Source organism: Tiliqua scincoides, chromosome 3 (genome assembly GCF_035046505.1).
Source record: "Tiliqua scincoides isolate rTilSci1 chromosome 3, rTilSci1.hap2, whole genome shotgun sequence".
Lineage (NCBI taxonomy): Eukaryota > Metazoa > Chordata > Lepidosauria > Squamata > Scincidae > Tiliqua > Tiliqua scincoides.
The window spans coordinates 15,346,134-15,418,222 of NC_089823.1; the positions used below are offsets into that span (position 1 = coordinate 15,346,134).

At 47.9% G+C, this 72,089-nt stretch overlaps 1 pseudogene; it reads left to right on the forward strand.

Annotated features, from left to right (window-relative positions):
* The first annotated feature begins 37,030 nt into the window (after positions 1–37,030).
* On the forward strand, positions 37,031–37,147 carry LOC136646622 (5S ribosomal RNA; annotated as a pseudogene).
* The last annotated feature ends 34,942 nt before the right edge of the window (positions 37,148–72,089 follow it).

The window sequence follows — 72,089 nt, forward strand, 5'->3', positions numbered from 1 at the left end:
CAAGGACTCCGAGCTACAAGTGAAATCTTCTCAGCCCCTTTGTGAAGGTGCAACGCTTAAGATGTCTGTGTGATAGTAATCTTCCTTGTCAGAAAATGCAAGCTGATAGACAATGCCTACAAATCTTTGGGAGTAAATATTTCACAATTGGGGGCAAAGTTGCAGCCACCCCTCTCATCCCAGTGAGCCAGCCCGATGTTTCTCCACTTGTATCAGCTGGACCTATCTTTCCCTCTTTCACTCCCCCTACAACAGCCATTTTCAACCACTGTGCCGTGGCACACTAGTGTGCCGCGAGTGGTCCACAGGTGTGCCACAAGAATTTGAGGGAAGATCATTTATTAGTAGGGCCAATGGGGATGTGAGCCACCCACTGGCTTCATGGTGTGCCTTGTCAATTGTCAAAAACCTGATTGACCATTTTGTTGCCTTGTCAGTGTGCCACGAGTTAAAAAAGATTGAAAATTGCTGCATTCCTTAGCCCCCTGGAGAAACAAACTCACCTCCATAACATGCTAGCAACTCTCTCATCCTTTCCCCCATTCTACTCCGGTTCCAGTCCCTCCTCCCTCCATACGGGAAAGCAACACTGGTATCACAGCTGTGGAACTCTCTCCCACTTGAGTGAGTAACTGCTCCCTCCCTTTTAACCTTCTGGTGGGGGCAAAAAACTTTTTATTTCTCCTGGCTTTCTTCCTTTAATTTTGTTTCTTAGCTTCTCTCTGTTTTATTCTTTTGAATGGCCATTGTTTTAATTGCACTTTATATTGTTTTCATTGTACTGTTTTTTTAATTACGGTGTTGTTCACTGCAATGGGTGCCTTAAATAGAAGCAGAGAGGCAACAAAGAAATATTTGAAGTAAAGCCTCCCTTGCTTCTTGGTTTCAGACCTGGTCAGTTTCAAGAACGCTCTGTCTCTCATTCGTCTTCAGCCCTCTTCTCTCTGATGTTTCTCTCTTTCTTTCTCTCCTCACTGGAAACTGGCTTAGCAATTCAGGTTGGCCTTAGGAGCTGCAGGGTCCAATGGCAGGCATTTTAGTGGGCTCCTCATCCTGTGAACCCCTGAGAGGAGTGGCAGCAGCAGTGAGTCCAGGGCCAATGGCGCCCCACATAAAGTGTGATACCTGGAAGTGATGTGATGTTTTAGGTGCCTTTGGTCCCAGGGGCACATAGGGCCTCTCCCAAGCATGAGACCCTATTCTGCCAAATCGCCGAAATCAGGCTAAGACCGTCCTTGTTAGCAATCATGATATATTGATCCTTCCTTGCATATTGAAATCTAGATATTTGATTGCATTCCTTTCTTCTAACTGCAATTTATTCCTGAGTAAATAACACTGTACTTTAAAATTACTTCTGCCTCTCACTTACTTTTTAACATCTTTAATCTTTTAATCTCTTAAAAATCAAGCTTGCTTTGGGAGTGCATCCTGAGCCAATGGTGCAAGTCTCTAGAGCAGCGTTTCTCAAACATTGAGGGAGCTTCCCTCTCTCAGTAAGTTCTTGCAGGGGAGGGGCTAAGGGGGGTGAGAGGGGGTGCTTTCCACTTGCTTCAAGAAGGCAGGGCTGCAGCAGGCTGCAGGAGGTGCAGGGAGCCCTGTGAAGCCCGAGGCTTAGAACGTTCACTAAAAGTGGGCACAAAGCACTTCTGTTCTGTAGGAGGTCCCGCACCTGCTGCAGCCCTGCCTTCTTGAAGTAAGTGAAAAGCACCCCCTCTCGCCCCCCCCCCTTAGTGACGCAATCCTGGGGATTGCGTTGCTGCCTCCCTCCCCTTCCCCCGCCCCTTAAAGGGATGGCGGAAGCCTTACACAAACTGGTGGGTCATGACCCACCAGTTTGAGAACCTCTTCTCTAGAGCATTCATGTTTCAATACAGTGTGGATGCCCTTCCATAGCTGATAAAAATGAGTAGTCCATAAGTGGTACAAGTGTGATAACACTAGTAACTAGTTTTTGAACTCTGTATTATTTTTAAACTTTCTATTTGTGTTGAGAGTTTTATTCATCTTTTTTTAAGCAAAACAGGTACAAGCACCTGCTCCTTAGCGCCCAATGTAGGGCATAAATAAAAGTAATCCACAGAAGCTGCAATCTTATGCACACTTAACAGGGAGTAAGTCAGTGGGGCTTACATTTGAACAGCCTTGCACTGTGAGCCTTGTACTGTATTGTCTATTCCAGTGTTTCTCAAACTGTGGGTCAGGACCCACCAGGTGGGTCGTGAGCCAATTTCAGGGGGGTCCCCATTCATTTCAATATTTCATTTTGAATATATTAGACTTGGTGCTACCATGGTATGTGGCTGCATTTGGGAAATGTCACAGATCTGTACGTTTAACAGGCTACTATGAAGATGCTTTTAACAATGATAGTCAATGGGACTTACTCCTGGGTCAGTGTGGGTAGGATTGCAGCCCAGGATTGTTAAAAATTATCCTGCTTGATGATGTCACCTCCAGTCATGACATCACTTCCAGTGGGTCCTGACAGATTCTCATTCTAAAAAGTGGGTCCAGGTGCTAAATGTGTGAGAACCACTGGTCTATTTTGATTGCAGCAGCTCTCCAGGGTTTCAGGAAGAGGCTTCGTTCATGACCCACAACCTCATCTTTTTGGGGGAGGGGGCAGGAGGTACAAGGAATAAAACTTGGGACCTTCTGCATGCAAAACACATGCTCTGCCACTGGGCAAAGCATCACCTGAGCCTAGAATGAGATGCAATCCTAACTAGGCCTCAGTATATGCATAAATAAATGGAGCTTGTAACCTTGCTGGCCGCCTACAGAACGATGTTGCAAAATGTATAAGGTTCACCTGCTCTGTATGTGAGAACCGATGGGGCAAGTTGATGCTCAGTATTGTATGGTAACTGCAGCAGGTCCCTCGATGTCCCATTTGTTTTGCCTCCCTGCTCTGTGTGGCAGCCAGAGTCATCTCAATTTGCCATGTTAACAGGTGCCAACCCTAGCATGAGAAAAAAGATTGTTGGTACATTGGGATATGGATGGGAATTTCTTAAAAGCCCTGCTGGGTCACATCAGAGGTTTACAAAGTCCAGTATTCTATTCCTTCAATGGCCAATCAGATTCCTCTGGGAACCCCACAAGGTCCAATCAGATACCTTGGGAAACCCCACAAGGAGGGCATGGAAGCAATAGCCCACAGTGCTGTTCTCCCCAGCAAGTAGTATGCTCACTATGCCTCTGAACCTAGAGGTCCCACATAGTCACCATGGCTAACACCCAGCAGCAGACTTCTATAAGAGGCCAAGTGTCCCTTAAGTCCAGGCTTCCCAGGTGTCATGAAGGCTTTTACTTGCAACAAAGGTGTCAGATCATGATGGAAAGTTACATCTGTGCAATTCACATTTGAATCTATTAGGAGGGTTGTTCACGTACATAACATGCAGTAGATTTAAAGTTCACAAATACATGAATAAATTGTTCATTCATTACCACTTTTCATTGGTAACAGAAGATTGCATTCTTTTTGGGTCCTTTCTCCCCAAATAATAATAATAATAATACCATCACCAAGCTCTAGATCTTGGTGATGCAGAAACTATCATGAGCAGCTCCTTAATAATTAAAATGACTTATTCTCATCAATCAATAGCCTGTCAGCGAAAATTGACATTTCAAATTCCCTTGCTCGTTTCCCAGCTCCTACAAACATGCCTGCACACCCAGTACAAAATGGTACATTTGTTGAATTTCACTTACGAAGGTTTTCCCCTCCCTAAGAAATGAATAAAGACGCTGTGATTCATCTTGTTTTAGCAGAAACATAAGTAAAAGGGTTTGATTGGGCCCTTTGAGAGATCAAACATAGGAAAAGTACCATAAAAAGCAAATAATTGGGGACCAGGGGAGCATTAGTGCCTTGCGAACCTCTTCTCTTAATAACCTCATGTGTCACTCATAACTAATGTCTTACTCTCCTTTTTGTCGTGTCTGCTTTCAAAATATGAGATTGTTGTAGGGCAGATGGCAACTGAGCCATTACTGCAGAAGTGCACAGTGCCCAGTTCTATGGGCTATTGACAATGGCGGATCTCATGATCCGCTGACATAAAAGATAGAGGGGCACTGTAAATGGTGTGCTTCCATCATGCACATTGAAGCCACTGGCACAAATGGTGAGTGGCTCTGCATACCTGCCACTGATGGATCTTGGCTGCATTGGAGCAGGTAAGGTACCAGTGAGGGGTAGGTTGTGGGCAGTTTGGGGATGGGAGCAAACACAGCAGGGTGGCAGAGGGGGAGGATCTTGGTGACACCATAACTTTCCCCCTTACCTTGCTTGGGACTGTTCCCTTCTTCTCCTTGGACTTATGCCAGTAACAAAGCTAGCATAGGTCTGAGGTGTCATAAATATGTACAGTTTAGGCCTAGTAACATGTAAAGCCTGAACTAAGCTATAACAGTAACACAGAAGTGGCTTGCAGTCCTAGCTGCTAAGAATTTACAACTCAATGGAAGGTGATAATGTAGCACCTAGGCAGCCAGAAAGACGCCCATCAAGGATGGAATGCAGCTGTAGATCTCCAGGAGGGAGGGAAGAGCTGAGAGGGCAAGCATCCAGCCCCACTTCAGGAGGACGGGGTCTTTGTCTCTTGGCAAGTTAGGTGGTGGGTGCACATCCTGCCCCGCCAGGACCATGTGGCCTTATAGGTAACTGGCCTGAGGATCTACAAAAGAAGCTGACCCAGGTGAGAGTCAGAGAATAATAGAGTTAGCCAGTTAGCTTTGTTGTTTTATGCTGATATGTTTCCTAGAAGTTTTTATGCCTCTAGCATTTGCTGCCTTTGTAACCTTTTGTAACCCTATGTACTTAATAAAGTAAAAATCTTTTTACCATGTTGGTTCATTGTCTGTTGGGGACAAAGGTTCAGAATCCTGCCTAGCCATTCAGCAAGCTACCAAAAATCCTCATTGTGGACTAGTAACTTGAGGACTGAGACTTTAAGTAAAGAAAGTGCTCAGTGCCTACAAGGGATATAGTTAAGCCTAAAGGGTCTCAGTATCCCTGGACTGAGACACTGGCTCTTACAGGGTGGTGGCAGTACTACCGAACAGGGATCTTTGAGGGCTCTAGGGTTCAGAACCAACGACTCTGAGCACCCAAAACCCTGGGAGTGTGAGATCACGTGTACGTACGACATGAGGAGAACAATTGGAAACTAGAGGCCCAATCCTATCTAAATTTCTAGCACCAATGCAGTTGCAATGCAGCCCTGCGGTAACTGAACAAGCGTTCCTTTACTTTAAGGATGTCACTGCTCTACCACCACAGGACCACAGGATGCAGCACATGCCATGTTGGCACAGCTCTATCACTGCTGGAAAGTTGGACAGGATTGGGCCCTAGGTAGCTTACTGAGAGAATGCTGTCCAATTACTTGCCTCAGCGGGTCCCAATGGAGCCACTGCCCTATGTGGGGCCGCTGCCACCTCCCTGCTGGCACTCTGGCAGCATGTGCCTTGGGGCATTGTTGGAGGCCCTGTTGTGACTGCCATAAGGCAGTCACCACTAGTGTTTTGCCAGCGTTTGAGCCCAATAGGATTGGACTACTGGATGCATTTCCACATCACTGACCATAGCGGTCAAGATGTTCCCAAGATGCCATCTTGCCATTCCTGATTTTCATATGGGGCTGACTGTGATATCATAACCTATAGTACTCCTGACTCCAAATCTAAGTATGTGATATATCTATATCTATATCAGGGGTGTCCAAACTTTTTGGCAAGAGGGCCACATCATCTCTCTGACACTGGGAAAGAAAGAATTAATTTACATTTAAAATTTGAATAAATTTACATAAGTTTACACAAATTAATATACTAGAGGTGGAACTTATATGAATGAATGAAGGTCTTGCAATAGCTCAAGGCCTATAAAAGGCCCCACACAAGGCAAGGCCAGCCTTTTCTTTGCTGCCACTACTGCATCACAGATGTGAATCAGCAAGCAGTGGAGGGAGCCCCCATCCCACAGCTAACATGAGAGGTCAAACAGTTGCCAAACAGTCAGCCTCATGCTGAGAGCAGTTGCGTCAGGCCAGTGCAGGCTCCAGCAAGTTTCTGGAGGACGAGAGGCTTGTTGGAGACTGGGGTGTCCCTGAGGGCCACATTGGGAGTCCTTGTGGGCTGCAAGTGGCCCCAGGGCCAGGGTTTGGGCACCCCTGATCTATATCGATGTGTGTGTGTGTGTGTGTGTGTGTGTGTGTGTGTGTGTGTGTGTGTGTTGGGGAGGCTCTTGCGTATCCCATAAATGCACATAAAACTGGACATGTCACTGGAAGGCAAAATAATAAAACTTAGACTTAGTTTCTTCAGCCATGCCAGGTGGTCAACACCATTGGAGAAAGATGTTATGCTCAGAATAGTCAGTGGCAAAAAATGACGAGGATGCCAAAGAACACATTGGCTGGATGTAATCAATGCAGACACTGGCCAAATACAAAAGCAGCTTAAAGAAGCTGTACAAGATTGGAAATCATGGAGAGAGCTGGCTCATGGAATCGCCAAGGGTCGGACTTGACTGAATGGATAATTCTATATATTTATAATGACATTCTCCCTTGAAATTCCTCCCTTCCCTCCTCTCTTTTTGTTGTTTTCAGTTTTGATATTTAAATTGTAAGCTTCTCAGGACAGAGACCTGTGGCATAACTAGAAGAGGTTGCAAAGCACTAAGTTTTGCAGGGAGCATGCAAGCAGCTCCTCCCTCTTCCCTTTGGAGCCCCTCCTTCTTGGAGCCTCCCTGCCTGGCTCCGAGGGGGGAGGCCGCTTGCAGTCTGTGGTGAGGCTCCCTGCAAGACTTAGTGCTTTGCACCCCCTCTAGCTACACCACTGCCTGTGATTTGTTCTCTGAAAACCATCAGTTACGACACATTAGCTATAATGACATAAATAGCAGAGGGATTGTTCTTTCTTTCTTTTTTAAAATCTTCACGGCTTTACAACATCAGGACATCTCTAGGAGAAGAGAAATGGGCATGTTGACTGACTCCATTGTGGGGAAAAACACAATAACTGAAATCATTGAATAGGTGGCTATTCTACACATAGATTCTACACAATTTTTCTGGGTTCCAGTAGGTGGCGCTTTCAGCCAGTGTTCTTTACAGCTGCTCTGTTAGAACACACAGGTGAACAACTGAAACCAGACAAGTTTATGATTCTTTCCCAGACCAGACACTCTGAGCGCTAAGGGGCAATCTGAGTTTTTTATTTTATTTTAAAGAAAGTAAGGAAAACTATCGGGCATGACGAGCCCAAATACAATTTTTATTTCTTTGAGCAGCTGCAAGAGGATATAGCACAGGTACAAAGAGTAGCTCAGCAATTATCCACCACTAAGCTTGCTTCTCTGCCAGTGAGGAAGGACTATCACCTCCCTACTTGAAAGGTAGGCTGGAGTCAGAGCCATTGTCCATCAGCTGATCCACTTACAAGGAAAAGAGCAATAGCCTCTCTTTCTGGAGTGGGAAGCTGCAGCCATTCTGTGCAAGTGACTTGGGGCTGGGTCTAGCACAAAGTTGCAGTTGCCAGCCTTGAGAATTGATCTGTTTTGGTGAAAGGGAGGGCAAAACCTAGACCCAGAACCCGTCTTCAATACTAGATTCCACCCTATGTGTCCTTGATTGAAATTTGCTTGCTCATTAAGGCTCCACACAGCTGCTAGTAATTTTCTTAGGGTTCTGTGCATCTCTAAGGAGGACACTTAAGGCAGACCTGCAGCAGGACAATTAAAGAAACAATACAAAGTTGACTGGTGATCACTCACTCCCCGGTCCAGGAAGGACTATCACTTCCTTACTTGAATGGCAGGTTGGAGTCAGAGACAAAATAAACAGCAACAAAATTTACTTGTGAACCTGGGCAACCTTTTTGCAGTGAAAAAGAGCAGGGACAAGAATCACTATGGACTAGGCCAGTGTTTCTCAAACTGTGGGTCATGGCTCACTAGGTGGGTTGCGAGCCAATTTCAGATGGGTCCCCATTCATTTCAGTGTTTTATTTTCAATCTATCAGGATGCTCCCATGATATGTGACTGCATTTGGGGAATTGTTACAGATCTGTACCTTTAACAGGCTATTATGTATATGCTTTTAACAATGAAAGTCAATGGGACTTACTCCTGGGTAAGTGTGGGTAGGATTACAGCCTAGGATTGTTACATTTTCCTGCTTGATGATGTCACTTCTGATCATGACATCACTTCTGGTGGGTCCCAACAGATTCTCATTGTAAAAAGTGGGTCCCAGTGCTAAATGTGTGAGAACCACTGGACTAGGTAAACACCTCTACTGTAGTTTGACTCAAATATATTAAACAAGGTTTAAGAAAAATATTATTAGGAGAAACCTTTTTAAGGGTTTACTATATCTAGATCTATCACCTCAATTTCCCAGCTATCTCTGTTTATTATTGGGAGACTTTTCAAATATGTCCACATAACATCTGAACAACTGATATTATGAACTAGTGTTCATAGCTTTTCAGAAATGGCCAGAATGCCACAGGTTCAGGAATTCTGACTAGTACCTGCATCTTTTACCTCTTGTTGGCACTCTTCACCAGAAAAAGTACATTTCTGAATTCACCAGCCCAAATGCTCCTCCAATTCCATGATAATCTCAGTTCCATTCCCACTATTAGGAAATAAAGATCATGGCTGCAATTTTAGACACAATTACTGGAGAGCAAGCCCCACTGAAGACAGAGGGACACACATTCAGATCAACATGCAACATGTATACACACCTTTTCAATCAATCAATCAATCAAGTACCCTTCCTTCATTGTTGAGTGGTAGAACCTGGAAGTGGTTGAATGGACTGTACCACTTCAGGTTGCAGGTGGGGGATTCCTCTCTTCTGTAGGGGAAGAATACTCCTCCATATATATAAAAACAACTTGGTGCAGATTGAAAACTAGCAAAGCAGGGAAAGAGGTTTTGCCTCCAGGCTTTTTCCAGCTCTGCTGCATTTCTATTTCCAGGGTGTTTTCAACATAATATTGAAAAAAAATGTACCTCCTATCCAACCCAAAAAGGATGTACCTTCACCTCATTCTGCCACATAAATTAACCAAGCCTACAGTTGGGTGCCTTTAATATGTTTCTTTCCATAAATTAGATTAACTGATATTTACTAAGCCAGTGGTTCCCAAACTATGTGCCACAGTGCACCTACAGGGTGATGTGGGATGTCCCTGGTGGCCCATCCTACTGGCTCTCCTGCCATATATATTTTTTTTTTTCATGAAAGCTCACAAGATCCAAGATAGTGGTACCCAGCTGAGCTGAGAAGAAGAGGCTGCAGGGGCGCCTTGACTCCTGGAAGTTTGGAAACCATTGAACTAAGCTATTCAAACTTTTGAGTTATAGAATCATAGAGTTGGAAGGGAATCATAAGGTCATCTAGTTCAATCCCCTGCATGTAGCAAGAAGACCTAGAACAGTATTTCTCTGTGTTTGTCCTCTGCTGTACCACTTCACATGGTCCACCTATTGAAAGTACTACTGGAAATAACTGGCTGTGACATCATCACCAGTTACTTCTGGATTGGTAGGCCAGATGCAATGTGACAAACACCAGTAAGAGACTCAGGATGGATGGGAGGGATTTTTCAAGTTCAAAAAAGCATGCTTTGGAGTTCTGCCCACCCAGCTGAACCTCATAGCACTGTTTGTGGTGTCGTGTTCCTGGTCTTGCTATCAGGATCCAGGGGTCCCATGAGTACCACCAAGCACCACCTCAAGTACCACTGGTGGTACCTGTCCACTGATTGAGAAATACTGACCTAGAACATCTCCAGCAGGTGCCTCATGCAATTAGCAATTGTAGCAAATAGAAGTTAGCAAGTAAAGACATAATATCAGAGGAATGGCAATTTCTTTATTTGTTAGGTGAGCTTGAAGTCAAAGTTGCAGAGCTGTTGAGCAAAGGTTTTATGCTATTATATCCATTATTTGAGCAGACTAAAAGGATATTCCTTGGAGTTAATGCAAGGAAAGAATAGAAATTCAAATGAGAAGCTAGTTTGAATGATGGAAATGGTCAATAGAGTTTGATCCTGGTGAAAAGATTATCCGTGAACAAGGGATGGAGACGCGGAGACAAGCAGTTCTGTTATGTCCATCAAATATATTTGAGTCCAGAAATGTGGTTTATCTGATGCAATCAGTCCAAATCAATGTCAGAGTTGTACTCCACAGTTACAGTGATCTTGTGGTACAACTGACCTGGATCCAGGTCTGAAGGTGGCCACTATAAAGTACCCTCTGTTGCTGTAGTTCTCAAACTTTTTAGCACTGAAACCCACTTCATCTTCAGCAAAGTATTTCTGGGAACCTCTGTAGGCTGCTTCCAGGTTATGTTATGCCCACCGCTTACTCATTTGGCCTCCATGGGCCCCAGAATGCCTGCGAAAGCATGGAAGTGGGTGCAAACCAGAAGTCACTTCTGAATGCTTCTTCATGGCACTCTGAGGCCTGTAGAGGCAATGAAATTGTGATGCGGAAACTACCTCCAGAGGCTGCTAGGTATGTTTTGTGGCACAACATTGAGAATCATGTTGGGAATCACCCCATCTCAGGTCACAACCCACCCGTGGGTTGCAGCCCACAGTTTGGGCAATGCTGCTGTAGTGGGCTTCCTTGGTGGGAGTGGGGCAACAGCACTGCTTCTCAGGGCACCAGCACTGGTGGTTGCCATTTGAATTTCCTGCAATGCCCTTGAGAGAGCATTACTCCATGGCACATGGGGGAAAAATGGCACATCCCCAGGGCACTGTGAGAGATTAAAAGTGGCAACCGTCAGCTGCCCGGTGCTGAGCAGAGTACTATAAATATTTTTTTTTAAGTGGGGGAGGGGTTTAGACATCAGCAATGAGTCCAGCCTCAGCTCCATCAGTGCAATTTGGGGATAATCCTTACAGAGTAAGGATAATGACAAGATAATGCATACGAAGTGCTCCCAACACTCAAAAGCACTGCACAAATATGTTGTATTATTATGAATAAGCAGACAGCCTAAGTGGTTTGGGCGAAAATGTTCTAACACGTGAAAGTTGTTTGTTTTTATCAGAATAACTTAATAGTAGAATATGTGGTGTGACTCTAAAGTGAATCAAAAAACTCTTCTATTTCTTTCTCAGGCTGTGAGCAATCCACTCACCAGTGACCATGTTTGTTCACTCAAAAAGCAGCCCAGTGTTTTAGGTGCAACAACCTGTCAAACCTAAAAGAGCATCTTCCTTTCTTACAGCTCTGGGACATGCTAGAGAGAAAAAAAATAGATATTCGTTGCTGGAAAATAGAGATGTGAGACTTGCTGCTTATTGACTGAGCACACAAGTGTGTGTGTTTGTGTTTTTAATACACACCAGTCCAGATAGGGAAATTTCCAGCAGCATTTTCAGACCCAAGTTAAGCTTCAAAAAATACTTGACGTGTCTAAGGGGGTTTTGTATTTTAAGGGGAAAAAAATGTAAAATAGCTGGCAATGCTCCCTTTGAAGTGGAGCTTAAGAATGCATGCACAGGATTATGGTATCAAAAGACTTTGTTTTCTGTCTCTGGGTATCTTTGAAAGGCATTGCTATGACAGAAAATAGATCCCCTTTGAGGCTATCACAGTCCATCAGGGAAAGAATTCATATTTTAAACTTTAGGATGCTTAAGTCAATGATTGCATAAAAGACCGTAGACACCCGTAGCTAAACGCCGATGCCTTTGATTTCACTATGGAGGTGTCAGCAAATGTGTCTCAGGCATTCATAGGACAATTATCTCTACACTCTTGTAAACTTTTTCTTTCCTTAAATTTAATTACCTGGGGGGAATCCCAGATTTGGTGATACTCCATTGTTTTCTCTAAGGCAGCCATTTTCAGTCACAGTGCTGTGGCATCCTGGTGTGCTGTGAATGGTCTTAGGTTTGCCATGGGAGTTTGGGGGAGGGTCAGGCTTTACGCACTGGAGAGGACACTCTGTTCCAGAACCACCATTCAGAGCATGACACCATAGTCTTCCGAGACTGAAGGATGCCAACAATTTTATTAGTAGGGCCATTGGGGATGTGAACCCTCCCACTAACAGTATGGTATGCTTTGTCAATTGTCAAAAAACTGATGGTGTGCCTTGACTATTTTAGTACCTTGTCAGTGTGCCTTGAGACAAAAAGGTTGTCTGCTCTAAGGTTACTGCTCTAAGGTTTAAGACATGTATGAAAAACATAAGGCCTGTGTTCCGAATGTGCCCCCAGAAGCTATTTATTTGCCCCCCCCGTGATAATTGGGTTATTCCAGCATGATAATTGGGCTCTCTCATATCTTGAAAATATGAACAAGATTTGCACATTTTCTCTTCTATCATTTGCAGCTAATGAGTTTCTACGTGAAGAACACAGTGCGGCTTTCTGGCCATCATCTGCTCAATGACATCACTTTCTGCTGGCCCTCAGCAGGCGCCATGAATGCTAACTTTCAAACCCTCTGTATGAAATGGGTTTGACACCCCTGGTTTAAGAGAACTATCTTACACACATGGGCTCCTCTTAGGAAAAGACGGGATATATATATTTAAATAAATAAATATGAGGTGGGTAAATGTGTGCTTTTACATTTACATTTGCTTTCATTTACCAATTGCAGGGGCCTTGGCATGGATATTAAAGTCCCCCGACACCAGAAGCCTTGGAAACTCACAGCCCAATCCTATCTACACTTTCCTGGGAGTAAGCCCCATTAATGCTAATGGGACTTACTTCTGAGTAGACGCGCATAGGATTGGGCTGTCAAGCACCACACTAATGGCACTTTAAGAGGTAACTAACCACTATGGCATGTGTGATTTTTGATGTGGAGATACAGGGTTAAATACTCTCTAGCTCAGCACCATGGTTCCTATTTGAACCTCAGCTCTGCATGGCTCTTTCATGGAGATGAAAGTCAGAGCTGAATGACAGTGTCATGAAATGTGACACTGTAGTAGTGTGGGTCATAATCTCTGGATGGGGAGTTGGCGCACCTTATTTCTAGCACACAGGCATATAAATGCATGCGCATGAACACTAAGGCATTCATATGGCTGCAACCTGCCATGTCACAGCCTGTGAACTGTGATTGACCTATTGTCGGGCAATTATGTTTTTTTCCATATGTTTTTAACTGACAGAACTAATAATCTCCTGGTTTTTAAATTGATGAAAGATTGAAGATTGCAGAGTAAATGAATACAGAAGGTAGTGTAAAGTCTTTAGCAGTGGGAGAAATAGTCATGGGAAGCTGGGTATCAGGGATACCTTTTCACAAGACCCGTGATGTTACAAATGCATCCTTATTTTTGCATCTGTAATATTGAAGGTTTGTACCTTAAGTCCCATTGATTTCAGCATGTGCTCAGCACTCCAACTGAAATCGGTGGAACTTTACAGCCCTCCCATCTGACTGCACCATCATCATCATTTTTTATCTAAAGAAATATACAGAGGAGGATGTAAACAATAATTTAGTTTTTCGTTAGTTCCCGTGGAGGCTGGGGATAAGAATAGGCTCTCAGTTTGGCTGTACTTGTTGTAAGAGGCGACTAAACAGCCACAGGGTAGATGGGGCTCCTTAGCCTGGGAAGGCAGCTCATCTGAGAGAAGGAAAACTCTGATCCCAAACCTCCACTGCCTTGTGGCTACATCCAGTTATGGAAAAGGCTTCAGGAGTCAACCTCGAGGCAAAATCCGGAGCTGGAGTCCCTGAGGCAGTTCATGGCTGAACACAGTCACGTTCTGGCAACTCCTGCGACGCCGCTGGAACCAACCGTATTGGCCTCTGCCTTTCCATTGGAACATTCCAGCGACGTGGAGAGGGGGGATTTGCTGCATGGGTAACAGCCTATCCTCCATATCTACCTTACCCAGGCTTCGCATACTGGAGAGGACACTGTTCCGGAACCACTATTCAGTGCGTGATACCAAAGTCTTCTGAGACTGAAGGATGCCAACCTACAACCTACAGTTCTACAAGTGTTCACTGCTGCTATGGAACAAAATAATTAAGAAGTGAAAGTAGAAAGGATAGATCAAATATTTGCTCGCGTGTTGATACAGTTTGAATCATAAAGTGGAAGAATTTGCATTTACTTGGAGGACAGAACTCAAAGATGCAATATTTGGGGTCACTGGTTGGAGGCCAAAATTGTGTGGGAAAATATTTCCAAACCTTGCAGTACATAATTTTTCAGTAGCTCCTGACATCTTAATAGATACTGTGAGTGCAGTAGAGAATAATCCCCTTGCATATAAAAATGAACCCACTACAACAAGAAACTTTTTGAATAAGACTTGCAGTAGAAAATACCTTTTAATTTTTTTTCTCCCAATAGATTCTAGTAAGCACATTTTTTATTCAGAACGACAGCCCTAAATTCACAGGCTATTGCAATATTGATAGCTCTGATTCTCAGTTGCAGCTAACAATGAAAGTGTAAACAAATATCAATGATTTTCCCTTTGATGAATTATGTGCTACTCGGTGTGCATGAGTTACACAATGTCTGATACACAAAATGTTCAAATTAAATGTATGGCAACTGTTTCCATGCAGTTTAAAATGGGTGCCTGCATACACACAAACCCCAAACAAGACCCTAGCAATGGCAGCATGATGAATTGCTACATTTGGGCAGGTTGCCACGTGGGAAAGTTATCACCTGGAGTTACGGTATCTATAACTGGATTTCACACCATTTTGTTCAGGCAGTGAGGAGCTTGGTTTTGTCCATATGCAGCAGAAACTGCCTTTGTAGCCTGGAAAACCTGAAGAGGCTTACAATTCAGCCAGCCCTTGCCATCTGTGCGCTCTCAGAGAATAGGAATCCTTCTTAGATTTCAGGTCCTGTTCAGTTGTTCCTTTCCCCACGGAGAGGAACGTGCGAGGGCTTTTTATAGAGCAGCATTTCTCAACGTTTGTCCCCCACTGTACCACTTTGCATGGGCCACCTACTAGAAGCACCACCAGAAGTAATGACGATGATGTCATCACTGTCATCTCCAGTTACTTCTGGATTGGGAGGCCAGACACAATGCAACAAACACAGATAAGAAGCTCAGGGTTTTTTTCTCAGCAGAACTCAGTAATTGCAGTGTTTGGTGCCTTCTATAGTTTATGAGACTTGTGGAGAGGAGGTCTGTCACGAGCTCCTCATGTATTTGTACATGTTGGTGCTATGTGGAGAACACACAAGTGAAGAGATTGCTTCTAGAATTCAAAGTTTCTTGGCAAGAGTTTGAAGAGAGTGACTCAAGCAATACAGAGATGAAACCACAGAAATGAGATACAAACAATAGCAGTTTAAAAAATCATTTAAAAGCAAATCAGGTCAAATCCATTCAAAGTCTACATCAGCAAACCAAAGTCTACATCAGCAAAGACACGGCAACCAAAATCCAATAAAAAAACACAGCAGCGGAAAATCAGACAACATTAAAAGCTTGTCTAAAATGGGACCACCCTTGCTGGCCTTCTAAACCCTGACAGATGTCCAATATTTATTTTAGTATGCTCTCTCTCTCTCTCTCTCTCTCTCTCTCTCTCTCTCTGGCAGCATTCAGAACAAGGAAGTGTGTAGGTTCTCTGGCTTGTGGAGAGACCAGTGTCAGTGTGTCATTGCATCATATAAAATCTGATCTGCTGGGGCGTGGCATGCATCCAGAATCAAGTACTTTATTGCCATGACCCTGATCTTGACTGGGTTCTAGCTTGCATACCCTTTGAAAGGGAAATCACCCTGCTATGCTTGCAATGATGTCATTAATGTCATGTATAGTTTGACTGCTATCCAATTATATCATAATCTTTATCATAATTATTAATAAACATTTATATACACCACTCTTCAACAGGAGTGGTTCATAAAGCGGTTTACATAGTAAAATTTCAATGGTTTCCTATTCCCAAAGGGCTCACAATCTTTTAAAAAAAATACAGAAGGCTTACCAGCAACAGCCACTGGAAAAGACCCCATGCTGGGGTGAAGAAGGATAGTTTCTCTCCCCCTGCTATATAAAAAAAGAGGACACCACTTTAAATGGTGCCTCTTTGCCTAATTAGTCTCTTTGCCTAATTAGTAATATATAACTTTTCAAATTTATAAACATTCCCTAAAGCTCCTGGTAAGCACCTCAGACCTTTTGGGTGTTAAAAAGGCAAATTATATCATTGTGTAAAACAGCGGTCTCCATCGTGGAGACTGCTATGAGCCGGGATATACTTTTCCGGCGTGAACAACACGTATCATTCCACCAGGGACCCTTGTTACGGTGCTGATCTCCCCTGAACTGAGGCCCAGCTTGCCACTTCCAGGTTGCCCCAACAGCCGTTGCACCCAGATTTCCATGCAGACGTGGCAGGCCAGGGAGAAGTTTGGGGGTGATCGGTGTCATGAACACGAGACTCTTCCTTGGAATGGTAAGCGCCGTTCATGTGGGGAGCAGGGTGTCAGATCCAGCGCATGGATCGGAGTCTGGAGACTCCTGGTGTAAAGGAAAAATGATAGTTTCCTTCTACTTACTGAGGCATGGGAAGGATAGAGTGGATAGAGAGATGCTCTTTACACTCTCACATAACACCAGAAGCAGGGGACATCCACTAAAATTGAGTGTTGGGTAGGTTAGGACAGACAAAAGAAAATATTTCTTTACTCAGCGTGTGGTTGGTCTGTGGAACTCACCGCCACAGGATGTGGGGATGGCATCTGGCCTAGATGCCTTGAAAAGGGGATTGGACCAATTTCTGGATGAAAAATCCTTTACAGGTTACAAGCCACGATGTGTATGTGTAACCTCCTGATTTTAGAAATGGGCTATGTCAGATGCAAGGGAGGGCACCAGGATGCAGGTCTCTTGTTATCAGGTGTGGTCCCTGGGGCATTTGGTGGGCCGCTATGAGATACAGGAAGCTGGACTAGATGGGCCTGATCCATCGGGGCTGTTGTTATGTTCTTATGAGGTGGTGAAGAATTTCACACCCTTCAGCTCTGAGGTAAAAAACGTGAACAGAAAATAGGCAAGGACTTCTGTTTCATTCAGGGATGCTGCTGGTGAACATATTAAATGCACCAGTTCTAACTTCAGGATGTACGCAAATTCCTGACCTGGAATCACAATCTCTTTTCAAGATTTGGTTTTTCAGTGTTGCCTGCAGCTTGTCCTTGTCAATAGAGTCTAAAGCAAAGACAGTGTACAGAGAGCCTTTAATTTTCGTTGAGTGCTGATCAAAGATTGATAGCCCAAACCTATCTGGCCTGTGCCAATCTGGCCTGCACCAATCTAGCGCAGGTTAGGAGGTGAAAGGAACACAAATCAGAGTAAGGGGACTTACTTATGTCCCCTTACCCCAAGTAATGTCCCAGACACCAAAGCCTACATACCTCAACCAGTGTAGCTAGTCACCTGGTAGTTTCAAGGAGCTTTGGAGATGATCCAAAATCCTTACATCTTTCTGATAGCTCAGTGGATTCTCTATGGTCTGAGTGCCATATGCTAAGAACAAAGAACAAGGGGTGTTCAGCATGTTCATACTCTGTTTGTAAGCTTCCTCCTGGCTGGTCAGTCCTGGCTGGTCAGTCATCTAGTCCTCTTATGGACGACTAGATGAACACTTGGTCTTTACTTGAAGGGCTGTTCTTTGGTGTTTAAGCCAAAGGGGTTGAGTGGTCATGATTCTTTTACTTTACTGCAAAGTGTGAAGACATAGTAGCCTTCTGTGATTCCAGGGAGATCTGGTGAAGTGAAGAAATATGGACATGATATGGACAGAAGCAGATATGGAAATGACTGAGACATACAAAATTATGTAGGGGATGGATAGAGTGGATAGAGAGATACTCTTTTTCCTCTCACAGAACACCAGAACCAGGGGACACCCACTAAAATTGAGTGTTGGGAGAGTTAGGACAGACAAAAGAAAATATTTATTTACTAAGTATGTAGTTATTCTGTGGAACTCCTTGCCACAGGATGTGGGGATGGCATCTGGCCTAGATGCCTTTAAAAGGGAATTGGACTAATTTCTGGAGGAAAAGTCCATCGTGGATTACAAGCCATGATACGTATGTGCAACCTTCTGATTTTAGAAGTAGGCTACCTCAGAATGCCAGATACAGGGGAGGGCACCAGAATGCAGGTTGTGACTGTTGTCTTGTGTGCTCCCTGAAGCACTTGGTGAGCCACTGTGAGATACAGGAAGCTGAACTAGACGGGCCTTTGGCCTGATCCAGCAGGGCTCTTCTTATGTTCTTATGGAGAGTTGTAGCAGCAATATGTGTCATGCCCTGGGTGCGCATCAGATCCTTGGACCTTCTGGAGGTGATGTTCTTGTGATCAATTCCACTGACAGCCACTTTCAGGCAGGGTGGCATTCATTCATTGGTGCCCCCCCCCTCCGATTTTATCTTATGTTTGCCTTCCTGAAGTGACATGCCGATGCGCCAAGCAAAATGAATGGTGTTTTCCCTTTGAAACTGTTTTGAGGCAATTTATATTCTTTTTGCAAACACACACTTTTAATCACATAAATAATTCACCGACATCCATAAAGACCAACCTGTCGCTCTCGCTCCCTCTCTCCTTCTCTTAAAAGATTTCACTATATACAGCTCTTTAAGCCTTCTCAGTAGGGGATTTTCTGTGATCCCAACTGCAGCAGCAAGTTGGCACATCTGGCCAGCATGATGCCATTGTAAAGACGGTGTGTACAATCCCTGGCTGTGTGATAGCTTGGGTTTAAGGAGTCTGGTACGCGGCAGGTGGTAGCAAATTCCCTTTACTGGTGAGACGCTTGCAACGGTTGAGAGCTGCAAGACATACATACTTGGGAGAAATCCAACAACGACAAAAGAAGCTGATAAATGTTGAGCAGACTTCAGCTACAACTGATTGCCTCACATCTCAAGCAAAGACCCCTAATGTTCAAAGAGGGATCTGACATTTTTCAGGAGTGGCTGACGGCTTGATCTGACTCTCTTAAGCTAGCCCGTTTGACCTTTATAGAACGCAGAATCAAATCCTGGTAGCGTTAAAGTCAATGGGATCAGCTTTGGTCTAGTGCCTGCATTTGCGATAAATTAATTGGCTGAAAGATAGCTTTGGATGGCTAGATAACTCATCATTTCTTACCCCTAATGGCTACTAAGAGAGATGCAGTTGACTTCAGTGGGAATCTTCCAGAAGACATGATTAAAGAATAGCAGCTCAGATAATAAGATCACATGGAAATAATTTCATCTCCTTAGTGCGTAGGTATTGAATCTGATTTAGAAGTAGATTCATTGTAGGGGGTCATATATTTCTATATATGTAGACAGTGCACCCACTTATGAAATGAAAACAATCCTTTTCACTGTTGTTGAACAATTGATCTTTGTTTTGGGTTTGTTCAGGAGTCAAACCCAAATGTTTGCTTGCAGCATTTGCATAGCAAGAAGGGGTGGAAAGCACTAAGTTTTGCAGGGAGCCTCACCACAACATGCAAGCAAACCCTCCCCATCCCTTCGGAGCCATTCTGGGGGAGGGGAGCAGAACAGAGGTGTTCACTTTGATTGCCCATGTATTCCATCCTGCTTTCACCTCTGTTTGGCTCCCCTTGCCCAGAATGGCTCTGAAGGGGAGGGGGAGGGGCCCTTTGCGCTTTGTGCTGAGGCTCCCTACAAAATACTTTGCACCCCCTCTGGCTATGCCACTGGTCAGCAGTTTAAGTCATGTGACTGACAGTGCCATCATCACACCATGATGCAATGTCTCTGCAACATGCCAATATAAATATAGTGTGGCATTCAGTAGCTTAGCTCAGGTGACGAATGTGTCAATGCTCATTGATGTATTTAATATAATGCACTGTCATGCAGTGCGTTCAACATCTAAGGATATGTCACACTGCTTAATATTGCTTACCTTTTTGCCTGTGTGGGCTCAAGTGATTACATTTTCTGACACAACATAATGCACCTGGGATGTAAATGAAAAGTGAAAAAGCTAGTTCATTATGGGTTACGCTGATGCGTCAAAAATATTGAAACCAAAGTAGACTTTTTGCAATAAGGAAATGCTCTTGTTTTGTGAACAATTGTGCATTCCCTTGGGGTGCTTTTTTGTTTGAAAATCAAACCTGATCAGAGATAGTGTAGCAGAGATGGATAGCCCAATCGTATCCAGGACTGGGCTTTCAGGCAAAGGAATCTGCAACAGCGGAACAGCCTTTCATTGTTGTAAACTGGTCCCTGGAGGTATGCACAGGATGCAGTTGGTGAGCAGTTTACAATTGCTGCTGCAAACAGCAGCAGTTCCAGTGGGTCAACAATGGACATCATCATCATCATCATCATCATCATCATCATCATCATCATCATAATACATGTATTTATATACCGCCTTTCTTGGTCGTCAGATTTCTCCTCAGACTTTATTCAAGGTGGTTTACATCGGCAGGCTATTCTAAATCCCCGTAGGGATTTTTACAATTGAAGAAAGTTTCTATCTTTCAAGAACCACAACATTTCAGATGGATCTTTTTGATCTGGTATCACATTCTGGCCTCCGGTTTTCTCCCACACAATCTGACAAGCAGCTCCTTCATCTCTCACATGGAGGGCAGCCAAGATGCTTCTTCACTCACACCAAAGAGCAGGTGGAATAACTTGGCTTGGCTTGTCAGCTGCTTCAAGGTCTCACCATTCACGGTGCCGGTGGCCTCGAACTGGCGACCTGTGGATGTTATCTTCAGGCAAATGGAGACTCTACCCTCTAAACCAGGGGTTTCCAAAGTTTTTGGCAGGAGGGCCACATCATTTCTCTGACACTGTGTCGGGGGCCGGAGAACAAAATAATTAATTCACATAAAATTTGAATTTTAAATTCAAATTTAAAATTTGAATAAATTTACATAAGTTTACATAAATTAATATACTAGAGGTGGAACTTACACGAATGAATGAAGGTCTTACAATAGCTCAAGGCCTATAAAAGGCCTTGCACAAAGCGAGGCTGGCCTTTTCTTTGCTGCCGCTACTGTATCACAGATGTGAAACAGCAAACAGTGGAAGGAGCCCTCATCCCATAGCTAACATAAGAGGTCAAACAGTCGCCCTCACTCTGAGAGCAGTTGCATCAGGCCAGTGCGGGCTCCAGCAAATTTCCAGAGGGCCAGAGGCTCATTGGGGACTGGGGTGTCCCTGAGGGCCGCATTGGGAGTCCTTGAGGGCCGCAAGTGGCCCCAGGGCCGGGGTTTGGGCACCCCTGCTCTAGACCAGACCTCCTGCCCATACCTCCTCAGTATGCCAGTGGAGGTATGCCACTGGTGTGGGGGGGTAGGGGATGGGTGAATTGAGGTGGGGAACGAGGGCTGCAGGGTGGCATGTTGAGGGTGGGCAGGGGTGAATATCAGCAGCAGTGGTGCAACCTCTACCCTGTCCCTTCTGCTCAGCCTCACAGTACTGCCTCAAATCACTCAGATTTGTGCCTGCCAAAGGGCTGGTACAGATCTGAGCAGTGGCATAACCATTTCTTTAATTTGTTTGCTCCAACCTCCCACAATAGCAGGCTACTTCATAATCCCACAGAGACATTTCAAAGACAATTTCTCCTAATTATTATTATTTTTTTTTTTGGGGGGGGGGAGTAGTTTCTAGCAAAGTTATTGGTGTCCATAGGGCTGTCTTTCCCCCCACACAGGGGAGCAACCCCACATCAATAATGCTTGAAAAGGCCATTTTGCCCCCCCCCCAAAGGTCAACATACACTTGAGTGTCTTTGCATTTTGTTTGGGAGATATACATTGGAGGTATTCAGGTGTTCTCGTTTTCCCCCTCCCCAAACTGTGCCAGGGTCTAGTTTCCTTAATTTCCCCAACTGACAGTCCTTTTGTTAGCCCTGAAGCAGCTAGAAAGTGTCTAGCTTCTAGCTGGGGGAGGGGCTGGGCCAGATTGCCCCAGGTGCCATGGGGGATGCCTACCAAGAGGAGCTCCAAGCCACTTTCAGTGGGGGATGGTCACTCCTGTCCACCCTTGGCTCTTAAGAGCCACAAAGAGCACCCAGGAAGCACCAACAAACCATGTCTGGGTGCCCATGTCATGTCTGCGCACCAGGCACTGGTGTGCTGGGCCTGTCCCTGCTCACAACTCCTGCAGCTTGGCACAGTAAGGGGGTGTTGCATAGCGGTGGGGGGGGAACACTCCAGGAATGCCACCACAACTTAGTCTTTGTTGCAGTGCTGTCCTTTAATCCAGTGCTGGCTTCATTCCTTTCCTCCTGATATTACCAGATGTGAATTTCAGATATGTATTAACATGCGCCAGAGAGGGGGGTATTAAAGGAAAAAAGTGCAAAGTGTTCCTGAGGTTCAGGCCATGGCAAAAGTGAGTTTATTGGTGGACTGTGAAATTATTTCATTTCCTTGCTGAGAAAGAGCTGGTCTCCCCCACTAAATAATCCCTCTTAACCAAGCCTCCAAAACATATGAGAGAGAGAGAGAGAGAGAGAGAGAGAGAGAGAGAGAGAGAGAGAGAGAGAGAGAGAGATGTGTGGCCACCCCTCTTTCCCTTCAGAGTCCTTGGTGCCTTAGTTAAGGGTATTTGAGGCAAGCCTAGATTGTGCTCTCCTGGCAGGCACTCAGCATGTACTTGTATATGAATGCAGGACAAAATAAGAGATTGAAAGGTTGTCAAGAATCACCAGGCAGAAACTTTTCCTTCTTCTCCTCTGCTGGAGATTGGCTGTGCAGTGCCAACTCTCTGGCTTCCTCTTCACCTCTAGACCTCCCCTCTCCCTCTCTTCCTTTCAGCCCTTCTTCATCCCAGCCTTCTGTCCTGGTCCTTTGCCCTCTAGAGCCTGCTTCTCTTTTATTTTCTCCTGACAGGGTCAGTGCTCTCCTCAGCTGAGTGGTGCTCCCACATAGCATCACTGTGGCCTGGATTTATTGGCCCTTGGTCCACCATCACCACTGCTTTCCTTGGGGGCATTGCATGCAGGTGAGTCCAGCTCGTGAGGCATGGTGGCTGAGTGGTTAAAGATGCTGGACTGTTGGCTGGAAGGTCTGCAGCCCAGGAGTTTGAGACCCCGGTGCTGCGGAACTGGGTGAGCTCCTGTTACTTGCCTCAGCTCCTGCCAACCTAACAGTTTGAAAGCATGAAAATACAAGTAGATAAAATAGGTACCACTTTGGTGGGAAGGCAACAGCGTTCCATGCGCTTTGGCTTTTAGTCATGCTGGCCACATGTAGACAGAAGACATCTTTGGACAATGATGGCTCCCTCAGCTTAGAGACAGAGATGACCACCACCTCCTAGAGTTGGACACAACTGTGCAGGGGAAACCTTTATCTTTCTTTAAAGGTCCAGCTCACAAGGGCATATAGCTGTCTGTTATAGTAAACTTTTTCTTTAAACCAGCGTTTTTCAACCTGTTTCTCAACCAGCATTTCTCGTACGGTGGTACTTGAGATTCTGTCTGCTGGTACTTGCGGAACCCACAGAGCCCCGTTGCCTGGCAACACAATGTGACAAACAGTAGTAGGATGCTTGGCTCGGAGGGCAGAACTCCAACATGCATTTTTCGCGTGCTCAAAGAAGCCCTCCTGTTTGCCCTGAACCTCTTACTGGTGCTTGTTGCATGGTATCTGGCCACCCAATCTGGAAGTAATTGGTAATGACATCATCGCTGGTTACTTCCAGTGATACTTCCAATGGGTAGACCATGCAAAGTGCTACAGCAGGGGACAAACATTTTGAAACGCTATCTTAAACAAAGGGGAAAAAAAACAAGTTCAGCCCAGTTTACAGTCCCCTGATCTCAAGAAGTAGAAGCACTTTTGTAAACCAGACCTGCAAAATCGACACGCTTGTTGGCTATACAAGTAAATCAAACAGACAAACTGAATGAAACTGGGACGACATGGTTAGAAAGATAAATCAGAATCACAAAAATGAAAGCTCAGATATAAAAATAGAAGATCACTTTTCCTTTTACTGTATTGCTGTTATATCTACTGGGGAGAACAGAAAAGGCAAACTTTATCACACACGTTCCATCATAAACAGGCATAGGCTCTTAGGGAATTGCTTTGTATATGCTGGTGCTCGCTCTCTCCCTCCCTCTTTCAAATTAGCACAGGGACCCAGCAGTAGGGGGGGGGGTAATCAGCAGTAGAGTCAAGCTACTTGTTGGGGGGGGGGCTGCTTGCCCTCTCTTGAACTACCACATTATGCCTGTTCTGCTGGGATCTGTTCTTTGGCTCCTGTGTACTCAAGGGTCATTGAGTAAGCCTTGGCTCCCTTCCGGCAAAACCACCAAAGTTAGAACTGTGACCTATTGCGTCCTTTTCTAGTATCATGTTTGATACAACAAGAAAAGGGTTTACGGCCCTTTTGTTGTTCTGCTTCAAAGCGAGGTCTGCTACTTTCCCAACTTGCATTCCTATTTGAAAGTGACCAATTAAAGCCCTTCAAGCATCTGATGACAGGTGTCATATCAAGAGACACATCTGAAAACAGGGCACCAAGGAAAGTCAAGGTTTTCTATCTCTACTCATTTGAAAAGTTCATGTTGTCAAATACTGCTCTGATTTGTGCTGTCTGCTGTTTGCTGAGATTCAGTAAGTTGAGCTGATTAACCACAATTTGTGGAGGTCAGTGACACTGGAATCTTCCCCCCCCCCCCGCTTTCCTCTGGCAATTTCCAGCTCATAGCTGGATAAGCCATGTGAGGAGCTCACAGGATTATGCCATAACGATTATGTTCCTCTCTTGGGGTTGCTATTTATTTCTTCACTAATTTGTACCTTGTCTTTCCTGTAACATTCAGCCAGAGGCAGATGGCACTATAAAAATATAACAAAATCCCCGTCAAAATAGAAATCAGCAACCAAAAATGACGTTAAAGCAGCCAGCAAAAAGCAGAGAGAAGAAGTAAGCAAAAATCAAGAAATAATTTAGCTGATGAGAACCATCTGAATGATGGTTTCACAGTTTCAAAATAGACAAAGAGGGAGCCAGTCAGATTTCAGTGAGGAGGGTATTCCAGAATGGTGGGGAGAGGTCTCTGGGACTTGCTAGAAGTCTAGAGAGCAGGACTTCAGAGGCTGATAGAACATAAGAACAGCCCCACTGGATCAGGCCATAGGCCCATCTAGTCCAGCTTCCTGTATCTCACAGCGGCCCACCAAATGCTCCAGGGAGCACACCAGATAACAAGAGACCTGCAAGGCATCCTGGGAATTGTATTTAAGAACATAAGAAGAGCCCCACTGGATCAGGCCATAGGCCCATCTAGTCCAGCTTCCTGTATCTCACAGCGGCCCACCAAATGCCCCAGGGAGCACACCAGATAACAAGAGACCTCATCCTGGTGCCCTCCCTTGCATCTGGCCTTCTGACATAGCCTGTTTCTAAAATCAGGAGGTTGCACATACACATATAAGAACATAAAGGTTCTTATATGATAGATAGGTTCATATGGAGACAGAAAGCCTTTAAGGCAGGGACCAAAGAGCAACTAAAATGATTACTGGGCTGGGGCACCTCCCTTATGAGAAAAGGCTACATCGTTTGGGGCCCTTCGGTCCAGAAAAAAGGCACCTGAGGGGAGACACGATTGAAACATACAAAATTATGCTGAGGATGGATAAAGTGGGTGGAGAAATGCTCTTTTCCCTCTCACACAACACCAAAACCAGGGGACACCCACTAAAATTGACTGTTGGGAGAGCTAGGACAGACAAAAGAAAATATTTCTTTACCCAGCATGTAATTAGACTGTGGAACTCCTTGCCACAGGAAGTGGTGATGGCAACTTGCCTAGATGCCTTTAAGAGGGGGATTGTACAAATTTCTGGAGGAAAAGTTCATCGTGGGTTACACTTATGATAGGTATGTGCAAGCTTCCGATTTTAGAAGTGGGCTACCTCAGAATGCCATCAGGTCATCCCAGAAGCTAGGCATGGGGTGGAACGGCAATGGAGGGGTGGTGTCACTGGGTTGCCCTGCCCTGGACACCATTAGGCCCCATGACACTGCTGTGTAGACTTCTATACTGTAAGTCAAATATCTTGCATGGATTCTTACTGTTTCAAAGAGCTTCCTACTTTCTAGGATCACTGGCCTTCCTCACCCCAGCAGTGTCTTTTCTAGTGGTTGTCTGCTGGAGTTCTTTGCATCTTTTTAGATTGCGAGCCCTTTTGGGACAGGGACCCATTTGTTTTATTTTCTCTGTTAACCACTTTGCGAACTTTCTGTTGAATAGCGGTATATACTGATGATGATGATAATAAACCCTGCTTCTGTGCTGATGAGTTCCCAAAGTCCCACCATTGTTTCTCAGCATTTGTCTACAGCAACAAGCACTGTACCCAGGTCAGAACCAGCCCAAGACCGCCCAGTGCCTAAGGTCACATGCCAAATGCCACCTCCCCCTTACTTAGTCATGAGTCACCTCTGCTCTCCCACTCCCTGGGGGACAGAGTGAAAGAGGAAGTACGGAACAGAGAGGTGGGCTAGAGTATTGTGGCCAAACCCTATCATGCAGTGATGGCAGTAGAACTTGTGTTCCGCTGCCGTAAATGCAGCAACACCGCCATAAATGCTGAGCTTGAGAGACCCACTCACAGAAACGGCCAGTGGCTTCCCATGTGTGCCAATGACCCACCCAGGCTGCACCACACCAGGTAAGGCAGCAGAGGGGATAGGTTTGGGCAGGGAGGGGGAGGATCAGGGGATGTTCAGGGTGATGAGGGGGAGTGCAGGGGCAGTCTGGGGGGCTAGAGGGGATGGATCCTGGTGTCAGAGACTTGCATTGGGTTCCTATCCCTGCTTTTCCAGCCTAGTCCAACCCTTTCTCTCCTCGGTCTTACACCAGCTACATAGCTAGCATGGGTCTGAGGAGACCCATAGGCAACCAGAGGGCCTACTGAGGGGATAGTTGTTTTTTTTACTTACTTCCCTTTGGCCTTCTTGTTGTCATCTGTCTGCCATTAGCATGCAGTGCACACTCTGTTGGTGCGGCTGTGTGCTATGGAGTGGCAGGGAATATAATTGGGGTTGTCAGAGACACTCTGGCCCACTACTCTCCTTTCCTCCATGCCTCCTGCTTCATTCGCTCCTCTTCCTCCAATCCAGGGAGTGAGCAGAGGAGCAGTGGAAGTGAATGGGTGACAGAAGTTGTCCCCTCCAGTCTGCTACATGAAGTAACCAACGCAGTCAGAGAGGCTGACCTGGGAAGAGATCATCTCTGTGATTGAGAACATGGGTGCAATTAAAGTCCTTGCCTGCTGCTTCGCTCTGCCTCCAGGACCTGAACAGGATTGACTTCATGGTTTCGAGTCCAGCCTTTGTGCAAGAATGGTTTGCCTTGTCAGCTGAATTGATCTACAAAGCCATAAAACAGTTTGGAGTCTGGTCTCTTAAGTGGATGCAAGGAACTCATGAAAGGACCCTTTCATCTGCACTTTTGCTTGGGAGCATGTGCTGTTCCTTATGTCACTGTAGCTCATGCAGATGTTGTGAAATTAGTGCTATTTCCTCATCTAGACATGCCCTTAGGGGAAGACGATGAAAACCGTATGCTTGGGAATGCTTCGACCAGAACGGATTTTAATATCTCTGGTTGACATCTGCTGTAACTCCACTGACATCAGTGCGATTTCCTCCTCCTCCCATTTGCACAACACATTAGTGCAGCAGTTGTTAGACTTCTCATCTGATAGCTGAGGTGCACTTTTTCCCCCCCCCCCCTCCTGAATTCTGACCTAGTTCTGAGCAAAGATGCTATGGACTGTGCTGCAACTGAGTTGGGGTATAGCTAAAGCCCATTTCGGGAATCCACAAATTGCTCCAGTAACATGTGCTTTGATATGTTCTCTCAAAATATCAGAAACAGAAAGTACTGAGAGGGTAGCAGAATTATACTGATCAATCCAGTGGCACAACTAGAGGGGGTGCAAAGCACTAAGTTTTACAGGCACCAAGCAACCCCTCCCCTTTGGAGCCATTCCAGGTGGTGGGAGTAAAATGGAGGCAACCACTGCCCAGAATGGCTCCAAAGGAGAGGGGGAAAAGTTGCTTGCATGGCGTGTTCAGGTCCCCGCAAAACTTACTGCTTTGCACCCCCTCTAGCTACGCCACGGAATCAACCAAATTGATAGAATTGTGACACATCAAAGACCTATTTGTAACTGTGGAGCACATTCTCTCTATGGCGAGATAGCCATGAAGAATGCTGGTAAGTGCTGCCCCCGCCATGCTCAGTAGCTCTGCCCGCCACGTTTACCCCATTTGCCTGCATGGGCAAATGTACTTCTAGAGAGATCCTCTTTGTAATGAGGAGTGCTAGGCTCAATGGGAGCTTTTCCCAAGGTAAATTGCTGCTAGACAGTGGTGTCACTATGGTTCGTGTCACCTGGTGTGAGTGCTAATTTTATCACCACTATGTTGACAGGGAGGGGTGCAACAAGGTAGGGGAGGGCGGAGACAGGGGCAGATCAGGTTCAGGAGGGGGTGGGATTGGTGGCACAAATGTCCCCTTACCCCAAAGACAGACTTCCAGACCACTCCTTCTCAGTGCTGGATATAGTGTGGGCTGAGTGTCCTCATTGCCGCAGTGCTGATTAGGATTGGGCTATTATTATACTTTCTTCAGTACGTTCTCTTATAGAACTGACACATTTCTGGTTCAGATTTTTCAGTGTCTGCAGATGCCTTTGTTATAAAGAGAAGCTCACTGACGTAGGAGCTCTCATCTTTGCTTCTAAAACATCTTTGGTTTGGACTTCTGGAGATGTTCCTGCCTAAGGTGCATGTTAGGCGAAACCCTTGTGAAAGGATGTAGTTTGGAAGGAGATGTCGTGTACAACAAAAAGTAAATTGTCTCTCCACTAACTCTGCTGAAAGCCTGTCAGGTTTCACCTATGTGAATCTAAGGAGTTGAAACATTTATAAACCAGATTATGAAATACAACACAGTGCTTTTTATGTGTATGTGACACTCGTCAGATCAGGCTTAGCCAGCGCACTCATTAGAACGAAGAGCTGAGCAATTATTGTCCCACATAAGATGGACTTGACAGATTTGTCTACTGAACGGCACTTAAAGCTACACTCAAATATATGTGCGGAACAGTATGGAAGGAAAAAATACCAACAGATTGCAAAGTGAAGGCTTTAATCAAAATATACTTAGACAAGAATCAGTGGGGAAGTATTTGGAGTCACCAAAATGCTTACACAAGCATCACATTTTCTAGGATTTATCGTAGAAGTCAGATACTTAACACTTTTGTTTTCTTATTGTTTTGAGAACTTCAGGTTGCGGCCTGGGATACCAATTCAAAATAAGCACGTCTGATGGCATTCTAACTCATCTGAAGTGCAAGCCTATGCATGTCTAATTAACTCCTGTATTCATTAGGGCTTACTCCCAAGTAAGTGCGTATAGGAACGCAGCCATAATCACTTAGGCAAGGCATATAATCGCTCAGGGAAGGTAAGGGTGAAGCAGCTTTTTTTTTTTTTTTCCATTTGCCACCATGGAATAGGATAATCTCTCCCAATGTCTAAAGTAGGCACAACTTGGAAACTGCTCTTACCAAAAAGAAGGTCTTCTTCACCACCATTACCACTGCAGAATAGGCACTAAGTTGAACTCTTGCCCGAGTGTGGTCAAATTCATCCACATCTCCCGCCAATGCTGCTCGAGGCATTTGCTGTGCTGTTTCATTGTCCACAGCTCCTCAGTAAACCAAGGATATCCCATTCACTCTTTGATCTTTGATTAGCCTGGATCAGCCAGAGGAGAAAGGAAATCAGTGCAGCAGCCTGGGGGGAAAAATAGCTTAAGGGGATCTGGCTAAAGAAAATATTTGTACAGTCAAGAAATAGTTCTACACTACCATAATAGTTATATTCCATTTTGTAGCCTGGGTTATACTGATTATTATTTACCTACCTTTTCCTGGGGCACTTCCTGATTTTGGGCAAGTGCTGCAGTGTGTGAATACAGATGACCATCTCCCAGTGGCTGTTTCCAGGGCTGGTGCCAAGGGTCAGCCAGGTTGAGGGCTTACACCCATCAGAAGCCCCACCTGGCCTGACTGATCCCCAGACTCCCAAAACTGCAGGCAGTGGTCGATGTGCCAACAGGGGCATGATTGATTATGATTAAGAAGCTGGCCTTCAAGGATCCTTCTTGAGGAAACCCTGATGTATTTCCTGGAACACAGTTTGAAAAATACTTTATGAAACTAAGGGCACAATCCTAACATGCCCTTGGGCCAACGTAAGGCAACCAGAGCTGGTGGTAAGTAAAGAGTGCAGAGTAGCCCAATAGCATCTTGCTGCCTGTTTTTTGTTTGTTTGTTTTAATCAGGAATGAGTATTAGAGACAAGGCAGTGTCCCTGGTAAATAGGGGCAGCTGGATGGAAAGTGTAGAAGGTGACTCTCAGGCTCACAATCTTTTCTTGACTTTCTCCATGGGATGGAATCATTCACCCGAAGAGGTTATTGGACTCTTCCAAATAATTCATCAGCACTATTTGTCGTGCATTTGCACAGGAGCTGGCCAACACTCTTAACGTTGTTTTAAAATACACAGTGTCCTAATGAAACTTGGTCATATTTTTGAGCTTTGTGAAACAAAATACCAACGAAATATCCAGCATCACACTCACACACACAAACACACAAGCACACTCGGGCTTTCCCATGCTGTGGCTCCTTGTTTTCCAGCTGTGGTGTTCATCAGCAGTTATCGCTCATCTCCAACCACGCACAAACAATGCATAATTTAAGACCCAATCCTTCAAGGGAGACTAGACAGGTGCACATCCATGCTGACTTTCCAAACTCAGGCAGTGTGAAATTAATCTATCTGAAGAAGTTTAGCTCAAGGTTCTTCATTTATACAATGCAGATGGAAATTCCCCATTTTCTTATCAGCCTCAGCTGTTAGGGATGTGTTTATGTGGCTTTTGGACAAAACTCGAGGGCACAGAGTTACATAGGTCATGTGCAGCTGTTGGCCCGATTAGTTTTTAGGAAAGTAAAAATATAGTTTTGAAAGTACTTTACCCGATGAGCCCTTTAGGACAGGGAATCAATTTCTCATTCCAGGCTGTCAGGCAAACTGCTTTATGAGCATTTTGTTGTTGTGGGCAGCATGGAGTCATGCCAAGTGTGCCCCAATCCAATAACACACCGAGTGGAAGGTGCAGAAAAAGCTGTTTATTGTGGGTGAACCAAGCCAGGCACAAGGAGAATATTCTCAGATCATGTGCAAAGTTCAGCTGGACGCAGCCAGCCTTTTATACTCGGTTCAAAGCAATACGACTCAACAGGCGAAAGTTCAGTAAATTTCCACCCTGCCTAACCCCTGCCCCAATACCCCTCCTTTTGGTAGTGATGTCCTTTGTTCGGGCACATTTTTCTGCCCTTGTAAGATAACAGTATTTACACAGACTGGCCCTGTGGTTATCTTCAAGGACCAAGCATTGGGTGACTGGTACTAAAAGCGCTGGGTGAGGGCATGAAGCTATCTCACTAGGCGCTCAATCCGATCCAACTTTCCAGAACTGATGTAGCTGCAATGCAGCCCCAAGCTTCCCTTACCTTGAGGAGGCCTCTGTGACTGTCCACCAACTGCAGGATGCAGCACACACCCCATTGGCACAGCTGCATTAGTGCTGGAAAGTTGGATAGGATTGGGCCTAACTTCGCATGCAAAAGGATTGTAAACACATGGAGTCACTGTTGTCATATTACCCCCCCCAAAACACACACACACACACACACACACACACACACACACACACACACACACACACACACACAAACTAGAACCCTTCCTCCACACTTGTGGCATTCCAGTCCTGACCTAGACTAACGGAACTACAGCATCAGTTTTTGTAAAAAGAATATATAATATTCTTATATAATATTACAATATTATATACTACCTTTATCAATAGATTCAAGGCAGTTTACATAGGCAAGCTGAACATAAATCCATTTTTCAATGAGATATTTACAAGATTGTCTCATAGAATATCTCCTAGAACCTCCATTTCCCCAGGCATTTCCCTTCATAGTACAGTCCATCCTGGCTGCCAGCTCTTACGCTTTCCAAGCTCTCGCAGGCAGCTGCAAACCAAGCCTCAAACCAGCTTCTCAAGGATGCTATCTTTTTTTTTTTTTTTTGCCTGCTGACTCCTCCACAGACATGCCAGCGGCCTTCGGTCTCCCATCCAAGCAACCAAACCTGCTTATCTTTTTAAGGCAAGGTGACAGCTCAACCTCCAGAACATTGCTATGCTAAGGGGAGAGGTCTGCTCCTAGGCTTCATTGTTGGCAACCTTCAGTCTCGGAAGACTATGGTATCGTGCTCTGGATGGTGGTTCTGGCACAGTGTCTAGTGTGGCTGAAAAGGCCAATTCGGGAGTGACAATCCCTTCCACACCAGAAGCAAGTGCAGTCTGTCCCTGGTCTGTCTCCCTGGCTATGGGCCTTCCTTCTTTGCCTCTTAGCCTCAGACTGTTGGCCAAGTGTCTCTTCAAACTGGGAAAGGCCATGCTGCACAGCCTGCCTCCAAGCGGGCCGCTCAGAGGCCAGGGTTTCCCACCTGTTGAGGTCCACTCCTAAGGCCTTCAGATCCCTCTTGCAGATGTCCTTGTATCGTAGCTGTGGTCAGGTGCAAGGGCGCTTTCCTTGCACGAGTTCTCCATAGAGGAGATCCTTTGGAATCTGGCCATCATCCATTCTCACAACATGACCAAGCCAATGCAGGTGTCTCTGTTTCAGCAGTGCATACATGCTAGGGATTCCAGCTCGTTCCAGGACTGTGTTGTTTGGAACTTTGTCCTGCCAGGTGATGCCGAGGATGCGTCGGAGGCAGCGCATGTGGAAAGCGCTCAGTTTCCTCTCCTGTTGTGAGCGAAGAGTCCATGACTCGCTGCAGTACAGAAGTGTACTCAGGACGCAAGCTCTGTAGACCTGGATCTTGGTGTGTTCCGTCAGCTTCTTGTTGGACCAGACTCTCTTTGTGAGTCTGGAAAACATGGTAGCTGCTTTACCGATGCGTTTGTTTAGCTCGGTATCGAGAGAAAAAGTGTCGGAGATCGTTGAGCCAAGGTACACAAAGTCATGGACAACCTCCAGTTCATGTGCAGAGATTGTAATGCAGGGAGGTGAGTCCACATCCTGAACCATGACCTGTGTTTTCTTCAGGCTGATTGTCAGTCCAAAATCTTGGCAGGCCTTGCTAAAACGATCCATGAGCTGCTGGAGATCTTTGGCAGAGTGGGTAGTGACAGCTGCATCGTCGGCAAAGAGGAAGTCACACAGACATTTCAACTGAACTTTGGACTTTGCTCTCAGTCTGGAGAGGTTGAAGAGCTTTCCGTCTGATCTGGTCTGGAGATAGATGCCTTCTGTTGCAGTTCCAAAGGCCTGCTTCAGCAGGACAGTGAAGAAAATCCCAAACAAGGTTGGCACAAGAACACAGCCCTGCTTCACTCCGCTTCGGATGTCAAAGGGGTCTGATGTGGAGCCATCAAAGACAACAGTGCCTTTCATGTCCTTGTGGAAAGATCTGATGATGCTGAGGAGCCTGGGTGGACATCCAATCTTGGGGAGGATCTTGAAGAGGCCGTCCCTGCTGACCAGGTCGAAAGCCTTCATGAGATCTATGAAGGCTATAAAGAGTGGCTGTCGTTGTTCCCTGCATTTCTCCTGCAGTTGTCTAAGGGAGAATACCATATCAGTGGTGGACCTGTTGGCTCGGAATCCGCACTGCGATTCTGGATAGACGCTCTCTGCAAGTACCTGGAGCCTCTTTAGTGCAACTCGGGCAAACAGCTTTCCTACTACGCTAAGGAGAGAGATGCCGCGGTAGTTGTTGCAGTCACCCCTGTCGCCTTTGTTCTTGTACAGCGTGATGATGTTTGCATCCCTCATGTCTTGAGGTACTCCACCTTCTCTCCAGCAAAGACAGAGGATTTCATGCAGCTCAGTGACGATGATCTCTTTGCAGCACTTTAGGACTTCAGCAGGGATGCTGTCTTTTCCAGGTGCCTTGCCAAAGGCAAGGGAGTCCAGGGCCATGTGAAGTTCTTCTAGGGTTGGTTCACTGTCAAGCTCCTCCAGCACAGGCAGGCACTCAATGTTGTTCAGCGCTTCTGCGGTGACTACATTTTCTCTGGAATATAGCTCAGAGTAGTGCTGCACCCAGCGTTCCATCTGCTGCGCCCGATCCTGGATGACCTCGCCTGTGGCAGACTTCAGAGGGGCAATTTTCCTCTGTGTTGGACCTAGGGCCTGCTTGATACCATCATACATCCCCTTGATGTTGTCCGTGTCAGCTGCTATCTGTATCTCGGAACAGAGCTGGAGCCAGTAGTCATTAGCACATCTTCTGGCAGCCTGCTGGACTTTGCTGCGAGCAGCTCGGAGGACCTGCAGGTTGCGCTCACTGGGACAGGCCTTGTATGCTGCTTGAGCTCTCCTCTTTTCCTCAATGACTGGTGTCAACTCCTCAGAGTGGGCTTCAAACCAGTCTGCCATCTTGTTGGTCTTCTTGCCGAATATGGACAAGGCGGTGTTGTAAACGGTATTCTTGAAATGTTCCCATCTGTTGGATGCTTTTGCATCGGCCGGGCCTGGAAGAGATTCCTCAAGTGCTTGTACAAATTCCTCCACTTTCCTCTGATCCCGGATCTTGCTGGTATCAATGCGAGGTCTTCCTTCCTTTTTCGTGTGATACAGTCACTTTGCTTGCAGTTTCACTCTGCTGCACACCAGGGAGTGGTCAGTGTCGCAGGCAGCACCGTGATAACTGTGTGTGATTTTGATGCTGGGAAGGCTGGAGCGTCTGGAGAGAATCAGGTCGAGCTGGTGCCAGTGCTTTGATCTTGGGTGTCTCCAAGAGACTCTATGTTGGGGCTTCGTGTTGAAGAACGTGTTGCTGACACAGAGACCGTGATGACAGCAAAACTCTAGCAGGCGTTGGCCATTTTCATTCATCTTCCCAGTGCCGAACTGACCTAAGCAAGTGGGCCACGAACTGTGATCAGCACCAACTCTAGCATTGAAATCGCCGAGGATGAACAATAGCTCTTTTACGGGGATCTTCTTGATAGTGGTGGCCAGGTCATCGTAGAATTTGTCTTTGGCTTCTGCTGGAGACACAGAGTCGGTGCATTAGCACTGATGAGTGTGACAGGTCCTGCTGATGACTGGAGCTGCAGGGACAAAATTCTTTCACTTCCCACAGTAGGTGGAATGATGGATTCCAGCAGGGTATTTCTGACCGCAAAGCCAACGCCATGTTCCCTGGTTTCGTTTGGTGGTTTTCCCTGCCAGAAAAATGAGAAATTTCTCTCCTTGACAGATCCAGAATCTGGCAGCCTTGTCTCTTGAAGGGCGACGATGTCCATCTGCAGCCTGCTCAGCTCCATGTCGATGACAGCTGTTTTGCGTGCGTCGTCTATTTCTTGCAGGTCATCAGAGAAGCCAGGTGTCATTGTCCTTACGTTCCAGGTGCCCAGTTTTAGGGCAGGAGTTTTCTGTTTTCTGTTACATGGTGCAGAGTTGTCGATCCGCTTGTCGGTTTTCACCCTAAACCCCACGCACCCCATGAGGTTAACGGACCGTGGCGAGGCAACACCTTACTGGCTGGGGACTGCCCAGCTTAAGGCGGGTGGTAGCTGCCCAATGAAATGCAATGATCTCTCCCACCATCGGAAGCAGCCCCTGGCATCACGCTCTAAACCAATCGAGCGAAGACTTATAACCGGTAAACTGCTGCTTCCCGTGTTGTGCCGACGCCATATGGCGAAGTTGGAGTGTCCTCTCCAGTGTGCGAAGCCTGGGTAAAGAAGGTATGGAGGATAGGCTGTTACCCATGCAGCAAATCCCCCCTCTCCACGTCGCTGGAATGGTCCAATGGAAAGGCAGAAGCCAATACGGTTGGTTCCAACGGCGTCACAGGAGTTGTCAGAACGTGACTGTGTTCAGCCATGAACTGCCTCAGGGACTCCGGCTCCTGATTTTGCCTCGAGGTTGACTCCTGAAGCCTTTTCCATAACTGGATGTAGCCACAAGGCAGTGGAGGTTTGGGATCAGAGTTTTCCTTCTCTCAGATGAGCTGCCTTCCCAGGTTGACCAGTCCCATCTACCCGGTGGCTGTTTAGTTGCCTCTTACGGCATGTACAGCCAAACTGAGGGCCTGTTCTTATCCCCGACCCCTGGGGGATGACGCAGCAGTGGAGGGGCAGAAAGGAAGATTGTAGGCTTCATTATATGCTTTTAAAATCATAAGAAGAGCCCTGCTGGATCAGGCCAAAGGCCCATCTAGTCCAGCTTCCTTTATCTCCAAGACGCCCACCAAATGCTTCAGGGAGCACACAAAACAACAAGACACAACCTGCATTCTGGTGCCCTCCCCTGCATCTGGCACCCTGAGGTAGCCTACCACTAAAACTAGGAGGTTGCACATACCAATCATGACTTGTAACCCATGATGAACTTTTCTTCCGGAAATTTGTCCAATCCCCTCTTAAAGGTATCTAGACAAGGTGCCATCACTACTTCCTGTGGCAAGGAGTTCCACAGACTAATTAAACACTGGGTATTTGAATCCCATTCTTTGCCAAGGAGCTCAGGGCACCATACATCTTGCCCTCTTAAAACTCTGGAAAACAGAGTTAGGTAGCCACTCAGTAAACTTCACTGCTTGGTAGGAACTTGTAGCCATCATGTCATGAGAGCAGGATACAGGGACATTTTACTACATGCTCCAAAAGCATCCCCGTGTTTATTAGAATGCTTAATTCTTATATTACACATCAAATGCACCTACTTTTCAAAAATGCAACCCTTTCTTTCTCTTCCATCCCCCCTGCCCCCACACCTGGTGCCCTCTTTGTCCATACAGACCAGTCTCTGTGGCTCCAATGGGCCCCAACAGTCATAAAGATGCTTCTATACAAGGTCGCCAGCAACTGTTACCCTGCACATGCTTGATCTTGTCTGACCTCGGAAGCTAAGCAGGGTCAGGCCTGGTTAGTACTTGGATGGGAGACCGCCTGGGAATACCAAGTGCTGTAGGCTTATACCATAGTCTTTCGAGACTGAAGGTTGCCAGCCATCTGGTATACAAGGTCACTTGAACGGCAGCTCTTCAGCATGTTGGGGGCAAAGGCTCCTCACAAGCGCAGCACAGCTCAGCCAGGGGTCGCTTCATGGTGCTGGAACTATGCCACAAGCCGTGACACTGCGCCAAAGGGATGAAGGTAGCACCTGCCAGTCATAATTTGAGAACCCCTGAACTCCGGCGTTGTCAGGCGAGGGGAAATATTTTTCTCCGTTTTTCATATTTGAGTGAAATTCAGCTGATAAATGTCAGTACCCTGGTGCCTCCTTTGGGCCTTGGGATAGATAATTTTTTCAGTTGGAGTAGATGTGTTGTGAATATTAAGCTTACTCATGAGTCTTCGGGTGGCTGTATCGATGTCATGGAGATCAGTAATGGCCCATTTAAAAAGCTCTCAGGAGTTTGAGGGGAAAAAAAGGGAACTTGGTATAGATCAGGCCAGGTATTAATGGTGTGAATTTAAATCGTTCCCACAGACTTCAAAGTCGATTGCCTTGTGGTTCTTGTCACATCTTCATTGGCGCAAACGCTTTGTAAAATAATGTATCTTACAATTAAGATTGCGGTAAGGTCATAACTGGAGTGTTGCATACAGTTCTGGTCACATCTCAAAAAGGATATAGTGACAATGGAAAAGGTGTAGAGTGACCAAAATGATTACTGGGCAGGGGCACCTCCCTTACGAGGAAATGCTGCAGTGTGGGACTCTTCAGTCTAGAAAAAAGGCACCTGGGGGGACATGACTGAGACAAAATTATGCAGGGGGTGGATAGAGTGATGTTCTTTTTCCTCTCACACTACACCAGAACCAGGGGACACCCACTAAAATTGAGTGTTGGGAGAATCAGGCCAGAAATAAGAAATATTTGTTTATGTAGCTTGTAAATAGCCTGTGGAACTCCTTGCCACAGGATGTGGTGATGACATCGGGTCTGGATGCCTTTAAAAGGGAATTGGACAGATTTCTGGAGGAAAAGTCCATCACAGGTTAAAAGCCATGATGGGTATACCCCACCTCCTGGTTCTAGACATAGGCTATCTCTGGACGCCAGATGCATGGAGAGTGGCAACAGGATACAGGTCTCTTGTTGTCTTGTGTGCTCCCTGAGGCATCTGGTGGGCCACTGTGGGATCCAGGAAGTTGCGCTAGATAGCCCTTTGGCCTGATCTACTGGGGTTGTTCTCATGTTCTTAGTTTTGATAAATGCTAAAATATTTGTAAGCATATTTCATATACATTCTTATATAAAACGGATGGCAATCCTTGTGGAGGTATGAGGGCCAAGGTTTCATTTCACTTCCCATATATCTCTTGTTGTTCCAGGAGATACTTGGGGAGAATGTTAGATGACATCATAACCCCCATCCTAAGCAGTTCTATGGAGTTTTGACCTTGATGAGGAGGGGAGGAACTGGGTCAAAAGGACTAGCTCTGTACCAGCCTCTGATCCAGGTCTACACCCCATGAACCTCATCCTCTGATGAGCAGGCCTCTCATGCCCCAAATTCTATGCTCCCCTGAGCTGCGCACCAGCCCTGGCACTGGACCAGGAAGGATGTGATGTGGCAGTTAAGAAATACAAAGCTCCAGATCAGAGGGCTGCCCCTTTAAGGCAGCAATCTGATACACACTCTCCTTGAAGTCAACCACAGTGAACACAATGGGACTTACTTCTGAGTAGACATGAATAGTATTGTACTGCAAGTCTCCTCCAGAGGAGGAGTCAGACCCTTGGGAGGAATAGCCTGAGTTCTGGGGATTGAAGGCCCAGGTCCTCAGGAAACAGTCAACGGATTGGGGGGGGGGAATGGAGGATCAGCTCCATCTCTCCCCATCAAACACATGTGGAAATTTTCACAGATCTAGACTTGTGTCTTCATCTCCAGGCTGTGCTTGAAGCCTATATATCAACCCTAGGAGTTGGATTAGTAGTGGTCAGAAAATGATAGAGTGGATAGGGACAGAGTGGATAGGGAGATGCTCTTTACACTCTCACATAACACCAGAACCAGGGGACATCCACTAAAATTGAGTGTTGGGAGAGTTAGAACAGACAAGAGAAAATATTTCTTTACTCAGCGTGTGGTTGGTCTGTGGAACTCCTTGCCACAGGATGTGGTGATGGCATCTGGCCTGGACACTTTTAAAAGGGGATTGGACAAGTTTCTGGAGGAAAAATCCATTACGGGGTACAAGCCATGATGTGTATGCACAACCTCCTGATTTTAGAAATGGGCTATGTCAGAAGGCCAGATGCAAGGGAGGGCACCAGGATGAGGTCTCTTGTTATCTGGTGTGCTCCCTGGGGCATTTGGTGGGCCACTGTGAGATACAGGAAGCTGGACTAGATGGGCCTATGGCCTGATCCCGTGGGGCTGTTCTTATGTTCTTATGATACTTGAAGGAAGCTTCTGCCCTTGGTCTGTTTACACGAAGCCCTTCAGAAATAGAATTACAAACTTGAATTCTTTTTACGGACTAACGCAGGCTGGGTGGATATACCTTTTGGGGATTATGGGCCAGATGATTTTAGGTAGCAGGCTGGATCCGGCTTAAAGGCCTTAGGTTGCCTACTTCTGCTTTAGTTATGTTAGCATTACAGATTAAGAGCATATTAATCAGAAGTTATGACTTGCAAGAGGCTTTGAGCTCTGGCATCTCCGGACATAATTAGTTGCTGCGGACAATTTTACTATCTCATTTCCTTTTTGGGATTCTAAGCTTTCCACCTTGTCAATTATCTTTCCTCCTTTAGAGTCACATTTCCGGGTTTCATATTAGGGCTACGCTCTCATCATCCACTTTAGGATGCTGACATGGCATGGCTATTTTTCCCCTCCTCTAATTTGACACAGGAGAGCCATAGAGTTGATGTTTACCATTTTAATATTATTAAAATCAGCTCGTTCAGCGTAAGTCGCTTTGATACAGCACAAGTTTCTTAATTTTTTTCCCTGTAACAATGACCTTCCCATTGATTTTTTTTTCACTTAAAACACACACAAAGCAAATTTGTCAGCAGTGAGTAATTCAATCCACATTTTGCTTAGTTTTAAACTTTCAAAATCCAATGATGATTGGCTCTAAGAGAGACGATAATTTTATGATCAACCCTAAAAATAAACCTCCATGGAACTGAAGGACAGAGCAAAAATACTGTAAAGAGTTATTTTAAATGGGGATTTGAAAGCATGTAGATGATAAAGATCATATACAATGACAAACCAGGGACTGTATTCTCTTCCTATTCTATACTGCCAGCTACCAGTAATGTTGGAACGTCTTCCAGCAGCCTCCTTTTATTTAATTTTTTCTTGCTTATTAAAAGTATTTATACCCCACTTTTCACCCACAGAAGATATTCAAGACAAAAAAGAATTTTTTCTTTCTTTCAATAAGTAATGATACAAACATAAAGTCAATTAAAAACAACATAGTTAAAGTGGAGTACAACAGCTGAGAGCAGCATTATTGGTCTACATCAGTCAGGCTGCAGCGCCTTCAAAAGCTCTCTGCAAAAGTCAAGTTTTCCCACTTGCTGGAACTATGCAGTGACCGATCAGAGGGGCTTCTCCAGGGAGGGCATTCTATAACCAGAGTGTGGTGACTGAAAAATCTCTGTCTCCTGTTTCCACCCCCATGTCATGACATAGTGCAGAATATGGAATGCAACCTCTGCAGTTAACCTAACCATCTCGATTACTCAGTACATATGGGTGGTGATCATTTTAGCGAGCCTGTTGTTTTTAATGTTACCAAGGTTTGGGCATCGGATAAAGAAGATACATTTGGAGGAGGTAGCACAACACATTAATAAAATGAAACAAACATGCAGACAATAATAAGAACCAATAATAAGAACAGCCAATAATTAAGCCAATAATAAGAACATAAGAACAGCCCCGCTGGATCAGGCCATAGGCCCATCTAGTCCAGCTTCCTGTATCTCACAGTGGCCCATCAAAGGGCCACTAATCCACTAATCATTATGTCATGTTGGTTTTGCTTTAGATCAAGAATGGTGGCTATCAGAAGCCAGTCCCTGGATGTACAATGCTGCCACAGGGCCCAATTCTATACAGCTGTCCAACTCCAGTGTAGCCATAGTGCAGCCCCATGGTAAGGGAACACATGTTCCCAAATCTTAAGAAGGCCCCAGTTACTGCCCCTCAACCACAGGATGCTGTGTGCACACCCCACTGGCGCAGCTACATCAGCACTGGAAAATTGGATAGGACTGGGTCCACAATGACCCTCGCTCCCACCACCACCTCTGCCAAAAAATGGTAGCACTGAAAGGGATGAAGAGGTACGCCCTGTTCATTCACCCTATTTTCTCTATTTTGGAACCCTAAGTTCCAAAATCCAAGTTCTCATGCAGTAGGGAGGCCAAGAGCAATTTCAGGGTTCTCCTTTCCCTGCTAAACACAAACACAAAGCCTGGCATAGGCTGTGGCCAGCAGCAAAAGAAGTATGAGCCTTGGTTTCCTGGGGCTCCCAAATTCCAAATCCAAGGGACCCATACTTAGAAAAAGTGGCCTTTTGGTCTCTCTCCGGCAGATGCAGGTTAAAGGAAGGTCTGCACTTAACAGGCATTAAGTCAAAATGTCTCTTACCTCACGATTCCCAGCCTGCCGGTCTATCAGACTTAATTGAAAGTGATCTAATGTCAGATGCCTGAGTGTTTGTTGTCAGCAAAACAAATAATATAGTACACCATGGGGAACAACATGAGTCTCGAGGTAAAGGTGAAACTATTTCTTTCAACACTGTTGTCAGCTGAGGTTGGGAATCAAATATTTATTGCCGCCTGCCAAGGGAAAGAAAGAATGCAAGAAAAGCCCTGCTGGATCAGGACGAATGGCCATCTCATCCAGTAGCCTGTTTCTCATAGTGGTCCTCCAATTGCCTTTGGGTCATCACAAGCAGGAGGGACGTCTTTCTTATGACATACTTCTCTCTTGCCATTCAACATTTGCAACAGATATTCAGACCTGCATTGTGGCTGGACCTGGTGGGAGCACATAACCACCAGGATTACAAGAGACTAGTGACTTTTATTCTTTTGCCCAGTGTGATGGACACTTAAGGTTGTACTGTTACAGGTCTTAGGTTACAGATTCAGGTTACTTACACTCCTTTCTGTATTTTCAGGTCGCTGCTGATCATTCCCCGCCTGTGTCCTCATCATTGGACACTCCATTGTGTTTTGGGCGAGGAAGAGGGCAGCGGCCTCGGAATTTGGCACCCAGCTTGACTTGGGTGACATGACGGAGATGCAGTAGGCTGCCAAGAGATGTATGCTCTGGGGCCAGCTATTCCCTTTGCTATGTGAGCTTTCTGGATTCCAGGATGCCCCCTCAGGTACTGTTAATACACTTTGGTGAGAATGACCTGTGCCAGAGGACCTTGTTGTCCTTAAGGCTACTGGGATCCTGCTCTGACTCACAGCTGGCTACCAAGAATTGTCATAATCTGGCCAGACATGCTCCCCAGAAGGGTCTGGCTTGGGGCTGTCAACCCTCTTGTAGATGACATCTCCAGGCACAAGATCAATGCATACCTGAGGTGGGTTATGTCCAGACAAGGTGGAACCGCCATCTTCCACCCTGAGATCATGTTCTCACAGAGTACATCTATCTATGACTGGGGCCGACATTTTTCTGTTTCACCTGCAGCAGGGTCTGCTGAGCCTGTTGGGTTTTTCCGTGGGGCGGTGGGGGTTAAGCACTAGGCTAACCCCCCCCCCCATGTGGCAGGTGGCGTGCTGGCTGGGTAGCCAGGAGTGGGGGCTGGCGTACATGCTGAGGTTAGCAAGGCCAAAAGGTAAGCCAGAACCGCTCTGACAACACTTGACCAGGTTGATGAGGCTGGCTGGTGAGCCCCTTGGCTGGTTCAAGCAAAGGCTTACACAAGATTTTCCGGTGTGGGTCTGTGCTGGCTGGCTGCCTCGACCCTTTGGGGTTGGCCGCGATAGGATAACTCAGTCCTCGATTGAGTGACACCTTGAGCCAGGATGTGACGCCCTATTGGTGTCAGGGGAAGGTAGATGGCCAGCGCCATTTTCCCCAAGCTATTAGATGCCAGCACACTGGGGGACTTTAGATAAATTTTTCCCTGCTGCAGGTTTGTTGTTTATTAATAAAGTTTAAATCATTCCAAGCCTGTGTCTCGTGTGCTTCTTTGGGGGGTGCCAGTGCAAAGGAAAATATGCATGCTTAAAGCAACAGGAAAATTTAGGGCAATCAGTATTTTGTATGCAAATAAGACCCCAATCCTATCCCCCACCAGGCTATGCAATGCAGTGGCACCAACAGAGCCACCTTCCCCCTAACTCATCCCACCCTCAAACTGTCCCTTCTGTCCACTCTTGTGGAGCCTCCTGTGATCCTCTCTTGAACTGCCCATGATGCACCACCACCACCAATGTACACGTACTTCCTCTGGCATGACCTAGGTGAGCTGTTGGTTCATGTATGAGGCCTCCAGCTGTTTGTTCCAGCAGTGCTGCAGAGGGGCACGAGAGGGGTTTGTGTGTATCAGGAAGTTGAACAGGGAGCAGTGGTGAGGCAGACGGGATGCAGGGGGGAGGGGCACGAGAGGGGTTTGTGTGTTTCAGGAAGTTGAACAGGGAGCAGTGGTGAGGCAGACGGGATGCAGGGGGGAGGGGCACGAGAGGGGTTTGTGTGTTTCAGGAAGTTGAACAGGGAGCAGTGGTGAGGCAGACGGGATGCAGGGGGGAGGGGCACGAGAGGGGTTTGTGTGTTTCAGGAAGTTGAACAGGGAGCAGTGGTGAGGCAAACGGGATGCAGGGGGGAGGGGCACGAGAGGGGTTTGTGTGTTTCAGGAAGTTGAAAAGGGAGCAGTGGTGAGGCAGACGGGATGCAGGGGGAAGGGGCACGAGAGGGGTTTGTGTGTTTCAGGAAGTTGAAAAGGGAGCGGTGGTGAGGCAGACGGGATGCAGGGGGGAGGGGCACGAGAGGGGTTTGTGTGTTTCAGGAAGTTGAACAGGGAGCAGTGGTGAGGCAGACGGGATGCAGGGGGGAGGGGCACGAGAGGGGTTTGTGTGTTTCAGGAAGTTGAAAAGGGAGCAGTGGTGAGGCAGACGGGATGCAGGGGGGAGGGGCACGAGAGGGGTTTGTGTGTTTCAGGAAGTTGAAAAGGGAGCAGTGGTGAGGCAGACGGGATGCAGGGGGGAGGGGCACGAGAGGGGTTTGTGTGTTTCAGGAAGTTGAACAGGGAGCAGTGGTGAGGCAGACGGGATGCAGGGGGGAGGGGCACGAGAGGGGTTTGTGTGTTTCAGGAAGTTGAACAGGGAGCAGTGGTGAGGCAGACGGGATGCAGGGGGGAGGGGCACGAGAGGGGTTTGTGTGTTTCAGGAAGTTGAACAGGGAGCAGTGGTGAGGCAGACGGGATGCAGGGGGGAGGGGCACGAGAGGGGTTTGTGTGTTTCAGGAAGTTGAACAGGGAGCAGTGGTGAGGCAGACGGGATGCAGGGGGGAGGGGCACGAGAGGGGTTTGTGTGTTTCAGGAAGTTGAACAGGGAGCAGTGGTGAGGCAGACGGGATGCAGGGGGGAGGGGCACGAGAGGGGTTTGTGTGTTTCAGGAAGTTGAAAAGGGAGCAGTGGTGAGGCAAACGGGATGCAGGGGGGAGGGGCACGAGAGGGGTTTGTGTGTTTCAGGAAGTTGAAAAGGGAGCAGTGGTGAGGCAGACGGGATGCAGGGGGGAGGGGCACGAGAGGGGTTTGTGTGTTTCAGGAAGTTGAACAGGGAGCAGTGGTGAGGCAGACGGGATGCAGGGGGGAGGGGCACGAGAGGGGTTTGTGTGTTTCAGGAAGTTGAAAAGGGAGCAGTGGTGAGGCAAACGGGATGCAGGGGGGAGGGGCACGAGAGGGGTTTGTGTGTATCAGGAAGTTGAACAGGGAGCAGTGGTGAGGCAGACGGGATGCAGGGGGGAGGGGCACGAGAGGGGTTTGTGTGTTTCAGGAAGTTGAACAGGGAGCAGTGGTGAGGCAGACGGGATGCAGGGGGGAGGGGCACGAGAGGGGTTTGTGTGTTTCAGGAAGTTGAACAGGGAGCAGTGGTGAGGCAGACGGGATGCAGGGGGGAGGGGCACGAGAGGGGTTTGTGTGTTTCAGGAAGTTGAACAGGGAGCAGTGGTGAGGCAGACGGGATGCAGGGGGGAGGGGCACGAGAGGGGTTTGTGTGTTTCAGGAAGTTGAACAGGGAGCAGTGGTGAGGCAGACGGGATGCAGGGGGGAGGGGCACGAGAGGGGTTTGTGTGTTTCAGGAAGTTGAACAGGGAGCAGTGGTGAGGCAGACGGGATGCAGGGGGGAGGGGCACGAGAGGGGTTTGTGTGTTTCAGGAAGTTGAACAGGGAGCAGTGGTGAGGCAGACGGGATGCAGGGGGGAGGGGCACGAGAGGGGTTTGTGTGTTTCAGGAAGTTGAAAAGGGAGCAGTGGTGAGGCAAACGGGATGCAGGGGGGAGGGGCACGAGAGGGGTTTGTGTGTATCAGGAAGTTGAACAGGGAGCAGTGGTGAGGCAGACGGGATGCAGGGGGAGGGGCACGAGAGGGGTTTGTGTGTTTCAGGAAGTTGAACAGGGAGCAGTGGTGAGGCAGACGGGATGCAGGGGGGAGGGGCACGAGAGGGGTTTGTGTGTTTCAGGAAGTTGAACAGGGAGCAGTGGTGAGGCAGACGGGATGCAGGGGGGAGGGGCATGAGAGGGGTTTGTGTGTTTCAGGAAGTTGAAAAGGGAGCAGTGGTGAGGCAGACGGGATGCAGGGGGGAGGGGCACGAGAGGGGTTTGTGTGTTTCAGGAAGTTGAAAAGGGAGCAGTGGTGAGGCAGACGGGATGCAGGGGGGAGGGGCACGAGAGGGGTTTGTGTGTATCAGGAAGTTGAACAGGGAGCAGTGGTGAGGCAGACGGGATGCAGGGGGGAGGGGCACGAGAGGGGTTTGTGTGTTTCAGGAAGTTGAACAGGGAGCAGTGGTGAGGCAGACGGGATGCAGGGGGGAGGGGCACGAGAGGGGTTTGTGTGTATCAGGAAGTTGAACAGGGAGCAGTGGTGAGGCAGACGGGATGCAGGGGGGAGGGGCACGAGAGGGGTTTGTGTGTTTCAGGAAGTTGAACAGGGAGCAGTGGTGAGGCAGACGGGATGCAGGGGGGAGGGGCACGAGAGGGGTTTGTGTGTTTCAGGAAGTTGAAAAGGGAGCAGTGGTGAGGCAGACGGGATGCAGGGGGGAGGGGCACGAGAGGGGTTTGTGTGTTTCAGGAAGTTGAAAAGGGAGCAGTGGTGAGGCAAACGGGATGCAGGGGGGAGGGGCACGAGAGGGGTTTGTGTGTATCAGGAAGTTGAACAGGGAGCAGTGGTGAGGCAGACGGGATGCAGGGGGGAGGGGCACGAGAGGGGTTTGTGTGTTTCAGGAAGTTGAACAGGGAGCAGTGGTGAGGCAAACGGGATGCAGGGGGGAGGGGCACGAGAGGGGTTTGTGTGTATCAGGAAGTTGAACAGGGAGCAGTGGTGAGGCAGACGGGATGCAGGGGGGAGGGGCACGAGAGGGGTTTGTGTGTATCAGGAAGTTGAACAGGGAGCAGTGGTGAGGCAAACGGGATGCAGGGGGGAGGGGCACGAGAGGGGTTTGTGTGTTTCAGGAAGTTGAAAAGGGAGCAGTGGTGAGGCAGACGGGATGCAGGGGGGAGGGGCACGAGAGGGGTTTGTGTGTTTCAGGAAGTTGAAAAGGGAGCAGTGGTGAGGCAAACGGGATGCAGGGGGGAGGGGCACGAGAGGGGTTTGTGTGTTTCAGGAAGTTGTAAAGGGAGCAGTGGTGAGGCAGACGGGATGCAGGGGGGAGGGGCACGAGAGGGGTTTGTGTGTTTCAGGAAGTTGAATAGGGAGCAGTGGTGAGGCAAACGGGATGCAGGGGGGAGGGGCACGAGAGGGGTTTGTGTGTATCAGGAAGTTGAACAGGGAGCAGTGGTGAGGCAGACGGGATGCAGGGGGGAGGGGCACGAGAGGGGTTTGTGTGTATCAGGAAGTTGAACAGGGAGCAGTGGTGAGGCAGACGGGATGCAGGGGGGAGGGGCACGAGAGGGGTTTGTGTGTTTCAGGAAGTTGTAAAGGGAGCAGTGGTGAGGCAGACGGGATGCAGGGGGGAGGGGCATGAGAGGGGTTTGTGTGTTTCAGGAAGTTGAAAAGGGAGCAGTGGTGAGGCAAACGGGATGCAGGGGGGAGGGGCACGAGAGGGGTTTGTGTGTATCAGGAAGTTGAACAGGGAGCAGTGGTGAGGCAGACGGGATGCAGGGGGGAGGGGCACGAGAGGGGTTTGTGTGTATCAGGAAGTTGAACAGGGAGCAGTGGTGAGGCAGACGGGATGCAGGGGGGAGGGGCACGAGAGGGGTTTGTGTGTTTCAGGAAGTTGAACAGGGAGCAGTGGTGAGGCAGACGGGATGCAGGGGGGAGGGGCACGAGAGGGGTTTGTGTGTTTCAGGAAGTTGAACAGGGAGCAGTGGTGAGGCAGACGGGATGCAGGGGGGAGGGGCACGAGAGGGGTTTGTGTGTTTCAGGAAGTTGAACAGGGAGCAGTGGTGAGGCAAACGGGATGCAGGGGGGAGGGGCACGAGAGGGGTTTGTGTGTATCAGGAAGTTGAACAGGGAGCAGTGGTGAGGCAGACGGGATGCAGGGGGGAGGGGCACGAGAGGGGTTTGTGTGTTTCAGGAAGTTGAACAGGGAGCAGTGGTGAGGCAAACGGGATGCAGGGGGGAGGGGCACGAGAGGGGTTTGTGTGTTTCAGGAAGTTGAACAGGGAGCAGTGGTGAGGCAAACGGGATGCAGGGGGGAGGGGCACGAGAGGGGTTTGTGTGTATCAGGAAGTTGAAAAGGGAGCAGTGGTGAGGCAGACGGGATGCAGGGGGGAGGGGCACGAGAGGGGTTTGTGTGTTTCAGGAAGTTGAACAGGGAGCAGTGGTGAGGCAAACGGGATGCAGGGGGGAGGGGCACGAGAGGGGTTTGTGTGTATCAGGAAGTTGAACAGGGAGCAGTGGTGAGGCAGACGGGATGCAGGGGGGAGGGGCACGAGAGGGGTTTGTGTGTTTCAGGAAGTTGAAAAGGGAGCAGTGGTGAGGCAAACGGGATGCAGGGGGGAGGGGCACGAGAGGGGTTTGTGTGTTTCAGGAAGTTGAAAAGGGAGCAGTGGTGAGGCAAACGGGATGCAGGGGGGAGGGGCACGAGAGGGGTTTGTGTGTTTCAGGAAGTTGAAAAGGGAGCAGTGGTGAGGCAGACGGGATGCAGGGGGGAGGGGCACGAGAGGGGTTTGTGTGTTTCAGGAAGTTGAAAAGGGAGCAGTGGTGAGGCAAACGGGATGCAGGGGGGAGGGGCACGAGAGGGGTTTGTGTGTTTCAGGAAGTTGAACAGGGAGCAGTGGTGAGGCAAACGGGATGCAGGGGGGAGGGGCACGAGAGGGGTTTGTGTGTTTCAGGAAGTTGAAAAGGGAGCAGTGGTGAGGCAAACGGGATGCAGGGGGAGGGGCACGAGAGGGGTTTGTGTGTTTCAGGAAGTTGAAAAGGGAGCAGTGGTGAGGCAGACGGGATGCAGGGGGGAGGGGCACGAGAGGGGTTTGTGTGTTTCAGGAAGTTGAATAGGGAGCAGTGGTGAGGCAGACGGGATGCAGCGGGAGGGGCACGAGAGGGGTTTGTGGCTATCAGGAAGTTGAATAGGGAGATATCTAAGAGAAGGAAAACTCTGATTCCAAACCTCCACTGCCTTGTGGCTACATCCAGTTGTGGAAAAGGCTTCAGGAGTCAACCTCGAGGCAAAATCAGGAGCCGGAATCCCTCAGGCAGTTCGTGGCTGAACACAGTCACGTTCTGGCAACTCCTGCGACGCCGCTGGAACCAACCGTATTGGTTTCTGCCTTTCCATTGGATCATTCCAGCGACGTGGAGAGGGGGGATTTGCTGCATGGGTAACAGCCTATCCTCCATACCTTCTTTACCCAGGCTTCGCGCACTGGAGAGGACACTCCAACTTCGCCATATGGCGTCGGCACGACACGGGAAGCAGCAGTTACCGGTTATAAGTCTTTGCTCGATTGGCGTAGAGCATGACGCCAGGGGCTGCTTCCGATGGTGGGAGAGATTATTGCATCTCATTGGGCAGCTACCGCCCGCCTTAAGCTGGGCAGTCCCCAGCCAGTAAGGTGTTGCCTCGCCATGGTCCGTTAACCTCACGGGGTGCGTGGGGTTTAGGGTGAAAACCGACAAGCGGATCGACAAGTCTGCACCATGCAATAGAAAACAGAAAACTCCTGCCCTAAAGCTGGGCACCTGGAATGTAAGGACAATGACACCTGGCTTCTCTGATGACCTGCAAGCAATAGACGATGCACGCAAAACTGCTATCATCGACATGGAGCTGAGCAGACTGCAGATGGACATTGTCGCCCTTCAAGAGACAAGGCTGCCAGATTCCGGATCTGTCAAGGAGCGAAATTTCTCATTTTTCTGGCAGGGAAAACCACCAAACGAAACCAGGGAACATGGTGTTGGCTTTGCGGTCAGAAATACCCTGCTGAAATCCATCATCCCACCTACTGTGGGAAGTGAAAGAATTTTGTCCCTGCAGCTCCAGTCATCAGCAGGACCTGTCACTCTCATCAGTGCTTATGCACCGACTCTGTCGTCTCCAGCAGAAGCCAAAGACAAATTTTATGATGACCTGGCCACCACTATCAAGAAGATCCCCGTAAAAGAGCCATTGTTCATCCTCGGCGACTTCAGTGCTAGAGTTGGTGCTGATAACAGTTCGTGGCCCACTTGCTTAGGTCAGTTCGGCACTGGGAAGATGAACGAAAATGGCCAACGCCTGCTAGAGTTTTGCTGTCATCACGGTCTGTGTGTCAGCAACACGTTCTTCAACACGAAGCCCCAACATAGAGTCTCTTGGAGACACCCAAGATCAAAGCACTGGCACCAGCTCGACCTGATTCTCACCAGACGCTCCAGCCTTCCCAGCATCAAGATCACACGCAGTTATCAGGGTGCTGCCTATGACACCGACCACTTGCTGGTGTGCAGCAGAGTGAAACTGCAAACAAAGCGGCTGTATCACACGAAAAGGGAAGGAAGACCTCGCATTGATACGAGCAAGACCCGGGATCAGAGAAAAGTGGAGGAATTTGCACAAGCGCTTGAGGAATCTCTTCCAGGCCCGGTCGATGCAAACGCATCCAACAGATGGGAACATTTCAAGAATGCCGTTTACAACACCGCCTTGTCCATATTTGGCAAGAAGACCAACAAGACAGCAGACTGGTTTGAAGCTCACTCTGAGGAGTTGACACCAGTCATTGAGGAAAAGAGGAGAGCTCAAGCAGCATACAAGGCCTGTCCCAGTGAGCACAACCTGCAGGTCCTCCGAGGTGCTCGCAGCAAAGTCCAGCAGACTGCCAGAAGATGTGCGAACGACTACTGGCTCCAGCTCTGTTCCGAGATACAGATAGCAGCTGACACGGGCAACATCAAGGGGATGTATGATGGTATCAAGCAGGCCCTAGGTCCAACACAGAAGAAAATTGCCCCTCTGAAGTCTGCAACAGGCAAGGTCATCCAGGATCGGGCACAGCAGATGGAACGCTGGGTGCAGCACTACTCTGAGCTATATTCCAGAGAAAATGTAGTCACCGAAGAAGCACTGAACAACATTGAGTGCCTGCCTGTGCTGGAGGAGCTTGACAGTGAACCAACCCTAGCAGAACTTCACGTGGCCCTGGACTCCCTTGCCTTTGGCAAGGCACCTGGAAAAGACAGCATCCCTGCTGAAGTCCTAAAGTGCTGCAAAGAGATCATCATCACTGAGCTGCATGAAATCCTTTGTCTCTGCTGGAGAGAAGGTGGAGTACCTCAAGACATGAGGGATGCAAACATCATCACGCTGTACAAGAACAAAGGCGACAGGGGTGACTGCAACAACTACCGTGGCATCTCTCTCCTTAGCGTTGTAGGAAACTTGTTTGCCCGAATTGCACTAAAGAGGCTCCAGGTACTTGCAGAGAGCGTTTATCCAGAATCACAGTGTGGATTCCGAGCCAACAGGTCCACCACTGATATGGTATTCTCCCTTAGACAACTGCAGGAGAAATGCAGGGAACAACGACAGCCACTCTTTATAGCCTTCATAGATCTCACGAAGGCTTTCGACCTGGTCAGCAGGGATGGCCTCTTCAAGATTCTCCCCAAGATTGGATGTCCACCCAGGCTCCTCAGCATCATCAGATCCTTCCACAAGGACATGAAAGGCACTGTTGTCTTTGATGGCTCCACATCAGACCACTTTGACATCCGAAGCGGCGTGAAGCAGGGCTGTGTTCTTGCACCAACCTTGTTTGGGATCTTCTTCGCTGTCCTGCTGAAGCAGGCCTTTGGAACTGCAACAGAAGGCATCTATCTCCGGACCAGATCAGATGGAAAGCTCTTCAACCTCTCCAGACTGAGAGCAAAGTCCAAAGTCCAGCTGAAATGTCTGTGTGACTTCCTCTTTGCCGACGATGCAGCTACCACTACCCACTCTGCCAACGATCTTCAGCAGCTCATGGATCGTTTTAGCAAGGCCTGCCAAGATTTTGAACTGACAATCAGCCTGAAGAAAACACAGGTCATGGTTCAGGATGTGGACTCACCTCCCTGCATTACAATCTCTGCGCATGAACTGGAGGTTGTCCATGACTTTGTGTACCTTGGCTCAACGATCTCCGACACTCTTTCTCTCGATACCGAGCTAAACAAACGCATCGGTAAAGCAGCTACCACGTTTTCCAGACTCACAAAGAGAGTCTGGTCCAACAAGAAGCTGACGGAACATACCAAGATCCAGGTCTACAGAGCTTGCGTCCTGAGTACACTTCTGTACTGCAGCGAGTCATGGACTCTTCACTCACAACAGGAGAGGAAACTGAATGCTTTCCACATGCGCTGCCTCCGACGTATTCTCGGCATCACCTGGCAGGACAAAGTTCCAAACTACACAGTCCTGGAACGTGCTGGAATCCCTAGCATGTATGCACTACTGTAACAGAGACGCCTGTGTTGGCTCGGTCATGTTGTGAGAATGGATGATGGCCGGATCCCAAAGGATCTCCTCTATGGAGAACTCGTGCAAGGAAAGCGCCCTACAGGTAGACCACAGCTGCGATACAAGGACATCTGCAAGAGGGATCTGAAGGCCTTAGGAGTGGACCTCAACAAGTGGGAAACCCTGGCCTCTGAGCGGCCCGCTTGGAGGCAGGCTGTGCAACATGGCCTTTCCCAGTTTGAAGAGACACTTGGCCAACAGTCTGAGGTTAAGAGGCAAAGAAGGAAGGCCCATAGCCAGGGAGACAGACCAGGGACAGACTGCACTTGCTCCCAGTGTGGAAGGGATTGTCACTCCCGAATCGGCCTTTTCAGCCACACTAGACGCTGTTCCAGAACCACCTTTCAGAGCGCGATACCATAGTCTTTCGAGACTGAAGGTTGCCAACTAGCTGCATCATATGACAGTGACATGCCTTTTGTGACACTGCACTGGGACTTAACAGTGGCAGGTCTGCCACCATAAGCCCAAGCTACATTTGGGTTGTAAATGAATTTCTTTATAAGCCAAGACAACAATGCTAATGTATCAACACAAAATTATCTTTCTAGCCATGTAATCTATCCTTCAAAAATAGGCCCAAAATAGGGAACAAAATAGGGCATTCACCACAGGGCAACAGGTCATTACAAAACTCATACATATGGTATGGTAATGGATCATTAAAACTACCCACCACATACACAGAATATAATCTTTGGTACATGCATTCTGCTACAAAAGCATATACATTCCCTGTGTCGGTTATGGCTCAATTGCTTTGGGTTAATAAAAATTCAAATTCTAATAGCCTCTCTAGAATGGTGGCAATTAAGAACAGAGTGCCAGGTGTACAATCTTTAGGACTGGGCCTTCATCACTAAAACAAAACTCCACACTATTGTTGTTTAGTTCTTTTTGAAAGTTCATTCTGACTATGCTCTTTTGGAACATCTCGGTCACCCATAGTGACTCTCCATACACTTCTGTGTTTCTCTGTGTTGCAAGACCTTTAAACTGCTCTGAAATATTGTAGCTGATCTTTATGTCTTCTTTTCCTTTTCCTTTTTCAGCTTGTCTCGTGAAATTCACCTGACATGGCCTTTGCTTCAGATAAAACTTTGTTCCTCATATAGCATATGCTTGCTCAGGCCAATTGGATTTATTGCTAGACCACAAATGACACATAATGATTCAAACCATTGTTTAAACAACAGAATTGGCAAATGACCCATTTCTGTGACTAGGTGAGTTGCCCCCTTTACATTCTTCTGCTTGGCTGGGAGAGCAAAATAGATTAATCTCCAGTGTGGAAACAGGTTAACAAGTACCAGAAGTGTCACTAGGTTTGCTTCACCCAGTGCGAGAGGTCAGTGCGACACCCCATGATGGACCTCCTCCCATCCGGTGGGCAGAGCTGGGTGGTGGGCTTGGTGATGCATTGTCCCGGCCTTGTTTTGGGGCTATAACTTTTTTCAGAATAGAAACATTCTCTGGGAAGGAAGGGCTGGCATTCCTACTGCTGGGATGCCCCTCTTCCTGGGAGGCAGGATTTGGACCATGATGAATGGATACTCTTCCCACGTTGGTGGGGGGGCGTCCCTTCCTGTCCCAGTTCCAATCCTGCCTTCCAGGAGTTAGGACGGACCTCGGTCGCGTTCTCGCACAACCTCTCTTAATCTCATTGATTTCTTCTCGGAGCGGGGGGTGGTGGATTCCCCCCTGCATGCCAGCAAATACAGGCTTTGAGCAGCAGCCAGAGCACTCCGGCTGCCAAGGGGGCTGCTTCAGGACAGCGCTGCCTCCTCTCTGCATTGCAAGCTAGCAGGAGCGGCAAGTAGTGGCTTCAAGCGCCCCCCCTGCACGCGGAGTCAGCAGGCAGCAGCGACCCGTGCCCGCTGCTGGCGGAGCAGGCGGCAGTGGAGCTTTGGCCACGTGGCAGGTGCCATCTTGGAGCCCTCCCCCTCCCACAGCAGAGCCATCTGGTGCCTCAGATGCCACGTCTGAGCAGGGACTAACCCCAAGCCTCAATGGGCCAGCTCAGGGGGGGGGCTATCTGCCCAGTCCCAAGCCCAAATTGAGGCCATTGTGCTGCAGATCCTGGGGGATTCCAGGGGCCCCAGGCCCAAGGGGAGCAAGAGGAGGTGCAAAAGCACCCCACCATCCTCACCCAGCTCTCACTCCAGTAGTCCTGAGAGGGAGCCCCCCCTCACAAGCAGCAGAAGGCCAAGAGCTCCAAGAGCAAGGCAGCCAAAGCGCCACACCACAAGCGGGCCAGGGAAGCCAGGGCAGCTTCATCAGACCCCTGGGAATTGGTCGCCCCATCTGAGGATTCCAGGGAGGAGGGGGAGCTCACGGGTGAGGAAGAGGATCCCCCAGAGGAAGGGGGGAGCAAGCTTTTCCCACTGGATGTCTACCCATGTCTACTGGCCAAGGCGGCAAGCATCCTGAACCAAAGGCCAGAGGGGGTAACAGAGGGAGCCGAAGCCTCAGGGTCCCACGGGTCTGGCTCCAGATGCCTTCTCTCCCAGAAAACTTCTTCCAAGACCGTGGTCCCCTTTCCTGACCCCTTCAGGCAGGTCCTGGAGCCGGAATGGGCAGTGCCCACCAGGTCCAGGCGCACTCCAAGCTCAGTGGACAAACTTTATTCACTCCCAGCAGATGTTATGGAGCAACTAAGAGTCCCGGGCATAGACCCCCCAGTGGCAGCACTATCTTCCTCCGCCGTGCTACCCTCAGAGCGGGAGGGGGGCCCCAGGGACCCTTGTGATCATCGGGTGGAAAGCGCCCTCAAGAGGGACTTCGAAGCCTCCGCTTTGGCCATCAGAGCATCTGCTGCCAACTCCTTCCTGTCAAGGGCCCTTATGGCTTGGGTGGAGGACCTATTGGCATCAGACAAGACCCTGTCTAGGTCAACCTGCAATACCCTCAAGAAGCTGTCGCTGACTGCGGCCTTCTCTGCAGACACATCGCTAGAGGCAATACAGTTCAGTGCTAGGGCAGTGGTCGCAAATGTAGTGGCCAGAAGAAACATCTGGCTACGCCACTGGGACGTAAACCAGGGTTCCCAAGCACATCTGGTTGCTTTCCCCTTCATGGGGTCCAAGCTGTTCGGACAGGCCCTAGACTCCCTACTGGTAGAAAGTAGAGACAAACGCATGGTGCTGCCCACGGCGCACAAGGAGGCCAGCAAATTGTCCAGACCAGGCCAGCCCTTTCGTTCGCAGCACCCTTCATTCAGGCCCAGGGGCTCATTCAAGGACTCCAGCAACCGAAGACCCAGATGGGGCAAGTCTAAATTCTTCCCTAAGTTTTGCCTCCCCCCCCCCCACAGGAGGAGACTCTTCTTCCTCTTCCAACAGGACCACCAAGTCCAGTCGTCCAGCGTGACACCAGGCCCCGGACGGAGGACCTGAAGATTGGGGGCTGTCTCTAGCACTTTATGGCATATTGGAACAAGATCACCACAGACACCTGGGTGCTGGAGATAGTGACAAAGGGTTATGCCTTGGAGTTCAAGAGCCAACCCAGGAACCGCTTCTGGAAGGTGCCAAAATACAAGATCCAGGAGAAGCACCAGCACATGCAAGCAGCAATTCAGCACCTACTGGACATTGGAGCAGTCAAGTCAGTCCCACAGGCGCAGAAGGGCAAGGGAGTACACCTTCTTTCTAGTACCAAAGAAGAACAGTGACATGCGGTCAATCCTCGATCTCAAATGGCTGAACCAGTTCCTGCGGAAATGCTGGTTCAAGATGGAAACCTGGAGGTCCATAGTAGCAGCCCTGGAGGGGGGCGTGCACACTGTGTTCAGTGGACCTTCAGTGCATATTCCCGTGCGCCAGGACCATTGCCGTTTCCTGTGCTTCTGCTATAGATCATGTCACCTGCAGTTCCAGGTTCTAGCTTTCGGCTTGACCTCAGCGCCATGCATGTTCACAAAGGTTCTGATAGCGCTCCTGGCACACCTGCGCCTGCAGAGGATATTCCTGTCCCCCTTTTTGAACAATATCCTTCTCCGGGCCTCCTCCAAGGCACGTGCCCTGAGGGACATCCGGATCACAGTGGACACCCTCGAGGAAGCGGGGTTTGTAATCAACAGAGAGAAGAGCTGCCTGCAACCAAGTCAGCAGTTGGTGCACCTGGCCTGCTCCTAGACACTGCCAAAGCCACAATCTCCTTGTCTCCGGGGAGGTGCAAGAAGATATGGCAACTTCTGGAGATGTTACTCATGGCACAGCAGCAGGGCGTGTTGTCCCTGGCCAGGGTGCTGGGCATGATGGTGTCTTCCCAGGACATTATACCATGGGCTCGCTTCCATGCCAGGGCGCTCCAGAGATTCCTTCTCTGCTACCAGCAAGAGATAGAGGACAACTCCAACATCAAAACCTCCATCCCCCCCGAGGTCAGGAAGGAGTTGACATGGTGGAAGAGCTGCCCCAGGCTGGTGGTGGGCTCCCCCTTCGGCAACACGGATTGGACAGTGATCACCACGGACGCCAGCTTTCCGGGCTGGGGAACCCACACCATGGGGGCAGTGGCGCAAGGAACATGGTCCAAGGAGGAGTCCCACTCGCACATCAATCTCCTGGAGCTCAGAGCTATCCGTCTGGCACTGGACAAGTTTTCACATCTGATCCAGGGCAAACAGGTCCTGGCGAGAATGGACAACGTGACGGCCAAAGCGTACGTGAACAAACAAGGAGGCCTGAAATCCACAGTCCTCCACAGGGAGGTAGCAGCCATCATCACTTGGACTGAAGTCCGCCTCGAAGCCATTCGGGCAGACCATGTGGCCGGGATAGACAACTTCACGGCAGACTGGCTGAGCAGGCGGCAGATCCTAGAGATAGAGTGGTGGCTAAACCCTCAGGTCTTCAGCCAGATGAGGGAGCGTTTCGGGATCCGGCTTATGGACCTCTTCGCCACAAGAGAAAACGCACAGCTACAGAGGTTCTTCTCGAGGGGTCCTCAGGAGGCAGCAGAGGTCATAGATGTTCTCTGCGGCCCCTGGCCGCAAGGACTACTGTATGTATTCCCGCCATTTCCGCTGCTCCAGTGTCTGCTCAACAGAATCAAGCTACTCAGGGCAGAAGTCATCCTGATCGCCCCAAGGTGGCCCAGGCGACCGTGGTTCCCAGAGCTCTTGCGTCTGTCAATACAGAACTGCCCAACTGTACACCCACAACCTCACCTCTTCAGTCTGACAGTGTGGAGGTTGAGCAGGGCCTGCTAGCCAGGATGGGATACTCTGACAGAGTAACAACACCATGCTGGCCTCACGTAAGTCCTCCACCAAGAAAGTGTACCAATCCACCTTTACCAGGTGGGCAGAGACCAGGGGGGTAAGGGCAGTCAAGGCCAAGGTGAAGCACATCCTGGCCTTCCTTCAGGAGGGCCTGGACAAGGGACTATCCACCAACACCCTTAAGAGACATGTGGCGGCTCTAGGCAGCATACTGGGAGCGGGCTCAGGGGAACCCTTTCATCCCATCCTCACGTACGCAGATTCCTGAGGGGGGTGGAACTCCTGAACCCCCCAGCAGTCCACAGGTTCCCCAGCTGGGACCTGAACAAGGTCCTAGAGGCCCTCACCCAGGCCCCCTTCGAGCCATTGGCCTCAGCTCCCATCAGGGAACTCTCTTTCAAGGTACTGTTCCTGGTAGTGATCACCTCAGCTAAGAGAGTAGAGCTTGGAGCACTCTTCATCAACCCAACTGGCCCACCAAGCCAGGGGGGAAACTCCACCAGGGGGATCAAGCCCCACTCCCTCAGTAGTGCTGCCACTAAGGCGGCATTCGACGGATGCACATCACTTCTTGAGATCTGTAGGGCGGCGACGTGGTCTTTTGTCCACACCTTCTCCACGCACTATTGGATAACTGCAGCCGCTTCATCAGATGCTGCTTTGGGGCGTAAGGTGTTGCAACAGGTGGTGAAGTTGTGAGCTAGCCCCTTGCTGGCCCACCCTTCCTGGTCTGGTGTATCCCAGCAGTAGGAATGCCAGCCCTTCCTTCCCAGAGAAAGCAGGAATTTATTACCTGAGAATTCCAGTTCTGGGAAAGGAAGGGTGGCATTCTCCGCCCACCGCTTCTCCAGCTCGGGGGTACACTGCTAGCCAGGCTCCCCCACAGGGGACATCTCTCCTCCCTTTCTGCCAGGGGCGGGACAGTTTTATCATTGTCTAGTTGTAGCTGTGCAACTGCAGTTGGATAGGTTTTCTACCAAGCAATCCTCGCAGTGAATACGCCACACATCATGGGACAGACCACAGCAGAGGATCAGGGGGGCATTCGGGGTTCTTTCCTGTTTGTCGAGTCCAGACTGGGACAGGAAGGGATGCCCCCCCCAGCATGGGAGGAGTATCCATTCATCATGGTCCGAATTCTGCCTCCCAGGAGGAGGGGCGTCCCAGCAATAGGAATGCCACCCTTCTTTTCCCAGAACTGAAATTCTCAGGTAAGAAATTCCTGCTTTTCAATGCGGCTTGTTTCACTGTATTCTGACTGATCTTACGCATCAAATGATATATAACATGATGGTATTGCTCAAAAATACCAAGATTTAAATTCTTTTGGCTGGTACTGAGTCTCCTGTGCACATCATTTGGTGCGGCCTACACTCCCCCCCCCGCACCCCATAGCAACACCACAGACAAGTACAAAATTGGGTGGTAATAACCCTTATGAGGCATCTTCTCTTTGTCTGGCAATTAGAGACATACAGCCCCTTCCCATTCAGAGGACTAGGTTTTACCCAGGGACCTTTACTTGATGACCTCCTAATGTACATAGGGTAGAGCACAGTAAGCTCCATACAGAAGCAGTACCCATAAGATACAGCACAGACTTGGAGATTTCAGACAGCAAGTGGAGGATATAGTGTTTGAAAGGTTTTTTTTGCTGTGTTTTCAAGAAGCAAGCCCAGATGCTCTCGAGATGAGAATGTCATCCTATGAGAGAAGTGGGAGAACATTTTCATTTCTGTGGTAGATGTCTTCTTGTATTGTTTAAAACCTGTCTATGTTTTGTGTGCTGGGCTTGACTAGTGAGTTGTAAGCAATAAATATTTGAGCTATTGGAAGAGATCTGGCACGTGCTGCTGTTTCCAGATATTCAATAATCTAATGGGGAGGAAAAAATTCTCTCTTCAGAGAACATTCTTGGTTGAGAAGGATCAAAAGCCAGTACTGATTTTGAGTTAATAGTTGGATATGCCAAAGCCCAGCTCTGCTACTGAATGTGGCAGTCCTGAGTCAAAGCCTCCTCCCCCATAATGTTTAGTACAAACTAGAGGTGTGTGCCACTTAACTACGGGGATACATTCTCTGATCCCTGTTGTTTTGCGATTAGGTCATTAAGTGAATATTCAGTCCAATCTGTTGCCTTTATTGTGTAATCAGATACTCCCTGCCAGACACTAGCTGGCTGCTCAGGCTACTGAAGATAGATTGCCTCTTCTTTGCATTAAGAGCCTCTCAGTTGTGTAAAAAGACACTCTGCTGCAGGATATAGGAAACACAATTGCCTCATTAAGAGTATCTTTATTGTGCTTTTACCACCGTCATATATGCGGTCCATCGTTAAGCGAACAGTTGTTAAGTGGTGCACGACTGTACTTCATGATCTGATTAAATTAGGTGGCGGTTTTTCCCAACTCACATCGTGTGGCAGGGGAGGTTGACAGGGGAGAGGAAATACACAGCTCCTTGATGTCAAGGTACAGAATAAGTTGTATTTGATGTCACTGGGAGAGGACACCTGTTTTTAGTGGCAGCCCAGTATTACTTGTAATGTTTAGTTCTACCCCAAGATGAAGGTAGAAATGAGATGGGTAAAGCAGATCTGGGAGGCTTTATTTTTCTTGCCATGAAGCATCAAAAAAATCAAACAAATCAACAGGAAGAAATGTTTTTGGACTCAGAAGGTGCTGGAATGAAAAGAAAGGAAAGCTAAACAGAAACTGAACTCGAGGTTTGATAGAAACTGTATAAATCTAGTACATCAGGATTTATCTCCTGGAATCAATGGCATAACAAACAGGTACAAATGGAGCACACTACATTTATATTATGAAGTAAATAATGCATGGTAATAAATGATAATTATAGTATCGATCTCTCTTTTTCTTCTGAAATGTTTTATTGACGATGTGATGTCTTCCCTATTTCATTTCATTCTAAACTCCACATTTCCAATATGGTTGTCCTTGCGGTTATGTCCCCTCTGAATTTGCATTTCTAGCTGCAAAAGTTTTTACTCCTGCCAATTTTCTAAGCAACAAAGCATGATGTCAAGGAGGTGATTGTGACTTCTGAAATTGTCAGGTTTTTGGCATCCCAGGCTTGAGATTGTTATTAGCCAGGATGTGGCAGGAGGTCCTGATATCTGGGCCTGGTGTGAAGCAATCAGCAAGGCAGCACTGCTGATGCAATCAGCTGCACCTGTTGCAGGTGGGAGTCACGTGACTCTGGGAAGATGTGTGCAGAGTCAGGTAGGCTATGGTGGAGTGGTGCAATGCACCACTGGACAGCCAATCAGATTGGGTCACAAGACTGCCTTGTGACTATGAGGTTGCCCTACTCTGGTATATATGGGGCCCCGGTATATATGGGGCAAGCACAGATACCAAGGTGTGGGTTGTTGTGGTGGAGTTTCTGCATGCCGTGCTGCTGGTTTGTGTACTGATTTTGGACTGCCTTCTCGTGACTGTGACCTGCAGTATCCCTGACTTCTGGACCGTTTGACTGACTACTCTTCTGCCTGCTCCTTTTACCAATACCTGCTTCTGCAACAAACAAGCCTGTGTCTGCTTCTTTGGCTCTGTTTGGGATCGCCTGCTTCTTTTGCTATCTCCCTACACTCCCATTCTGCTGTCGGGAAAGCAAGGGCTATCCTTCCCTGCTGACCTGACAGAAATAATGTGGTTTTCCGATGAGACTGCTAATGGCACTTCTAGTGCTAAAGCATGGAGCATTTTGATATGGAGAGTCCACACAAGCATTCGAGGAAAAGTCTACACATTTCATACAAATTTCTTTCATTCCTATCTGGGTACACACATCACAATCCAGTAGATCCCCTGTGCACCCAGGTGCTCTGGGATATAGAGTTTATCCTGTTTACTTCCAGGGAGACACAGTGCTAATGTGGCACCTGCTGAATCCCACAGGGAGGATTTGGCATCTGGAGGCCTCCTTGGGATAAGGGAGTATATGTCCCCTTGCTGTGGGATCAGCCTGTGCCAGACAACCAGGTATACCTGGACCTATAGCTGACACAAGAATGGGTTGGGGGATTGAATGGGTTGGTGGCCTTCTTGACCCCAATCCAGCCTCCTCCCACCCCCATCACCACCCCATTCCTCCCCCTCCCTGCCACATTCCACCCCCTCCCTGTTTCCCTTCAACGCCCTGCACTGACTTACAAGTGTACTTGTGGGTGTGACCAGGCTGCACTGAGTGTCATGTTGCCTTTTGTGATATGTTGTCATGAAATGTTTGTTCCAGTTTTATAAGGCCATAATAGATTTGACCGTAAGAGGTTAGTCTTCATTCATGTCTTCCATTTACCAACTTTACACAGAGAAGCCAGACAACCCTGTTTCTAGCTTTTTGCATCCCAGTGTTTTCTGGTTTGGCCTACCATCTCTTTTTAGAGACCTGATATGCAGGGATTATGAAATTAAAATGAAATACAGCTGTAGTGCTGGCCTATCTAGTGTAGCCTAGTGCATATTGGATTTGGAGGTTGACTGTATCTTTAATTAAAAGCTTCCTGCTTGCAGCTTCTGCCCGTTTTATTGCTTCCTGATGAGCATGGCAGCAGCATTACTAATAATAGCCTCATAATTTGACCTTAAAAGGGTTGCTGATCGCTTTTTAATATCAGTTCCTAGTCCTGTAGGGAAAGGAGGGATTTAATTACCATTTACCTTTCCATATTTTATTGCTAAATGGTGCACAATAGACACAATACAGATAAGTGATTTCTCCCTTTTTCTATAGCAGAATTATTAGCAGCTCACGGGGAACATGGTTGGCAACCTTCATTCTCGAAAGACTCTGGTATAAGCCTACAGCACCCGGTATTCCCAGGTGGTCTCCCATCCAAGTACTAACCAGGCCTGACCCTGTTTAGCTTCCAAGATCAGACAAGATCAGGGATGTGCAGGGTAACATTAAGAAAAGACCTGCTGGATCAGGTCAAAGGTCCATCTAGTCCAGATTCCTGTATCTCACAGTGACCCACCACAGGGTCTCTGAGAGGAGTTTTATCAGAGGGTACAAAGTTTCTTTGGGGTCCCTTTGCAAAGGTGGAGGGGTGAAAGTGTGGGGGAGGGTGGTGATGGGCAAGCAGAATGGGGATAGGGAAGGGTGAAACAGGGTGGCAAGAGGGTGGAGACAGCTGGAAAAGTCTTCTGAGCCCAGGTCTACCCACCCATGTGGCATCGGCAGATAGATACAGTAATATGGAAAACCAAATGCACTCCTAAGCAAATACGGCTTGCCAGTAGCTGCAGCTTCATGCTTGTGGTAGTGTCCCCAGCATTCCGTGCAGGCAACAAGTCTGAATAGATAGGAAAATGTAAGATCCCAGGAAATTTCTGGGCCCCCTTCTTGGGCTCCTGTGCCCCCTTTATGACCCTGGGCCCGGGTACAAATTACTCGCTTTACCCCCCTCTCCTAGGCCCTGACCCACCAAATACCCTAGGGAGCACACAAGACAAGAGACCTGCATCCTGGTGCCACATCCTCGCATCTGGCATTCTGAGGTAGCCTAAAACCAGGAAGTTGCACATGTCCATCACAACTTAATACCTGTGGTGGTAGTTAGAAATTTGTCCAATCCCTTTTAAAGGCATCTAGGCCAGAGGCCATCACCATATCCTGTGGCAAGGAGTTCCAGAGACTAATTACATGCTGGGTAAAGAAATATTTGTCTTTTCTAACTCTCCCAACACTCAGTTTTAGTGGAAGTCCCCTGGTTCTGCCATTGTGTGAGAGGAAAAGGAGAATCTCTCTGTCCATCCGCTCTGTCCATCCCCTGCATAATTTTGTAAGTCTCCATCATGAACCCCCTCAGTTGCCTTTTTTCTAGACTGAAAAGGCTGTAGCCTTTCTTTAAAAGGGAGGTGCCCCAGCTCAGTAATCATTTTGGTCCCACTCTTCTGTACCTTTTCCATTTCCTTTTTGAGATGTGGCTTAGGAGGTTAGACCTGAAATACTTTCAGAAAGTATACATTCTTTCTGTGTGCATACATTCAGGCCACTTCTTCTGAACATGTGGAGGGTGGAGGACAGCAGTACAGGTTTGTGCCACTTAGCGACGGGGATATGTTTTACTATCTCCGTTGTTATGCGATTAGGTCATTAAATGAACATTCAACCCAATCTAGTGCCCTTGTTGTGTAAACAACTCCCTGCCAGACACTTGCTGGTTGCACAGGCTACTGGTGATAGATTGCATTTGCATTAAGAGCCTCTCTGTTGTGTAAACAGACCCTTTGCTGCAGCCTATGGGAGATGCAATTGCCTCATTAAGAGCATATTTATTGTGCTTTAACCACCGTCATATATGCGGTCCGTCGTTAAGCGGACAGTTGTTAAGCAGCCATGTTAAGTGGCCTGTATTGGTACCTTTGCAATGTTAAACATGGATCTTTGTATGTGCTCAGTCATCTTTCCCCATGATTAGGAGCACTGCAACACCAGAGGGCAGAAATACTCTCTGCCTTACATACCTTAATTGAACGCACAGACCCCCAGCCAAACATCTGAAAGGGCCTAAGCCCTACAGTCCCATGAATAGTGGCAGCCAAGCTGGAGAATTTTTATAGCAGAGATCAAGGTGCATTGTGCGCACATGTCACGTTGCTTGCCAGTTCGAATGTCTTCTTCTGTGAGCGAAGAAAGCAGCCCATATTTTTAGGCCATTCTCATTATCATGTCTGCTCCTTTAATTAAATATTTCTGTTCTGAGTCATTGGCAGTTGTCATTAGCAGATGGCATATTGGCTGGGATTTGTAGGGTCTAAACGAAGATGTCATGCGTAAAAACCGTGCTTTTAAAAACCAACCATCTCACATAATGCACTGAAATAGGTTTGGATTTCTTTTGATAGCGGATGAGACGTAAAGCGCAGATTACTTGTGCAGCTATGCTGGAACGCACAGGCAGTGGCATAGCTAGAGGGGTGCAAAGCACTAAGTTTTGCAGGGATCTTCACCACAGTGTGCAAGTGGTTCCTCCATTCGCCTTTGTTTTGTTCCCATCACCTGGAATGGCTCTGAAGGGGAGGGGGAGGGCTGCTTGTACACTGCAGTGAGGCTCCCTGTAAAACTTAATGCTTTGCACCCCGCTCTAGCTACGCCACTGCGCACAGGTGAAGTGAATGGTTTCTGCTGTGTGCTGCATTGCATAGTTTTGATGGACATCCTGTCATCTTTATGTTTATGAATTCATTGCTCTTGTTGTTCCAAGTGTTTCCAGTGGAACGCAGGTGAGCAGGTCAACAAAGCTTGGACCGCTCACTCTAGTAAGGAAGCATTTATCACTTCCTAGACCCACCTCATCAACCCCTTCTGCTGGACATGATCAGACACAAGGTGCCTGCAAAGGCTGAGCACACATTTGATAAATGACACTCTTCCCCAAGCACATTATCTATGTCCTAAGCCTGCAACATCTGAAATTCATCCCAGAGATGTTACTAAAGGCAGCGGTGGCCCCCCGGGGTGATGATGTCATGATGTCACTTCTGGGTTCTCCCATAGGAAGAGGCAGTGGTGGCAGTGGCTTGAGCAAAACAGCAGCCTCCAAAGGAGAAAGAATGCGGCTGCAGCACAGAGGCATAGCTAGAAGGGGTGCAAAGCACTAAGTTTTGCAAGGAGCCTTACCACGGTGTGCAAGCGGCCCCTCTCCTTCCCCTTCAGAGCCATTTTGGGCAGTGGGAGCAAAATGGAGGTATTCATCTCCCTGCATTCTCCTCTGTTTTGCTCCCAACACCCAGAATGGCTCGGAAGGGGAGGGGAAGGAGTTGCTTGCATGCCATGGTGAGGCTCCCTGCAAAACTTAGTGCTTTGCACTCCCTCGAGCTACACCACTGCTGCAGCAACATTGCAAAGCCCCTGAAACTGAGGAGGCAAAGGTGGCACTTCATGATTTCGCTGCTACCCACCACCTTCTCTTGAACCTCCAAAGGAGAGGCAATGGGGGCAGCAGTGAGATTCAGGCTGGCCAACTTCCAGGTAAACATGCCAAAGATTACAGCACTCAGCTGCAACCGCTTGGCCAGCACAACATGTGGAGGCTCTACATACCTGCAACCAACACTGGTGCAAGTGCTGCTTCTCCCACAACCGCCATCTTGGCTGATCTTCATGTGGCAATCCCTCCTGGTGTGGTAACTGGGGTGGCTAACCCTCTGCCTTCTGCTTGCTATGCTCCTGATTTATCCCACAGCATTTGACCAGATGGTCCACTGGATACCGTAATTGACTGACCTACACAAGGTTATTGCCAAGTCACAGTGGGGCTGAGTGACATTTTCCTCAAAGTGCTTGCCAACATATCCCAGCTTGCCTATTTTTTTACATTGAACTGTGAGACAGATCATTGCACACTTCAAAACACTTGCAAAAAAGCACTAGGGGCCCCTCCCAGATGCAATGGTGTTGGACATATATTGTTCTGCGACCACCATTTCCACCACAGGCTTGATAATGAGCCCTTCCTTTGGTTTACGAGATTTACGCTGAATTTTCTACCACGTTCTAGCTGTCTCCCAACCTGCTTCACTGCCCTTAGCTCATCAGTAGGCCTGTACAAGTACCCAGATGTTTGACCTGAAATCAAACCAAGCTGGTGCACCCTCTCAAATTAAATATCCACAAAAACTCAAACCTTTGCAAACCACCAATCTGATCTCCCCCAAGGATTCAAATGTTCCAACAAAAGATTGAATCTTTTGTGATCTGTTGATTTGCTTGCAAAGGATCAAACTCACACATTATTCATGCCTTGGTCCCACCTGCAAGCACTGGAGCAGGGGCACTCAATAATTCAAGCAAACTTGGTTGATGTCTCTAATTCTAGGTTGTTTAGGGCTTCAAACAGCATTTCAAATTGCCCTGTGGAAGCAAATTAATCACCAGCGAAGACAGTGAAGGATTGGTGGAATGTGATGAGCAGCCTGATCTAATGCTGGGGCAGTATGGGCGACCTGCACCCTGCACTGGCAATGGTGGCTGAAATGTGCCATAAGGCATGTTGTGGCAATTCGGTGGGGAGAAGTGCTGGTGGGGAGGCCAGCACCAGTCAGAGGAGCATGCCAGAGGAAGTTGCCCCTAGGATAACATTTCAGGAGGTGGGAAAGCAAGGGTGAAACTGGGTGGGGAAGAGCAGGCTGGAGGACAGTTCAGGCCTGGGGGGGGGGGTAAGACAGCAACAGAGGCTGCCACCAAATCCTATCCCCTCTCCCAAGCCTCAGGGCCTGACACAGGTCTCCAATACCAGCTAAATAGCTGGTGTAGCTCCAAAATAGACCCATCAGGGCTGCCAGGGCTCTAAGCAGGTTAAAGGAACCAAAGTTTACCCCAAGGAGACCTCCGACTGCTTCTCTGTTTGGTCCATGTGGTTGGTCTGTGGAACTCCTTGCCACAGGATGTGGTGACAGCATCTGGCCTGGATGCCTTTAAAAGGGGATTGGACAAGTTTCTGGAGGAAAAATCCATTACGGGCTACAAGCCATGATGTGTATGTGCAACCTCCTGATTTTAGAAATCAGAATGTTTATGTCAGAATGGTTATGTCAGAATGCCAGATGCAAGGGAGGGCACCAGAATGAGGTCTCTTGTTATCTGGTGTGCTCCCTGGGGCATTTGGTGGGCTGCTGTGAGATCCAGGAAGCTGGACTAGATGGGCCTTTGGCCTGATCCAGTGGGGCTGTTCTTACGTTCTTATGGTTCCACAGGATACAACAGCAGCTGTTTCAGTGCCACCATACCATGCGCCACCACCAGAGCATAGAATTGGGCCCTAAATAGAGTGACTTCTGTCAAAAGCTGCTTTTGGAAGCAGTGGAAGCTGCCAGACTGTCTTTGAGGGCAGCCCTAGGTAGTGCATTGCAGCAATCTAGCCTGGAAGTGGCAAAAGCATGATTGATAGAGGACAAGATGTCACAAGGTAGTGAACAAACTTTAGAGGACTATGAAACTCTTCTTCAGGCAGAATGCAAAATATAAGGTGAGGGAGCGGGAGAGAGAGAGGGAGGGGGAGAAAAAAGTCAGGCAAGATAAAGTTGAAAAGGCTGCAGTATGTAACAGTCCTGATATGGAACGAAGAAGGTGTTATGCAGACTTAATTAAATTAGACTATGCTAGGTGTAAAACAGATTTCAGGTTGCATCTGTTTTCTACCTTGCAGAATCTAAACTAATTAGGTATTCATAACACCTCTTGCATTCCATCTTAAGACTGTTATGTACAGCATATTTTTCAGCATTTCTACATGCCTAGCTTTCTTACAAGACCCCCCCCCCAACATTTTGTAGTTGCGCTGAAGATCAAACTCAAAAAAGAGTTTTACAGATCTCAAAACTCTAGGGCCGCCATCAGGCAGGAGCACCTCGTCAAGGATGAGCAGCTCATCAAGGATGTCCCCAGAGATGACATCATTCCTGTGAGCTGCTGGGGTGAGAGAAAGATGTTCCATAGGCCAATGTTTAATGAGGTCAGTGGGCAGATACCTGCCCTTGAAGCTGGCCAGAGAGGAAAGAAGGGGGGAAGGAGAGAGGAAGAAGAGGGAGGAGTTGAAGGGGAAAAGGAGAAAAGGAAGGAAAAAGGAGGGGGAGGGAGACACAAGGAAATGAGGAGAGGAGGAAAGGCATATCTTGAGGATAGAACTGGGCCTTTTGAGACTATTAATCAGGATGAACTTACTAGGTGGCCTTAGACAAGCTACTCCTTCTCTGCCTTAGTCCTAGCCGTGCACCCACCATTTGGGGTGTGGCGGGTGAGTACCTGGTATAGGGGCCTTCTCAGTTGTGGCACCTATTCACTCAGTAGTGGACCTCGTAGTCCACCTATTCGAAGTACCACCAGAAGTAACTGGTGATGACATCATTACCAGTTACTTCTGGGTTGGGAGGCCAGATGCAATGCAACAAACACCACTAAGAGACACAGGGTAGATGGGGTTACTTTTTTCAGTGAGGAAAAGCATGCTTTGCCTTGTGACTGTGGGCCCAATCCTACCAAATTTTCCGGCACTGATGCAGACTTGCCAATGGGGCATGCACTGCTTCCTGTAGTGGTAGGGGGGATCACGGATGTCTCCTCAAGGTAAGGGAACCTTTGTTTGGATTGGGCTCAGAGGTGTCTTGAGCCACATCCCACCCACCCCCCTTGTTTCAGACAACTGAAAAAGAATATTGTACAATGCCGGAATTTCTGCTATCCATTTTTTCCAATTAACTTTGTTTGACTTGTAAAGTTCACAATTATCTTTGGTTTCTGCAGCTCCTGGGAAGTTTCCACTGAAGAGGAGACTGCCAGTGACTCGGGCACTGCACAGGGTAAGTTATAGCCTCTATCCAAAAAGGCCTTCCAATTTAAGCAGAGAAAACAGATGAATGTGGAAAGGCAAAGGCACAGAGAGGTGATTTACTGAAATGCCATTGTAGAAGTGGGGGGTTTCGACTAATGGAAAAACATTCATGTCCTGCTGACTCCAGCATTCCAGGTGGATCCAATATGATCAAGGCAGAGTTTTATCAGCATAGTTAACTCCAGAACTATGGAATAGTAAGATAGGATAATCAAACATATGCCACTCTTGACTTTCCTGGAGGAAGACCTGGACAGGAAGACCTGGATATAAGTGCTGCCACCCAGGTAAAGCAGCTGTATACTGATAGGCATTGACTCCTCTGAGGCTGCAATCCTATGCACACATACCTGGGAGTGTGTTGGCATCCTTCAGTCTCGGAAGACTCTGGTATTGCACTCTGAAAAGTGGTTCTGGAACAGCATCTAGTGTGGCTGAAGAGGCCAATTCAGGAGTGACAATCCCTTCCACACTGGGAGCAAGTGCAGTCTGTCTCTGGTCTGTCTCCCTGGCTATGGGCCTGCCTCTTTGCCTCAGTCTGTTGGGCAAGTGCCTCTTCAAACTGGGAGAGGCCATGCTGCACAACCTGCCTCCATGTGGGACATTCAGAGGCCAAGGTTTCCCATCTGTTGAGGTCCATTCCTAAGGCCTTCAGATCCCTCTTGCAGATGTCCTTGTATCGCAGCTGTGGTCTACCTGTAGGGCGCTTTCCCTGCATGAGTTCTCCATAGAAGAGATCCTTTGGGATCCGGCCATCATCCATTCTCACGACATAAGCCAATGCAGACGTCTCTGTTTTAGTAGTGTCTACATACTAGGGATTCCAGCTTGTTCCAGGACTGTGTTGTTTGGAACTTTGTCCTGCCAGGTGATACCGAGGAGGCAGCGCATGTGGAAAGTGTTCAGCTTCCTCTCCTGTCATGTGCGAAGAGTCAAAGACTCACTGCAGTACAGAAGTGTACTCAAGACGCAAGCTCTGTAGACCTGGATCTTGGTATGTTCCGTCAGCTTCTTGTTGGACCAGACTCTCTTTGTGAGTCTGGAAAACCTGGTAGCTGCTTTACCGATGCGTTTGTTTTGTTCAGTATTGAGAGAAAGAGTGTCGGAGATAGTTGAGCCAAGGTACACAAAGTCATGGACAACCTCCAGTTCATGTGCAGAGATTGCAATGCAGGGAGTTGAGTCCACATCCTGAACCATGACCTGTGTTTTCTTTAGGCTGATTATCAGTTCAAAGTCTTGGCAGGCCTTGCTAAAACGATTCATGAGCTGCTGAAGATCTTTGGCAGAGTAGGCGGTGACAGCTGCATCTTTGGCAAAGAGGAAGTCATGCAGACATTTCAGCTGAACTTTGGACTTTGCTCTCAGTCTGGAGAGGTTGAAGAGCTTTCTGTCTGATCTGGTCCGGAGATAGGTGCCTTCTGTTGCAGTTCCAAAGGGATGCTTCAGCAGGACAGCGAAGAAAATTCCAAACAAGGTTGATGCAAGAACACAGCCTTGCTTCTCTCCACTTTGGATGTCAAAGGGGTCTGATGAGGAGCCATCAAAGACTACAGTGCCCTACATGTCCTCGTGGAAAGACCTGATGATGCTGGGGGGACTTGGTGGACATCCGATCTTGGGGAGAATCTTGAAAAGGCGATCCCTGCTAACTAGGTCGAAAGCCTTCATGAGATCTATAAAGGCTACAAAGAGTGGCTGTCGTTGCTCCCTGCATTTCTTCTGCAGCTGCCTAAGGGAGAATACCATACTTACTTGGGAGTAAGCTCCACAGAATACAGTGGCAGTCACTTTTGAGTAAACATACATTGGATTGCACTACTGAAGTACTTCAAATACAACTTATACATCAAATACAACTACAACTTACAAATGCTGCCTAACATTTGCTACTAGTTAACTACATTTTAGAAAAAAGTAATTGGCATTTCCGTCATCGCTCCTATTAAGTAGTTTTAATTATTCCCCTCCCCCTGCATGAATTGAATTTAATCCCCTAAATTGAATTTAATCAATTTGCAATCCAATCCTATTCCCCACCATTGGCAATTATGCAATCAGGCAACCTGGGAGAGGTATGGAAAAATATTTCTCCATTATTATTCTGTAGACCTCCTGGGGGCCTATAGGAGAACCTATGCCAGCTATATAATTGGCATAAGTGTGAGGAGTGAAAATGGATGGGACAGCTTAAAAAAGAGGAGATATGATCACCACCGCTGGGATCTTCTCCCTCCCTCCCACTCCCCCTTCCCTCCCCATTGTCACCCATGCCAACTTACCAGGAGTGGTAGAGCCTCTGGAGTGCTGGGCACACTGCTACATTTGCAGCAGTGGTTTGGAAGCACATGATGGAGGCCTGACTTTCAAGCCACCATAAATGGCCTTGTGATGCCAGAACACATCGAATTGGGCCCTAAATGGTCTGAACTTGAATACATTCCAATTTCCCTGATATTGGCGGCACACACAAAAAATGTGCCTACGGGTATACACCAAATTGTGTGTTCAAATAAGCACGTAACCATTGCCTGGAAGAAGGGACAAATTTGTTCTTGTAGGTACCTTGACCTTGTAGGTACCTTCCAAGTCTCTTCTCATTCAGGGCTGCATAAACATAACAATACATGAATAAAGCTATAAAGGGTGCCATATAGGTAGGTAGCATCTCTACCATCAGTTGCTTGTGCTGGATTAACACTTAATAAGATTACAGCTAGACTTCTTTCATCTATGTAAGGAAAATAATGGCATTTTCCTACTACAAACAGTGTTTAAAAAATAATATGCATATGAATGACAGTGAAGTATTAAGCCGCCATGGTAATGAGATGATAATATCCAGAGAAAGAAATCAGCGAGCTTTTCCCAAGATTATTTTCTTTAAAAATTACAGCCTAACAAGCTGAAAATGTGACCATAATGCGTTTCTCTTTAGAAGTTATGGATGATCACAAATTCTCGATCAGTTTTATGCGCGCGCCAAGGATGATGCTTTATGGTCTGCATGTCAACACAGCCAAATGAAAAGGGGAGAAGCCATAATACTCCCACTCAAAGGCTAATTTTCATTTCAAACAGTTCTGCCTGGAAGCCTGCCCACGTAATCCACCAAAGTGTACTGAAAATAAATATGCCAATAAATAAAAAAGAAAGGAAAGAATTCTGAGATTAGATCGC